Source organism: Gossypium hirsutum, chromosome A01 (assembly GCF_007990345.1).
Source record: "Gossypium hirsutum isolate 1008001.06 chromosome A01, Gossypium_hirsutum_v2.1, whole genome shotgun sequence".
NCBI lineage: Eukaryota > Viridiplantae > Streptophyta > Magnoliopsida > Malvales > Malvaceae > Gossypium > Gossypium hirsutum.
In genome coordinates, this window is record NC_053424.1 from 92,749,284 (window position 1) to 92,821,372 (window position 72,089).

General features: G+C 35.3%; 2 protein-coding genes across 2 annotated transcripts; one reads left to right on the forward strand and one right to left on the reverse strand.

The window, feature by feature from the left end:
• The first annotated feature begins 19,027 nt into the window (after positions 1-19,027).
• Positions 19,028-20,908, forward strand: LOC107924137 (uncharacterized). The gene has a single exon (XM_016854447.2). The coding sequence runs from the start codon at positions 19,778-19,780 to the stop codon at positions 20,888-20,890; it is 1,113 nt and encodes a 370-aa protein (XP_016709936.2). The 5' UTR covers positions 19,028-19,777; the 3' UTR covers positions 20,891-20,908.
• Positions 20,909-21,034: 126 nt separating this feature from the next.
• On the reverse strand, positions 21,035-23,331 carry LOC107924146 (uncharacterized). The gene is made up of 2 exons (XM_016854458.2): positions 23,080-23,331; positions 21,035-21,536 (listed from the first exon to the last, which is right to left on the reverse strand). The coding sequence occupies exons 1-2, from the start codon at positions 23,278-23,280 to the stop codon at positions 21,219-21,221; spliced, it is 519 nt and encodes a 172-aa protein (XP_016709947.2). The 5' UTR covers positions 23,281-23,331; the 3' UTR covers positions 21,035-21,218.
• Positions 23,332-72,089: the final 48,758 nt, after the last annotated feature.

Here is a 72,089-nt window from a genome sequence, read left to right on the forward strand (position 1 = left end):
TTACCCTCTCCTTTCCATTTCTTTAGTGTTGTTAGGTTAGCTCGAGGTTGGAGATCGTCAGAGGCAGCATCACACTATCAAGCCATCACCTTTGGAGTATTGACATATGTGTATTAAGCACCTTCAAGTGAGTGGCATGTATAGGGGCTTAGTTTTTATGACAGATGTTGTTATGATTAGCCAAATGTATTGGCTTATATTGATTAATTGTATATAGCCATGAGATGTGGCTTATAATGATTGTGGCTTGTAAGCCTAGTTATTCATGATAAGTTCTAATGCTTGCGATGCGATGATGTTTTTATGCTTGTGGGACATGCATGATTGGTGTTAAGACATGTGTGTATGATAAATGCTTCATGACCAATCAAAATGGTTATAGCCATGAAGTAATTGTATGGTATAGAAACAATACGATGATGATTGAACATGAATGCTTAATGTTTAAGTAAGGTCACTTGACAAGGTCAATGAATATGGATTAATGTGTCTAGACTTGATATTATATGAGTATATGAAACTTGTGAATGATAGCATGTTAAAGTTAAAATTACACCTTATTGAAGTCTGCTAAATCATTAAAATGATGCCATGATGTATAACTTTGATGTGTGTAAATATGTGAGGGATTAATGGCAACAAAGGGCTTGGAAAATAGCTTAAGTGTTAGCCACACGGGCAGAGACACGGCCGTGTGTCTCAGCTGTGTGGATGACAAGGCCTAGCACATGCGTGTGTGGTTTGGCTGTGTGGTTAAATTTTGTTTGCTGACATCATAGTCAGAGAGTTACATGGCCTGAGGACACGGGCGTGTCCCTGTGCCCACACGGGCATGTGACCCTGATTCATGGAAAGAAATTTTCTAAATTTTCTCAAAACTTTCTAAGGTTCTCGGTTTAGTCCCTAACTACTTTCAATGCATGTTTAGGGCATCGTAGGCATGTGTATGGGACATTATGCATGTGTATGAAAAGTTTTGAATTAAAAAGAAATTTTATGGCCTGGTTTTTGCATGTATGTGAATGTTTAAGTCTAGTAATGCTTCGTACCTTGTCCCGGCGTCAGACACGGGTAAGGGGTGTTACAAAGCCATAGCAAATAGACACCTTAACAATGTAGAAAGCTACTTTTACACTTTACTTGATTAGGTCCTTTTTCACAAATCAGACACGTAAACAATATAATTTTCATATGAAATTCTCACATATATCAATTTACATATTATATGCACGGAAAATAATATTAATTTTTTTACTCAAATTTGTGGTCCCGAAACCATTATTCTGACTAGGGTCTAAACAGGGCTATTACAGTCCTGTTATATGATCGGTATTGATCCTGCATGTATTACGGACATTACGCAGCTCTTTATGAGCGTCCCGATATATGACTCTTCATAAGTTTCCCAATATGGCTCGCTTGAACTTCCTGATATATAGCTATCCGGAGCTTTTTGATAATAGCTCTTCGGAGTTACCCGTGAAGCTCACATGAGCTTTTAGTTCTAAACTCTTATGAGTTTCCTGTTATAGCCCGAATAAGCTTCTTGTTACATGGCTTACATGAGCTTCCTATTATGTGGCTCAAGAGAGTGCTTTCTGATTATGTACTCTAATGAGTACCACCGAATATGAATTGACAGATTTCAGATTCGTACACTTCATGTGTATTACCTTTGTATCTATCAATATTTAAATGATTCAACGGGTAAAGTTCTTATATGAGATAACATGAGTTCGAAATGAACTATTACTGGTATATACCTGAAATACATGGAAATGATATTTATTTGATATATTGAAACATGACATAGAAAATACATATATGTGAAACTTGCTTGTTATATGATCGGTATTGATCCTGCATGTACTGCGGACATTTCGCAGCTCTTTATGAGCGTCCTGATATATGGCTCTTCATGAGCTTCCCGATATGGCTCGCTTGAACTTCCTGATATATAGTTATCCGGAGCTTCCTAATAATAGCTCTTCGGAGTTATCCGTGAAGCTCACATGAGCTTTTCGTTCTAAACTCTTATGAGTTTCCTGTTATAGCCCAGATAAGCTTCCTGTTACATGGCTCACATGAGCTTCCTATTATGTGGCTCAAGAGAGTGCTTTTTGATTATGTGCTCTAACAAGTACCCCCGAATATGAATTGACGGATTTCAGATTCGTACACTTCATGTGTACTACCTTTGTATCCATCAATATTTTAAATGATTCAACGGGTAAAGTTCTGATATGAGATAACATGAGTTCGAAATGAACTATTACTGGTATATACCTGAAATACATGAAAATGATATTTATTTGATATATTGAAACATGACATGGAAAATACATATATGTAAAACTTGCCTGATAATTATGTATATTCATGATTATGAACTATTACTAGAATAAACATACATGAAATTCATAAAAATGATGATACATGAAATTCATAAAAATGATGATACATGAAATATTGATATAATGAAATGAATTATTTATGTTTATGAAGAAACGACAAGAGAATGATATGTATCATCACATGTAAATATGTGACTATCTTTGCTATGTTGATACAAGGAATTTATGTGATACTATGGATTTATTCACCTCGTGAACTAATGAATATAGCTTCATGAGTATTGTGGAAAGTAAAGAAATGAAAATGAAAATAAATAAATTTGGAAGAGTTAAAGTTATATAAAATCCTACTAAGCTTGGGATAATATGTATATGTGATACTATGGATTTATTCACATTGTGAACTAATGAATATAGCCAAAGGTCAACTTAGCCAAAGGTCGGTAGCTCATTTATCAACTTCACATTACCAACCCTTTTATTCATACACAAAGATCAACTTAGCCAAAGGTCGGTAGCTCATTTATCAACTGAGCGAATACTTATTTGTAAGGGCTCAACTAATTGAAAGCACATACGAAACATACCTCAATGTTGGGATGTTACAAGCGTATTAACTGAAATTTTTACAACAAGATCATTCATTCCCAAATCACGTACCTTCGGAATTTAACCGGATATAGCTACTCGTTCAAATGCCTTCGGGACATAGCCCGGTTATAGTAACTCGCACAAATGCCTTCGGGACTTAACCCGGATTTAGTAACTCGCACAAATGCCTTCGGGACTTAACTCGGATTTAGTAACTCGCACAAATGCCTTCGGGACTTAACCCGGATTTAGTAACTCGCACAAATGCCTTCGGGCTTAGCCCGAAATTAGTATCTCGCACAAATGCCTTCGGATCTTAGTCCGGATATGGTCACTTAGCACAAAGCCTTCGGGACTTAGCCCGGTCATCATTCGAATAACCATGCACATTTAACAATAAATCATGACACATTCGTATTTCATTTTCATTAGCAAAACTCAAACACAAGACACTTATCACTCTTGCAATTTCGACTCAATAGCCACACACAAAGAGCATGATTTTGATTTGCTTAAAACATGATCTAATCAAATCATAATTTAAGCTCTATTACTCAAGAACTTACCTCGGATGTTGTCGAACGGTTTCGACGGCTATTCGACCACTTTTTCCTTCCCTTTATCGGATTTAGTTCCCCTTTGCTCTTGAGCTTAATTCAAACAAATTTAACTCATTAAAGTCTCATTTTGCTAGCTTATGGCCGAATATGACAAGGAGTTTGATAGGTCATATGGCCACCTTTTAGCTCAAATACACAATGGTCATACGCATTTTTAATCACATCAAGCAATTTAATACAATTCATTCGAACATCAAAAGAGAAGCTCAAGGTACTTAGCCCATATATACATTAGACACTAGAGTCACATATGTACGAAATCACGAATCGAATTCAACATACTAGCTAATATTTCCCCTTAGCCGAATTTTCTAAGTCAAGCTAAAGCCATCAATAGGCTACCTATGGCCGAACATACACATAACTTATGTACTTATTCATGTGGCCGAACATACATGTCTATGTTGGGGCCGATTGCATCACAACACCATACCATTTCAATTTTGGTCATGGTTAAACAAAGAACTTAATGTCTCACTCAAAAATGCTAAAAAGAAGATTCAAGAATCATCAATCCACCATCACATGCACCATTACAAAGCTTCACTTTTAGCATGCAAATGATATCAACACCAATCCACCTTGGCCGAATATCATCTCCATGACATAGTAAAGATTTGAACCATGGGCTATTTAGAACTCAAGCTAACTACTAAAACATGCATGCATCTCATGGAACATCATCAAACATACCTTAGTCTATCAAACCACCATAGCCGATTTCCTCAAAGCTCTTTTTCCTTCTTTTTCTTTCTCCTATTCGGCCAAGAAAAACATGAGAGCTTTTCTCTTCTTTTTTTTTTTGGTCATGCATGATAATGATGAACACATTTTTTGTGACAGCCCAAAGTTGACCCTAGTCGGGAAGTGGTTTCGGGACCGCTAAACCGAGTCACCGAAATGTTTGAATGTGATACTTATTGTCTAGAATATGTAATTATGAATGTGTGAAAATTTCAAGCTTCAATTTGGTTGATTTCATGTGAATTTAGTCAATAGGACTTATGTGAGAAAATTCTAAAATGTGATAGGTCAATGTGTGAGGACCTATTAGTGCATGTGGACAAAGGGGGGACTTGCATGTCAAATTCCCCCCTACTAGTAGTGGCCGGCCATGACAAGCATGGTAGACCAAGTTTGATGGCCAAGACATGTCATAGACATGTTTTGTTGGTGCATCATGGGTGGAAAAAAATAAAATAATAGGCATGGAAATTAAATAATGAAAAGGAGTATGATGAATACACAAAAAAAAAAGTGTGTAGTTGATTCTTTTCCCCCCCATTGCCGTGAGCTAAAGAAAAGAGAGGAGAAGATCTTTGTTCATCCTTTTCTCACCTTCATTTAGCCTAAATTAGAAAGAAAAACAAAGAAAAAAATTTCTCATCCTTTGGTTCATCCTTGGCCAAAAATTTTAAGGAGGAAAGAAGAAGAAAGGTGAAGAGATTCGGCCATGCATGTAGCTAGGCTAAGGTATGTTTGATGATGTTCCATGAGATGCATGCATGTTTTAGTTGTTAGCTTGAGTTCTACCTAGCCCATGGTCTAAATCTTGCTATGTGATGGAAATGGCACTTGACCATGGATGCATCATTCTTGGTTGGTGTTTGATGTTGTGGTGATGAGGCATGAGGATGAGTTAAGATTCGGCCTAGGTGGAGGTTGTGTTAATGCCATTGCATGCAAAATATGAAGCTTGTTAATGATGCATGTGATGATGGCTTGATGATTCTTGAACCTCCTTTTTAGCATTTTTGTGTGAGCACATATGTGCATTGGTTGCTAAATGGAGAAGAATCGGCTAGCAAGATGTGTGCTAAGGCCGAATGTAACTTTGCATGTTAATGAGCAATGCATGTGTTAAATTGATGAAAAGGGGGAGGATGCTTTACTAGTGTGTATATGTGTGTATTAAGTGTTGAAATCGACCCCAAAAATAGACATGCATATTCGGCCAAGGGGAAAGAAATTAGCTAATATGTTGTGTTGATGCATGGTTTTTGCATGTATGAGACTTTAATGTCTAATGTATAAATATGGGCTAAGTGCCTTGTGTTCATCTTTTTGATGCCTAAATGATGAAATCAATTTATTTGTTTAATTAAGCTCAAGAGCAAAGGGGAAATAAATCCGATAAAGGGAAGGAAAAAGTGGTTGAATAGCTAGCGGAATCGTTCGACAACACCCGAGGTAAGTTCTTGAGTAAGAGAGCTTAAATTACGATGTGATTAAATCATGCTCTATGTGAGGCTATTGAGCCGAATGTGCAAGGACGATATGTGCCTTGTGTTTGAGTTTCGCAAATGAAAATGAAATATGAATGTGCCATGAATTATTGTTAGATGTGCATGATTAATTGAATGCTGTCCGGGCTAAGTCCCGAAGGCTTTGTGCTAAGTGAATATATCCGGACTAAGATCCGAAGGCATTTGTGCGAGATACAAATTCCGGGTTAAGCCCCGAAGGCCTTTGTGCGAGATACTAAATCCGGGTTAAGTCCCGAAGGCATTCGTGCGAGTTATTAAATCCGGGTTATGTCCCGAAGGCATTGTGTGAGTTACTAAAACCGGGCTATGTCCCGAAGGCATTTGAACGAGGAGCTATATCCGGTTAAATCCCGAAGGTACGTGATTTGGTAATGAATGAGCTTGCTGTAAAATTCCAGCGAATACTCGAAAAACATCCCAATATGGGGATATGTTACGTATGTGTTGAATTTAATCGAGCCCTTACAAATAAATGTTCGCTCAGTTGATAAACGAGCTACCGGCCTTCGGCTAAGTTAGTCTATTGTGTATGTACATAAGGGTTGTTAATGTTGTGAAGCAAGTTTGATATCGGTAAATTGCGTATTGTGAAATATTCCGTTTAGCTAATTGTGTGTTATTCTTTGTTTATGCTGGAATTCCTTGCTCAAAACTTACTAAGCATAAATTGCTTACTCGTTACACTGCTCCTCTGTTTTATAGATTTTTGGTTCTCCAGCTATCGGACTCGGGATCTTGATGTCGAAGTCGCCCACACTATCAAAGGCTCTTTTGGGTACTATTTTGGTTGAATTTTGATATGGCATGTATAGGACTACCCATTGTTGTTTTCGAGTACTTTATGAAATGTATAAGTGTACAGCCATGCGAAAATGGCTTGTAGAAGTGGAGTATGGCATTAGACCATTCGTGTTTATGAATGTATAGATGGTTTCATGATGTAACTATAGTTGGAATGGAAGTGTTGAGCAAATGATCAGCCATTGGAATGGCTAAGTATGATCATATGTGGGCATATGTATGACAAGGCCCTAGTTGGTCCATGAAACCCCGAAAATAGGTAAGGTTTACTTTGAAAACAGAGGCTGACAGCAGCAGTGGTGTGGATTGGAAAAATCACAAGAATTCGTAGGAGTGGAATTAAATAGTGAATAAATTATGTAATCTAACCTTGATGAATCTACTTTCATATGAAAGTAACGAAACGATCATATGAACAGTACAGTAAGAGATATTCGGGTTCTTGTGGAACAGGGCCAGAACAGTTTCTGGATTCCCTGTTCCGACTTTGGAAATTCACTATAAATTGACCAGAGATAATTAGGGGTCATACCATATATGTATGGATTCCTCTCTGAGTCTAGTTTCCATAGAAACAAACGGCATCAGTATTGAAGCTCTGTGCAGAGAGATATCCAAGCCGTAATGGGAAAAGGTCAGTGTAGTCGACCCCTGTAACATGGGAGACTTTGACTAATAAACTGTACTAATTGGCCCGACCAAAAATTCTAGAAAAAAATAAATAGGTGGGGACATGAGTCTAGTTTCAGGGAAAAATCACAAAACTGATTTTCGAGTTGTGAAACTCAATATATGATTTTTGAAGCGACTAGTACTCAGACTGGGCAGTGTCTGGAAAAATTTTTCAAAGTTTGTTAACATCTCGTGTCCGGCTCCGGTGTCGGTCTCGGGTTCGGGGTGTTACATTAAATTGGTATCAAAGCTACGGTTTAGTCGATTCTAGGACTACCGTAATGTGTTGGGTCTAGCTATACATGCCATTTTATGTGATTACTTGATAGTGTGGTGATTTCTGACAATTGTAAATGTGTTTATAGTAATGGATCCCGATCGTGACCGAGAGGTAGCTGATGATCTTGAGAGTGTAGCGCCTGCTCCCGCACAAGGGACAGTGCCGGCAGACTCTCAACCTAATGCTAGTAATCCGAATGATGAAGCTAGACAAGCATTCTATAGCGTGATGAATGATTGGTTCAACCAATACATTCGAACTAATATGGCTGTTCCACAACCTCCATTCCCGACAAATACTACCCCCGCACCTACAATACCACCGGTAACGGACCAAATAAGGTCAAATAAACCCCCAGTTGACAGAATCCGAAAACATGGGGCTACTGAATTTAAGGCTATGGATAGCGATGATGCCGAGCAAGCTGAATTTTGGCTGGACAACACTATCCGGGTACTCGATGAGCTATCTTGTACACCCGATGAATACCTAAAGTGTGCTATCTCCTTGCTACGTGATTCTGCCTACTATTGGTGGAGTACTCTGACTTCTGTTGTGCCCCGAGAGCAAGTAACTTGGGAGTTTTTCCAAACTCAGTTTCGAAAAAAGTATATCAGTCAGAGATTTGTTGATCAAAAACGGAAGGAATTTCTTGAGCTTAAGCAAGGCTCCATGTCGGTTACTGATTACGAGCGAAAATTTGTTAGACTTAGCAAATACGCTCGGGAATGTGTTTCGTCCGAAGCTATTATGTGTAAACGCTTCGAGGATGGGCTGAATGAAGATATAAAAATGTTCGTTGGCATTCTTGAAATACGAGAGTTCGTGGTACTTGTTGAACGAGCTTGTAAAGCCGAAGAGCTTAGAAAAGAAAAGCAAAGAGTTGATGAGGGAACTGGAGAGTTTCGTAAAAGATCCTCGGGAAGGTCTCTTCAACAGACATCGAAGAGATTTCGAGATGATGCGGGCCAGTTTAGAGGCACTTCGGGCCTTTTTAGACGAGATCGTGATCGACCCCCTGTGGGTACACGAGGCACTTCGGTCGCCAGTGTTGGGAATGAACGTCGAGATAGAACGAAATGTCGATATTGCGGTAAATGGCATTCGGGGAGTTGTAGATTCCCTGACCGCTCCTGTTACAAGTGCGGATCAGTTGACCACTTCATTAAAGATTGCCCGAGGTTGTTTGAACAGAATGAAAATCAGAGTGGGAAACCGGGTGCTACCACTGCTCGAGGTAGACCATCTGGAAATACGGGCAATGCTAGTGGTGGTCAGAGAGGATCTAGAGATGATATAACCAGATCCGAAGCTCGTGCGCCTGCTAGAGCTTATGCTATACGTGCCCGCGAGGATGCTTCTTCGCCTGATGTTATTACCGGTACATTCACTCTCTTTGATACTAATGTAATTGCTTTGATTGACCCCGGTTCTACTCATTCTTACATATGTGAAACCTTAGCATCCAGTAAGACTTTACCTATTGAGTCTACTGAGTTCGTAATTCGGGTGTCAAATCCCTTGGGTCATTACGTGCTTGTCGACAAAGTGTGTGAGAAATGTCCCCTGGAAATTCGAGGTTCCTGTTTTCCGGCGGACTTGATGCTTTTGCCGTTTGATGAATTTGATGTTATCCTTGGTTTGGATTGGTTGACCGCGCATGATGCGATTGTGAATTGCAAGAGCAAGACTATTGATTTGAGGTGCGCAAATAACGAAGTAGTCCGAATTGAGTCTGCGGACTTGGAGGGGATGCCAGCTGTAATATCAGCAATGTTGGCACAGAAATATGTAAGAAAAGGGTGCGAAGCATACCTTGCGTATGTACTTGATGGCAAAGAATTAGAAAAGAAACCCGAATCTGTGCCGGTGGTTTGTGAATACCCGGATGTTTTTCCGGAAGAATTACTGGGTTTACCACCTGTTCGAGAGGTAGAGTTTGGTATTGAGCTTGTACCTGGGACTACGCCGATTTCGATAGCTCCGTATCGTATGGCACCAACCGAGTTAAAGGATGTTAAGTTCGAGTGGACGGAGAAATGTCAGAAAAGTTTCGACCAACTGAAAACTCATTTGACTGAAGCTCCAATTTTGGTGCAACCCGAATCAGGTAAAGAGTTTGTCATTTATAGTGACGCATCCCTACTTGGGTTGGGATGCGTATTGATGCAAGAAGGTCGAGTCGTGGCCTATGCGTCGAGACAATTGAAGCCACACGAGAGGAATTATCCGACCCATGATCTCGAACTAGCTGCCATCGTGTTTGCTTTAAAAATATGGCGACATTATCTGTTTGGTGAGAAGTGCCATGTATTTTCGAATCACAAAAGTCTCAAATATTTGATGACTCAACGAGACTTGAATCTGCGACAAAGACGTTGGCTTGAGTTGTTGAAAGATTACGAGCTTGTCATTGATTACCACCCGGGAAAGGCTAACATGGTTGCGGACGCCTTAAGCCAGAAGTCATTGTTTGCTTTACGAGCGATGAACGTGCATTTGTCTGTTCTACCAAACAATGTGTTAGTAGCTGAATTAAAAGCTAAACCATTATTGACTCACCAAATTCGTGAAGCTCAGAAAGTCGATGATGAATTGGTTGCAAAACGGGCTAAGTGTTTTCCGAACGAGGAATCGGAGTTTCAAATTGATGATGATGATTGTTTGAGGTTCAAAAATCGTTTGTGTGTTCCAAGGAATTCGGAACTCATTTCGATGATTCTGAACGAAGCCCATTGTAGCCGAATGTCAATTCACCCGGGGAGTACGAAAATGTACAACGATTTGAAACGTCAATTTTGGTGGCATGGTATGAAACGGGACATCTCCGACTTTGTTTCGAGATGTTTAATATGTCAACAAGTGAAAGCGGAACATCAAGTGCCTTCAGGATTACTCCAGTCGATCATGATACCCGAGTGGAAATGGGATCGAGTCACAATGGACTTTGTGTCCGGACTGCCCTTGTCAGCAAGTAAGAAGGATGCGATATGGGTTGTTGTCGATAGACTGACTAAGTCGGCTCATTTCATCCCCGTACGTACGGATTTTTCATTGGATAAACTAGCTGAATTGTACGTTTATCAAATTGTGAGATACACGGGGTACCTGTTTCTATCATGTCGGATAGAGATCCGAGATTCACCTCACGATTTTGGAAGAAATTGCAAGAAGCTCTGGGTACCAAGCTGCATTTTAGCACTGCTTTTCACCCCCAAACCGATGGTCAATCCGAGCGGATAATTCAGATACTTGAGGATATGTTGAGATGTTGCATCCTCGAGTTCAGTAGTTCATGGGAACGGTATTTACCTTTGATTGAATTCGCTTACAACAATAGTTTTCAATCAAGTATTAAGATGGCACCTTACGAGGCTTTGTACGGTCGTAAATGCCGTACACCATTGTTTTGGACCGAGCTCGGTGAAAGTAAAATTTTCGGAGTTGATTTGATTAAAGATGCTGAACAGAAAGTAAAGGTAATCCGTGAAAGTCTGAAGGTAGCCACGGATCGTCAGAAGTCATACGCAGATTTGAAACGAAAAGACATCGAGTATCAGGTGGGAGACAAAGTGTTCCTTAAGGTTTCACCTTGGAAAAAGATACTCAGGTTCGGCCGTAAGGGCAAGTTGAGCCCAAGATTCATTGGGCCGTACGAAATCTCCGAACGAGTTGGTCCGGTTGCGTATAGATTGATTTTGCCCCCGGAGCTTGAAAAGATTCATGACGTCTTTCATGTTTCGATGCTTCGACGCTATCGATCTGATCCATCGCATATAATTAGCCCATCAGAGGTTGAAATTCAAGTCGACATGAGCTATGAAGAAGAACCGATGCGTATCCTAGCTCATGAAGTGAAGGAGTTGCGAAACAAAAGAGTTCCGCTAGTAAAGGTGTTATGGCTCAAACACGGGATCGAGGAAGCTACTTGGGAGACCGAGAGCTCGATGAAAGAACGATACCCAAACCTATTTACCGGTAAGATTTTCGGGGACGAAAATTTCTTAAGTGGGGGAGAGTTGTGACAGCCCAAAGTTGACCCTAGTCGGGAAGTGGTTTCGGGACCGCTAAACCGAGTCACCGAAATGTTTGAATGTGATACTTATTGTCTAGAATATGTAATTATGAATGTGTGAAAATTTCAAGCTTCAATTTGGTTGATTTCATGTGAATTTAGTCAATAGGACTTATGTGAGAAAATTCTAAAATGTGATAGGTCAATGTGTGAGGACCTATTAGTGCATGTGGACAAAGGGGGGACTTGCATGTCAAATTCCCCCCCTACTAGTAGTGGCCGGCCATGACAAGCATGGTAGACCAAGTTTGATGGCCAAGACATGTCATAGACATGTTTTGTTGGTGCATCATGGGTGGAAAAAAATAAAATAATAGGCATGGAAATTAAATAATGAAAAGGAGTATAATGAATACACAAAAAAAAAAGTGTGTAGTTGATTCTTTCCCCCCCATTGCCGTGAGCTAAAGAAAAGAGAGGAGAAGATCTTTGTTCATCCTTTTCTCACCTTCATTTAGCCTAAATTAGAAAGAAAAACAAAGAAAAAAATTTCTCATCCTTTGGTTCATCCTTGGCCAAAAATTTTAAGGAGGAAAGAAGAAGAAAGGTGAAGAGATTCGGCCATGCATGTAGCTAGGCTAAGGTATGTTTGATGATGTTCCATGAGATGCATGCATGTTTTAGTTGTTAGCTTGAGTTCTACCTAGCCCATGGTCTAAATCTTGCTATGTGATGGAAATGGCACTTGACCATGGATGCATCATTCTTGGTTGGTGTTTGATGTTGTGGTGATGAGGCATGAGGATGAGTTAAGATTCGGCCTAGGTGGAGGTTGTGTTAATGCCATTGCATGCAAAATATGAAGCTTGTTAATGATGCATGTGATGATGGCTTGATGATTCTTGAACCTCCTTTTTAGCATTTTTGTGTGAGCACATATGTGCATTGGTTGCTAAATGGAGAAGAATCGGCTAGCAAGATGTGTGCTAAGGCCGAATGTAACTTTGCATGTTAATGAGCAATGCATGTGTTAAATTGATGAAAAGGGGGAGGATGCTTTACTAGTGTGTATATGTGTGTATTAAGTGTTGAAATCGACCCCAAAAATAGACATGCATATTCGGCCAAGGGGAAAGAAATTAGCTAATTGTTGTGTTGATGCATGATTTTTGCATGTATGAGACTTTAATGTCTAATGTATAAATATGGGCTAAGTGCCTTGTGTTCATCTTTTTGATGCCTAAATGATGAAATCAATTTATTTGTTTAATTAAGCTCAAGAGCAAAGGGGAAATAAATCCGATAAAGGGAAGGAAAAAGTGGTTGAATAGCTAGCGGAATCGTTCGACAACACCCGAGGTAAGTTCTTGAGTAAGAGAGCTTAAATTACGATGTGATTAAATCATGCTCTATGTGAGGCTATTGAGCCGAATGTGCAAGGACGATATGTGCCTTGTGTTTGAGTTTCGCAAATGAAAATGAAATATGAATGTGCCATGAATTATTGTTAGATGTGCATGATTAATTGAATGCTGTCCGGGCTAAATCCCGAAGGCTTTGTGCTAAGTGAATATATCCGGACTAAGATCCGAAGGCATTTGTGCGAGATACAAATTCCGGGTTAAGCCCCGAAGGCCTTTGTGCGAGATACTAAATTCGGGTTAAGTCCCGAAGGCATTCGTGCGAGTTATTAAATCCGGGTTATGTCCCGAAGGCATTGTGTGAGTTACTAAAACTGGGCTATGTCCCGAAGGCATTTGAACGAGGAGCTATATCCGGTTAAATCCCGAAGGTACGTGATTTGGTAATGAATGAGCTTGCTGTAAAATTCCAGCGAATACTCGAAAAACATCCCAATATGGGGATATGTTACGTATGTGTTGAATTTAATCGAGCCCTTACAAATAAATGTTCGCTCAGTTGATAAACGAGCTACCGGCCTTCGGCTAAGTTAGTCTATTGTGTATGTACATAAGGGTTGTTAATGTTGTGAAGCAAGTTTGATATCGGTAAATTGCGTATTGTGAAATATTCCGTTTAGCTAATTGTGTGTTATTCTTTGTTTATGCTGGAATTCCTTGCTCAAAACTTACTAAGCATAAATTGCTTACTCGTTACACTGCTCCTCTGTTTTATAGATTTTTGGTTCTCCAGCTATCGGACTCGGGATCTTGAAGTCGAAGTCGCCCACACTATCAAAGGCTCTTTTGGGTACTATTTTGGTTGAATTTTGATATGGCATGTATAGGACTACCCATTGTTGTTTTCGAGTACTTTATGAAATGTATAAGTGTACAGCCATGCGAAAATGGCTTGTAGAAGTGGAGTATGGCATTAGACCATTCGTGTTTATGAATGTATAGATGGTTTCATGATGTAACTATAGTTGGAATGGAAGTGTTGAGCAAATGATCAGCCATTGGAATGGCTAAGTATGATCATATGTGGGCATATGTATGACAAGGCCCTAGTTGGTCCATGAAACCCCGAAAATAGGTAAGGTTTACTTTGAAAATAGAGGCTGACAGCAGCAGTGGTGTGGATTGGAAAAATCACAAGAATTCATAGGAGTGGAATTAAATAGTGAATAAATTATTTAATCGAACCTTGATGAATCTACTTTCATATGAAAGTAACGAAACGATCATATGAACAGTACAGTAAGAGATATTCGGGTTCTTGTGGAACAGGGCCGGAACAGTTTCTGGATTCCCTATTCCGACTTTGGAAATTCACTATAAATTGACCAGAGATAATTAGGGGTCATACCATATATGTATGGATTCCTCTCTGAGTCTAGTTTCCATAGAAACAAACGGCATCAGTATTGAAGCTCTGTGCAGAGAGATATCCAAGTCGTAATGGGAAAAGGTCAGTGTAGTCGACCCCTGTAACATGGGAGACTTTGACTAATAAACTGTACTAATTGGCCCGACCAAAAATTCTAGAAAAAAATACATAGGTGGGGACATGAGTCTAGTTTCAGGGAAAAATCACAAAACTGATTTTCGAGTTGTGAAACTCAAGATATGATTTTTGAAGCGACTAGTACTCAGACTGGGCAGTGTCTGGAAAAATTTTTCAAAGTTTGTTAACATCTCGTGTCCGGCTCCGGTGTCGGTCTCGGGTTCGGGGTGTTACATTTTTTCTCTTTGTTTTCTTCCTTCAATTTCTTATTAGTTTATTGCCCATGCTTCTTATTTTATTCTTCCATTAACACAACATGTTTCATGACATGTTTTGCCCATGCTTCTTATTTTATTCTTCCATTAACACATGTTTCATGACATGTTTTGCCCATGCTTCTTATTTTATTTTTCCATTAACACAACATGTTTCATGACATGTTTTGCCCATCATCCCTTGTCATGGCCGGCCACTAGTACTTAAATGGGGGGAAATTGACATGCAAGTCCACCCCTTTGATTACATGCACTATTAGGCCACTTGCATTTGCCTAGCACATTTCTAATTTTCTCACATAAGTCCTATCAACTAAATTCACATGCAATTAACTAAATCGAAGCTTAAAACTTTCACACATTTATATTCATATATTTTAGGCAATAATTATCACATTCAAATAATTTGGTGACTCGATCTAGCGGTCCCGAGACCGCTTTCCGACTAGGGTCACTTTAGGGCTGTCACACTAATTATGGTTTGTAGATATGCACAAAGTTGATTGTAGGTTGACACAAAATTGGGTGAGAAATATGGCTTGTAAAATGGCCTATTTTCGTCCACATGGGCAAAGACATGGGCGTGTGTCTCAATCATGTGTGACACACGGTCAGGTGACATGGCCGTATGTCCCCTGTATCTTTTAATTTGCATAAGTCAGTACGCTCAAATTTTTCACATGGCCTGACCACAGGGGTGTGTGACCCCTACGGTGTTGAAAATACTAAATGTTTTTGAAAAATTTTCTGAGTTTCCAATTTTGTCCCGATTTGTTTCTGATACATAATTTGAGCCTCGAGGGCTCATATAAAGGACAATATGTATGATTTTGATTAGTTCTTGACATGAATGATATATGATATGAAATGTTTACATTTTCTATCTATTTGATTTATAAATTTTGGTAATACTCTGTAACCCTGTTCTGGCGACGGATTCGGGTTAGTGGTGTTACAATTACGAGCACATATCCATATAGTTTTCTTTTATTAGACATAACATTGATTTAGCTAATAATGCAATTTAGTTCAATTTACTAATTGTCATATATCAATCAATTTAATTCATTCATAACATAAATAATAATTAACATATCATATAATTATTTAAGCATTTCTTTGTCACATGAATTCAACTATATACTTTCTCCATTTTCAATCATGACCATCAATTATAATTTCATTTCAATTTGATCCATTTCCACAACTTCAATATTTACTATGCAAGCAAATCTAAATACAAAATGCTTAGATATTTAATAGTTCACAAAACAACAACTAAAGTAATTCATTTATTATACAAACTTACCTAAACTAATTCTATAGCAAAAACGACTCCAAAGTCTAATCTACAATTTTTCCTTTTCCGCATTTGTCTATCAATTGATCCGTTTCTTGATCTATATAATAATTTAAATTCAATTAACCATTTAAAACAATTTAAACAAGTCAACTTATGCATATAAGCCCTTTTATTATCATTTTACACTTTTACCCTAAAATTTTACCTTTTATTCAATTTAGTCCCTAATCCCGAAATTTTCAAATTTAAACACAATTAAACTCAAACCATGCTGGCCAAATTTTCCATAGTCCCTATACACCCCATATTTATTATAATTTCACAAAAATTTCATGAATTTTACTACTTTAAGAATTTAGTCCTTAAACATTAAAATCATTAAAAATCACTTTACAAAAATAGTCATATTTAGCTACCAAACTTATAAATCTACAATAAAACTTCAAAAACATCTCAAACTCAACAATGGCATAATTCAAAACATTTAACAGTCTTACGAATTAATCCTTAAGTTAGCTAGATTAAATTTCAACAATATCAAAAACATAAAAATCATGAAAAACGGGTGAAAAAATGACTTACATACATCAAATTCAATCATGGCTTTAGCTTGGTTCTTTGTTAATGGAGGAAACAGCTTTGGAAGAAAGTTGAGGAAGATAACATTGTTTTTTTTTTCTTTTTTATTTCTTAACTTATAATTATTATAAATTAAACATATTTTAATACATAAAAAATATAATTCCATCCACTAACCGGCCATTAATATCATTCAGGGTCTAATTGCATTATAAAACCCTTAATTCATGTTTTTATAACCATTTAATGCCTATAAACTAATAGCGATTAACTTTTGCAACTTTTACAATTTAGACTTTTTTTCTTGATTAACTATCCAAACATTAAAATTTTCAGACCAAACTTGAATACACCTATATAGTCACTCCGTAAATATTTACGAGCTTAGTTTACAAAAATGTGGTCTCAATACTTCATTTTTCTAAACCACTTGACTTTAAGGACAAACAACTTGTATTTATCGTTTCATTTAATTAGCAAAAAATTTCATATCAAAAGTCAATATAATACTATATTCGACTTGTAAATATTAAATAATAATATTTACGGACTCACTCATTGGATTTGTGGTCCCAAAACTACTGTTTCTAACACCACTGAAAAAGGGCTATTACAATATGTTTCTTAAGAATGCGAATTTGTAAGTTAATTAGAATGGTTAAAATAATGGAATTGAATGGCTGTGCAAATGTGAATGGTTTGAGAATTTACAAGTTAGAAATGGTGTGGTTAGGTGCTTATTTGATGTGAGAATGTTTTGGTTGATTGAAAAACTGTTGAATTGAACTGTTAGGTATGCTTTGAATTGGTTTTATGCATGTTTTAAGTGTGTTTATAGGCACCATTTGTGTATGGTTTGGTTTGGGCATGGAATAGGTACCAAAATGTAAGTTTTTGACATATTTGGCACTAAGGTATTGATACCCTGGACAAAGGTATCTGTATTTGGTATTTTTCTTCAAAAATTTTAAATATCGAACTTTAAAATGGTATCGATACTATAGTAAGATATTGGTACCTAAAGGAAAGTATTGGTACTTTAAGTCTAATATCAATACCTTTTTATTTAAACTGTTTTTTCTAAAACATCGCAGTTCAAAATGGTATTGGTACATAGCAAGAGTATTGATGCCTATTGTGAAACTTAGAAAACTTTGCAATTTGGTCATATTTCATGTTCGGGTAACAAAAGATCTTTTGTAAGCTCAATTAAGGTTCAAATTTACTTGTGTATCATAATATCTAAGTGTTTGTGACATGAATGAATATTGAATTATTTTTTTTATATACTTTATTTGAAATTTTAATAATGTTGTAAAAAGGTACCTATTTGGTCTCGAGTTGATTTAAAAGCATTTGTATGTTCATATAAGACCCGGGAAAGAACGTTTATGTTATTCAATTGGTGATGGTGGTATGATAAATAATGTGAAACATGGATTTTACTGTAAATCTGAGTGTAGTTGCTTTAGTAACGGTTGTAGCATCTTCTAGCTCAGACTTGATGATTAGGTCGGGTGAGGGGTGTTATATTTAATTAGTTTGTGATGCAGATCAAGAAGTCGGGGGAATTAAGAATAGATTGAGAAATCAAAAAAAAAGAAAGATTAAGGGAAGAACATAGGCTAATGAATGGTTAAATGATAAGTTTGAAAATGGTGGTAAGAAGATAATGAGGTTGCATTCAATTGACAGACAAGTGTGAGGGATAATTTCATAGTAGAATATGATATATAAGAAAATAAGGGCAAAGTTAAAAGGGAATAAGAGTGAATATATGGACTCATCAGAGCCACCGGAGAAAGACCTCACCTCAAACGTTACTGACTGCTAGTGTAGTTTTTTTTTATTAAATAATGTGTAATTTGTTTTTGAATTTTTTAAATATTAATTTTAATTAAAATATACTTAAAATAATTTGTTATTTTATTATATCTTATTTTTATGTATAATTTATTTAGATATTTTTAATATATATTTAAGAATTTAAATAAATTATATTTATTTAACTTAAGGATTAACTTGTCAATTTATACCTATTCCTTTTTTATTCCCTAACAATAACTTAACCAACCAAACAATGTAATACCTATTACATGTCTTGTTAACTTGTTTTACTTCATTACAATCCTATTTTATTTCTATAAAATAATATTTTATTACAATTCTATTTTATTCCAACGACCCAAATGTGGCATTAATTTCTTATTATTGAAGTTAACAAATCTCAAGATAAAAGTACCACAAACCATTGTACTATACTTTGGATTACATTTTAGCTTTTTTATTGAGAAAATGAGCAAATTAATCCCTGTAAGCTCATCGCTAGATGAGTGAGTAAAACAATCCATTTGTTAAAAATTAGTATTTATATATAAGGTATAATAACAATTTTAGTCCTCAACCTTTACACATTTATTCAATTTGATCTCTACTATTTTATTGGAAGTAAATTAGAAATTTTTTAAACTAATAAAGCTAAAGAGTCAAAAAGACTTTAGTAACAAATTAAAAAAAAATCAATTAAGCTCTTATAAAATTTAAAATTTATTTAAAAAATCATAGAAATTATAAAAACAATTATTTAAAATTTATAAAATTCTATTTTTTATTAAAAATAACAATACGCTATTAAAATAAAATTTTTAAAAATGAGACTTACTCTTTTATTGGGTCGATATTATTATTTTTAATAAAAATATAATATTAAAATCCTTATAAATTTTTAAATAATTTTATTGAAACCAAATGTGAGGTTATGATTGGATTTAACAAATCTAGTGGACGTAAAATATATTTTCTTAAGCTATATATCATGAAAATTTAAATGTCTTAGAGGCTTGTTTCATGAGATCATATTTAAAAGAAAATGAAAACCTTTTTTACTTCTCTCTCTCTCTATATCTCAAGGAAAAAAAAACAAAAAAAAAACCTGTTTGACAAGAAAACCTTGGAAAAACTTTTCTGACAAGAAATTGAATTACAAAACAAATAAAAAAAAGGTTAAATTGATCGATTCCCTTCAAAACTCTACTTCCTTTTAACAAATAAAAAGAGAGTAAAGGCACTCTCCCTCTTTAGTTCCACTAAAGAAAAAAACAATTCCATCCATCATGTCTCCAATAAAAACTAGCTTTATATCCTTACTTATCATCGTTTCCATGGGCGTTGCTGTCGCCGTCGCCGGGAAGACGCACGTCATCGATTTCCAATGGCCTAACCTCTACCCAGAAGGCATGGCCTGGGACCTATTAGCCCAGCACTTCATCGTCGGTTCCCTAAACCACCGTACAATCCACTCCGTTTCCGACGCAGGCGTTGTCGAAACTCTGATCTCCGATCCCGCCCTCCCTGAAAACGTTACTGTTTTAGGTCTGACGGTAGATTTCACTAAAAACCGCCTTCTCGCTTGCCTCCACTCTGTTTCCCCTCTCCCTCCATTCAACGCCCTCGTCGCCTACGACCTCCGCACCCGCCGCCGCCTCTTTCTCTCCCTCCTCCCCTCCGACCCTGATTTCCCCATCGCCTCAATCGGCCGCGGGCGTGACGTTGCCAACGACGTTGCCGTCGACTTCAAGGGCAACGCTTACGTCACCAACTCGGTCGGAAACTTCATCTGGAAAGTCAACGAAGAGGGAGAGGCGTGGATCTTCTCGAGATCTCCAGCCTTTAGCCGTTACCCATCGGTTATGGGCAAAAACGAACCGTTCAACGATTGCGGCCTCAACGGAATCGCTTACGTCAGCAAGGGATATTTACTGGTGGTGCAAAGCAATACGGGCAAGATGTTTAAGGTGGATGAGGAGAATGGGAAAGCGAGGACAGTTTTGCTGAACCAGGATTTGGTTATGCCAGATGGGATTGCGATCAGGAGAGACGGCGTCGTTTTAGTGGTGTCAACGCAAAAGCTTTGGTTTTTGAAGAGCGACGATAGTTGGGGAGAAGGGGTGGTGTATGACAAAACTGCCCTTGAGGAGGAAGGGTTCGCAACCTCAGTTGTAGTGGGTGAGGAAGGGAGGGCGTATGTGTTATATGGGCATGTGATGGAGGGTATAAATGGGATAGAGAGGGAGGGGTTTAAGATAGTGGAGGTGAGGTCGGAGAAAGAGAGTGGGGAGGAACATGTTTGGATTTATGTGCTGCTAGGGTTAGGTTTGGCTTATTTTTTAATTTGGAGGTTCCAAATGAAACAGCTTGTCAACAACATGGACAAAAAAATCAATTAGTCTACGTCTTTTGGTTTTTTTTTTTTGTAATGAAATAATTAATTCATCTTTCATTTTGGAATTAAAAGGTCTGTGGTCTACATGAAAATTGGTGCTAAATATGTAAATGACTCCTTTTTTCTTCTCAATATTAAAAAAGAACTCTTGAACCGAAAAACTCAATATTTCATCACATAAGTCTTTCTGGTCTAGTAATGCTGGAGTAGCTACACAAATAGATACATTCATTTCTTGGGAAAAACCAAGTCTTCTAATTCCTCAGCTAATTTCACTTTAGTTACAAATTCCAGGAAAATTGACAACACAAACCAACCTATTACTCGCAAAATCACAAGGCATTGTTAACGTTTGCTTCCACAAATGCTCCAACTCTGCCTTCAGGGGCTGGCAGTGGAAGTGGCAATATCGGAGACTTCTTCATCCCATTATTCTCAGTTTTTGGCTTAGATACTCCAGCCTTCTCCCTAAGCTCCTCAAGCTTCTTCATCATCTTTTTCTTCATTTCAAGTCTACTCATACGAGCTTCTGCAGGTTTCAGGAGAAGGGTAAGACCAAGAACTTCGGCAGTTAAACACTTCATCATATGTCTTCGTGAAACAGCAAAACCATCTGTTGTCGATGGTTCATGTCCTTTCTCACATTTCACCTGCAAAAGAGACAAAAGTACATGTTCGGAATAGGAATAATGATGAAATGTACTGATATTAGTCCAGTTTTCACTTAGGCCAAATGCAACGCACTCTGCAATAAAGAAACATGTTTGGATGATGATGAAATGTGAGAAAGGACTGATATAGTCCACAAAAGAGAAGGGATATCCCAGTTTTCGCTTAGGCCAAATGCAATGCACTCTGCAATAAGCCTTAGTAGTTCTAAAACTCAACTGCATCGTTCAAAACCAATCAACAAAATCTGTCTTTTCTTTTACCTAATAAAGCAATGTTGATCATCTTCAGTTCTCAACTGTTATAAAAACCTTATAAATTGTGTTACAACTGAGAAATGAGAATTCAGGCAGACTATAAATATGCAATTCAACGACAAATATAGTCCATCGACTTGTTTCACTACTCAAAACAGAGTTACTGATTACTGGAAAAGAAAATTATAGAAGAAAAGAAAGACTCTTTATCAAATTGGCCACTCACTTATATTAAAGAAACATGAAAGCATACTAATATTAGTCCCCCTTTTCCATATTCACAGGCATAATAAGCTAGCTCACACAATTTCTTCAGATGAAAATTAAAAAGAAAGATGAAAATAGGAATAATGATGGAATGTTACTCAGTGAGCACTGAGCAAAGGTTCAAACAAGAAATCAGAACACAGAGCCAACCTAAACTGTAGTTTCCAGCATCATACAGGCTCACCTTCAATACGATATATCCAGGTAACACCATCTTCTGTGCATCATATACCTAAACAAAGCAGCTATGAACTCCTAATTTGTAATCCACCTAAACTAATTACTAATATTCATACTTCTTTGAAGAAGTTCGGCTAATTTTATTCATTTACAATATGGTAAGCCATATTTGACAAAAGCCCTCTTGGTTATTAGAGACATTCATCATCTTTTTTTTTTTTAAATAAGTGGGGGAAGCAGGTGTTATCAGGGTTTGAACATTGAACTAGGTGTCAACTAAAGACTTGATATCAATGCAATTCCTTTCCCACTACATCAGTGGCTTAGTTGATGGAAATTTATTCTCTTTTAAGCTACATGTAACATACAACAGCAAGATTCAAAGCAATTATGAGAATGGCAGGCAGGTGGATAGAAGCTACAGTCAACAAGAGATTAACATTAAATTCTTGTTCATTGATGACGATGCATTCCTAAATCCTAATTTCCAAGGATTATACAAACTAAGATGAAAAGAAATGATTAACTGGTCATAAACCCAATATATTAATTATCAAATCAGTATCCAGATTACCTAACAGATTAACTTATCATTTTGCACTTATTTTTAGCTCAAAATTCTTGTTTTTTTCATTGTTCCACACCAAATGTTAATCCTTAGCAAATGAATAAACTCTGATATCACAATCTTCGGTTCATAACTTAATTAAGAAACAAATAAATATACCAAAGTGTATTCTACCCAAAACCCATCAATGATCACATGTTCTATCCATCTAATAACTTGATGAAGTAGTAACTAAAGAAGCAAGCAATTAACCTGAAGAGGAACTGTAGCTGTGTTTATCTTTGTAGCGATCATAACTGATGCTTTCATGGGTAATAACTGTCCTTTGTCTACTGAAGTGGTAAGTGGGCTTTTCATCATCTTCAAGTTAGAGGATGCCATCTGTGTCTGGTATGTGTTACCGGCGGAAGAGCTTAGTGTCACTTTCAGCTTACGATCTATAGAGTCTATCATTGAATCGGTGAGTTTAGTAGGTGAGGCCACGGTGGGCTTTTGTTAGAAACAAACATGGGCCGGACAGGCTTGACGATCGAAACTGCAAATAGACAAAATTGGATTATTTTTGTAGAGCTGTCCAACGATGGGGTATAGTGATGGCAAAATAGTCCCGAGCTTAAAAGCTTGCCGGTAGTGATTCGAATTAGAGAAATTTCAAGCCCATCATAAATCCAAATTTGAAAAAGTCTAAGCTTGGCAAAATCTAAGCTCGAGAAAGCTCGAGCTCGTAACAGATCTATGTTAGAAACCGACTTAGCCTAAGCTCGAGATAAATCCAATCAAAGTCCGAATTTAGAATTGAACAACCATAACAACTATTAATAATTAATATATTTTTTATATTACCTGAAATAAAAATAAGATATAAATAAATGATAAATTTTTATTTTTTTGAAAATGTATTTATAAGTATTGCATATTTATATTAAAATTTTATTAATAGGAAAAGTAATTAATAATAATTTTTATGATAAATTAGAAAGTGAAATAAATTTCAAAAATATTAATTTAATATAAAATATTTTTAATACTATAATTATAAATGTATAATAAATATATAAAATTATTAATTATTAAAATCTATAAAATTAAACTTTAATGATAATATAATAAATTATATTGCTAATATACAAAATAATAATAGAATATATACTGCTAATAATATTATAATATGTAACTATTATTAATACATAATATAATAATTTATTATAATTTATTAGTATTACTAATACTTAAAATAATATAATGTATATAAATATTTTAAGTTTTAAGTCTAAATTCAAAAAATTAAGTCTTATTTGGGAACGACGTACCTATAATTAGGTTTTCTCTGTTTTCTTTGTCTACCAACTCATAGGTTTGGGGTTTTTTCAATTAGCATTCAATTTTTAAGGTTTCAATCAGGGATAGGAATTGTAAGCGTGAAGAGCCGACTAAAGGCATAAAGGCTGATCTAGCAAATCTAAACTTGGTCTATCTAGAGGACGATCCTATTGCGGGGTAAGAGGAGAACGATGTAGGAGAAGATGGTTTCATATTCTGTCTAGTGGGTAGGGTGTTAACAAACAGTTGTGTCCACTTTGCCCATTTAAGAGACGTGTTTTCGGAGTTGTGGCATCCGATTGAGGGGGTAACCATATCAGAGATTGAGGAGAAGCGAATCATATTCAGATTCTTTAATGAGGTTGATTTAAAGAGGATGTTAGATGGTATCCTTTGGTTCTTTAATCGTCATCTCTTAATATTTCATAAATTAAAGAGGGGAGGATCTGTTACAAGTTTCCCTTCATTATACGAATTTTTGGATGCAAATTCATGATCTACCTTTGGGCTCAATGTTAGAAGGTATGGCAAGACAAATGGGGAATTTTATTAGGGAGTTTTTGGATTATGATGCCAAAATATTAACAAAGGGTTTTAGGAAGATTATGCGTATTAAAGTCTGTTTGAATGTTTGAAACCCGTTAAAGAGAAAGAAGCGAGTCACGTATAGTGAGGATAAATCAACTTATGCAGATTTTCAATATGAAAGACTATCTTTGTTTTGTTTCTTGTGTAGGCAATTAGGGCACGATGAAAGTTTTTGCCCTCTTCAATTATCGTTGGGTTTTCAAAAAGTTGAGTTTGGATGGGGTATCTCTCTAAGAACAGTGACAATGAGGGAGATGATGGCTGTGAGTAGATGGCATAGGGAGGAACCAAAAGATATAATCAAAAGCGACATGGATTTGGAAGATGGTCATAAAAGGAATCAGATGCTGTTCTATGGTGTGAAGTATATAAACAGGGTAAGAGGGAAATGTGTGGTGTAGGAGTTACGTAGAAGATTTCATAGATTTAATCAGGTTAATGAGATTGGAAGTCAAAGAATTGAGGACGAGACAATACATAATATGATAATGGAGTCTAATGAGGTGCTCGAAGAAAAGCCAATAGGACTTGTGGAAAGGAAGAAAAGACAACGTGTTCAAAAAATAAAGGGAAGGGAGGATATTTTATGGTGATATCCCATTTCGATTCAATGTTGATTGGGTTTGGGAAAAACATATTGAAGAGCAGATACGCCAAAGGTAGAATTTAGGGGAGAAAGATCTACCAAAGAGATTAGAAGAACTGAAGTAGAAGCTGAAAATTTAGGAGAAGGATAATAATAAAACTCGCATGAAGACTAGAAAAGAGTTAAACCTATGTTTAAATAGCTTAAATGAATAAGATCCAGATGAAGACAATTTGGCGAAAATAACGGAAGTTAAACTTGCTTTAAACATGGAAGCCGACAAAAAAAATTTGGGAACACGGTGCTAGAGCAAATTGGTTACGTATGGGAGATCGAAATGCAAGTTTTTTCATAATTTTCCAACATATCGTAAAAGAAAAAATACAATAAAAAAGTTAGAGGATGGAAGGGGTGGATGGGTGGAAGGAGACAATGCTATTATGGATCTTGTAACTTCTTTCTTGAAAACCCTTTTTTCTTCTAGTCTATTGTAGAATTGTGAAGAGCTTAGAAGTGAATTCCATCATTGCATCACGAGACTTTTAAATGAGGAACTTTGCAAGGATTTTAGGGAAGAAGAAGTGGTAGAGGCATTGAAAGGTATGGCACCTCTCAAAGCATCTAGAAAAGATGAATACCCGCTTTTTTCTTTTAAAAGTTCTAGCATATAGTTGGAAATAATGTAGTTACTTATTGTCTTCAGGTGTTGAACAACGACAAGGATTTTGAAGAAATTAACAAAACTAACATTGTGCTTATACCCAAAGTACAAGCTCCAACGAATTTGGGATAGTTCAGACCTATAAGCCTTTGCAATGTAGTTTACAAGATATTATCGAAAGTTCTGGTTAATAGGTTTTTAAAGGTGCTACATTTATGCATTAAAGAAATGCAAGGTGTTTTTATCCTAGGAAGAAAAATTATAGATAACATTCTGATTGCTTATGAAATTCTACATTATTTAAAAAATAGAAGAGAGATGGCTCACGTTCCTTTGCACTAAAATTAGACATGAGTAAATCATATGATGAAGATGTTAGGATTTTGAAACAAATGGATAAAACTAATGATGAGGTGTGTAAAGATCATTTCTTATTCAGTGGTGTTAAATGGGATACAAGGGGTAGAATTTAAACCAATTAGAGGAATAAGGCAAGGAGACCCTCTGAATCCATATTTATTTATCATTTACGCAGAGGGTTTCTCTAAATTGCTAAAGAAGGATAAAAGAAAAGAAAAAATTAGAGGGGCTAGAGTGGGTAGAGGAGACTTACCAATTACCCACCTTTTCTTTGTCGACGATAGCATATTATTTGGGGATGCAACGTTGGAATGAGCAAAAATGATGAAATTAGTGGTTAATGAATACGAAAGTATCTTTGGTCAGTAGGTGAATTTTGAAAAATCCCTAATTTATTTTAGCAGAAATGTGCAGAATGATCTCAAGGAGCAACTAGGAGGGGTGTTGGGGGTTCGAATTTCAAATAACCTAGAAAAATATCTAAGTTTACTAACAATGGTAGGGATAAGAAAAAGGACGCGTCCATGGAGTTGAAAGAAATATTTATTCAAAAAACGAAGAGTTGGAGCATCCAGAATTTATCTATTGGTGGTAAAGAATTTTTTATTAAAACTATTTTACAAGAGCTTCCCATTTATGCTATGCAGTGTTTTAAGTTACCAATGTTGCTTTGTAGAGAGTTAGAAAGTTTGATGTATAAATTTTGGTGGCAAAATTTAAAAACTAATAAGGGTATTCATTGGAGTAGTTGGTTTACTATGTGCAGTTTAAAGGCGTTCGGGGGTTTAGGGTTTAAAGGTCTTGCATTTTTTTATACCGTCTTGTTGGCTACACAGGGGTGGAGACTATTCACCCAACCTAATTTTTTGTTTACACGCATAATGAAATTTAAAAATTATCCTCATGAAAAATTTTTAAATGCAGGTTTAGGAGCTTACCCATCTTTTACCTGGCACAACATTTGGAATAGGCGTAGTTTACTGGAAAATGGAACAGGTTAGAAAATGGGAAACGACAAGGCAACAAACATCTAGAATGATGCTTGGCTGCCCATCCCTAGCAATAGAAGAGTGACGGGTCATAATATAAACATCAACTATACCAAAGTAGTAGATCTAATTGATAAAGACTCTTTCTCTTTTACATAGAACAATGATGCAGTTTAGCATTTACTAGAGAGGGAACAAGCCGAGGCAGTCCTCACTATTTCGTTGGCAAGCAGGACATAATAGGACGTACTAACATGGTGAGGAGATAAGTCAGGCGAGTACATAGTCTAGAGTAGATATAAATGGCTAATTATAGAGAAGCTACAACTACTGGATAATTATAATACAGACCAAGCAAATATAAAGGCCTATTTTACAAAAATTTGGAATCTCTCAATCCCCAACAAGATAAAGATAAATTTATAGAGAATAAAAAATAATTATCTCCCAACGCTTAGGATTCTAAAGACTCGAAGACTCAAGAATGATGTTGTATACCCAATTTGTTCAGAGGAAGAGGAAACTATAAAGCATCTATTTTGAGACTTAGAGTTCACACGAAGGGTCCTTCAGAGTGTTAGGGTAGATTCCCTACAAATAAACACAAAACAAACATGGAAACAATGATTAGTTCTTTTTAGCAGTAGTAACATTCAACAATGTGCAGTCATGGCAATCTCATTTTGGGCAGTGTGGTATAATCGAAATAAATTCTACCATGAGGGGAAAAATGGGAGGGTATAAGAGGTTGTGAGATTTATAAAAGCTTATGTGTTAGAGTTAAATTAGATGCAAACCATAATAGAGATTAATATGAAGCCAAAAAAGGACTTTTGGAGACCCTCCAAGGCAGAACAGATGAAGGTTAATTTCGATGCAATATTTTTTCAGTAAGAATTGAAAGCAACAGCATGAATCATAATAAGAAATCATGAAGGTCTTATGATGGGGTCGTGCACCTACCTTCTAGGAAGAACTGGGGCCCCAACCACCTTGAAAGCAAAGGCATGTCTTCAGGCTATCATATTTGGAGAATACATGAGATTTCGAGACCTTGTTGTGGAAGGTAATGCCTTAACTATTATTAAAATAATCAAGTCAGTTTTAGAGGATAGATCGATGATTGGTAACATAATTGATGAAATAAAAAAGAAGAGACCTAGATTTATTACCTTAGATTTTCAATACATCGCTCGGAAAGAAAATGAAGCAGCGCACACTCTCGTATCATGAGGGCACCGTCTCTCTGGCCCAATCTACTAGATGGAAGAGGTACCTTTGGAAGTAGAACCTAATGTCGTGAAAGGTAAAAAAAGGCTCTTAGAACAATAAAGGTTTATTTTTGTCTTTCTGAGTCCAGGGACTGCTTCTTCTCCAACAAACTCAGTTTTGGAGTGGTCTTGTATGGTGCTTCAAAGGAAAACACAACGATGGTAGTACACCAGTAGACCCCGGTGTGTCTACAGATGTAGAGAAAAGGAAATGTGTTTAGGAGCATGAAATGTTTTGTGGTTTAGTTGTTAGTTTTCTTTAATTTTTAAGAATTAAGGCTCTTTCATTTCTTTAGTTAATCTTTTAGGAAAACCTGAGGCATTGTCTTGGTTACTAGTAGGCTTATGACAGCTGTTTCTTTTTGTTTACTTGTGTGTTTCAAATTCCTTTTTTCAATGCATATTTGTTTTGTTTCAAAATATATATAATATATAAATATTAATAAAAATATTAATACATATATAACTATTTTTATAATATAGATTAAAATAAAAGATATAGTATTACATGATATTATATTGTTTACCGTCGAGGACCTAGTGTTCTCATCTAACCTGACCTTAAACCAATATACTAAATTAGTATATTACTAATACACAAAATAATAATATAAGATATAACTATTACTAAAAATATTAATACATAAATAACTATTATTATAATATGAATTATAATAAAAGATATAGTGTTACATGATATTATACTATTTGTTGTTGAAGACCTAGTGTGTCTCATCTATTGTTTGAGGATGACAACTTCATTTTCTTTCAGGCAACTATCCCCGAGTGCAATACTATTAAAAGTGTTTTGGCGCATTATGAGGTTGCCTTACCAGAAATTAGGTATTGCATTCAGTTCTAACATGTTGGCATCTGTTCGAGACACAATTATGGGTATCTTTAGAGCGTTTAATCCAGTTGACCATAGGAATTATTTAAGTCTCCCTTCCCTTATTAGGCGTAACAAGCATCAATTTTTTTCTTTTCTAAAAGAATGACTTAGTAAGCGCTAATTGACTTGGAAGAATAAATTGTTATCTAATCCGAGCAATAAGTTTGTTATTAAAACGATAGCAAACATGTGATATAACAGCTCGATTTAGGGCCTAGACAGAATAGTGGTCTCGGGACCACAAATCTGGAGTCAAAGAAATTATTTTTTTATTATTTTGATATTATAGCATGTTTTTAAGAGTGCATGAAAAATTTGGTGAAGTAATTTTAGCATTTGTGAGCTTAATTGTGAAAAAGGACTAAATCGCATAAAGTACAAAAGTCCTACTTTGATAGCTAAAAATGTGAAATAGCTAGAGAATAAAATTTAGGAGTCTTTAAAGGGCAATTAGACCCTTTTAAAAGAGCTTGGCCGGCCATGAGACAAAGAAGAGTAAATGGTCAAAATGTTAGGTAAGTGATGACATATTAGGTGATAAAATAATACCCTAAGTGCCTAGCCTTCATTTTTTTCACCTATTCTTTCTTCTTAACAGAAAACATCAGCCAAAAGAAGAGTTTTGAAAGCTTGAAAATTTCAGCAACTTTAAGCCTTCACAAGTAAGTGATTTTAATGGATTTTCATGAATATTTTTGTACTTCTGAGACCCTTGAAGCATGAGCTTTCAAATGAGGGAACTATTTTGCAAAATGATCAAGAGTGTAGGGTTTTTCCATAAAAGGATTTGTATTTTTTTCTGAGTTTTTATGGAAGAGAATGAGTCTTGGGTGTCTTATAAACAACTTTTGTGAAAAGTGTTAGCATGAAAACACCTAAAAGGACTATATTGCATAAGTTGTAAAATAGTTGTTAAGTATGTGAAATAGTGGGAATTTGGAGTTGCTATAAGAGTAAAAAAGGTTTGCCTAGGCTTGAGATATGAAGAAATTCGATGAAAATTGATTTTCGGGCTTAAGGGTAAAATGATCATTTTGTCAAAGTCTAGGGGCGAAATGGTCATTTTACCAAAGATATGAATTTTCGATTGCTAAATTTTATTTAGTGATTAAATAAGTGCATTTTTTTGTTATAGATCAAGAAATATCGAATTCGAACCTGGACCGGGGGAAAGCCAAGCAAATCGACTAAATTGACTAGTCGCTACATTTTGTAATCCGAGGTAAGTTGCATGTAAATAGTAAAACTACATTAATAATATATGTATTTAAATTGTATTAAAATTACTATAGCATAAATTGCTTGATTGTGGAAATGAGAAAATATGATGGGAATAGAGATAGTAAAATTCCCAATTGAACCTTAGAAAATAAATCGGATATTCATGCCATGATGTTCGGGTCACTTGTGTGAGCTAGTGTAAGACATGTCTGGGACATGCATCGGCCACATTATAAGAGCCAGTGTAAGACCATGTCTGGGACATGGCATCGGCATTGAGACGAGTGCTAATGTAAGACATTTCTGGGACATGCTTCGGCCTCGAGACGTAAGCCAGTGTAAGACATATCTGGGACATGCATTGGCTACGAGATGTGTCAGTGTAAGACCATGTCTGGGACATGGCATGGGTACAAATATGCTAGAACTTGTGTAAGACCATGTCTGGGACATGGCATTAGCACCTGACCCAATGTTTGAGGCTAAATGAATATCTGAAATGTTCCAAATGGTTCAACGGTGAAAGTATGATTTCAAGTTAACAAGGAAAGTATAACCATGTTGTAAGTGGTACAGGTACCTATACGGTATGTATGAAATGTAAGCTCAATATATTATAGATGAGGTGTAATGAATATTGATGAGCAAGTTTTGCTTATGTCACTTGTGTGTTATGATACTTGTTGATGAATGGTAAAGTTATGTTGAATATTTATTTATGTGCAACTTACTAAGCTTTATGCTTAGTCCCTCTCATTTTTCATTTTCTTATAGTGTCGCCTATCTAGCTCAAGGACCAAAGAAATTCAGAGATATCGATCACACAATCAATCGAAGCATTCAGTATAGTTTGATTTATATTTTTGAATATAGCATGTATAGGGCTTAGACGTTACTATTTTTGTGTCATTGAGAACTGGCCAAATGTGTTAACTTGGGTTGGAAACCATTCATTTTATATTAAGCCTTGAATGATGGCAAATATTCATTTTGATATATGTAAATTAAGTTACTCTCATAAATGAGTAATTGCTTAATTAATATGTAGTCTATTGTGGCCGATTGGTTTAAATAAGTTATTCTTGTATTGCTTTGGTTGTTTTTGTGTAGGTTGTGTAAGTAAGGGTGGCAATGAGGCTTGGTAAATAGCTTTATATCGTCCACACAGATAGATACACGGGCGCGTGTCTAGACCGTGTGTGATACACAGTCTATCCCATAGCGTGTGGTTTGACTGTGTGTCCCCTACATGTAAAAATTTCAAGTCAGTATGCATGGTAGTAAACATACAGATAGAGACACGGTTGTGTGTCTCAGTCGTGTGATGGACACGGCCTAGCACACGGGCTTGTGCCTTGGCCGTGTGACATTTTGGGAATGCTAATGTTAGAAACAGAATATCCATGTTTTTGTACATGGGCTAGGACACGGGCATGTCATGACCGTGTGAAGGATACAGGCCAGGGACACGGGCGTGTGTCAGGCCGTGTGAAAGCCCTTGTAGGTGTGCATTTAGAATTAATTCCACACGAGTAGAGGACACGGGCGTGTCCCTATGTTGCTTAGGTCGTGTGAGCCACACGGGCCATCAACACGACCATGTTGAAATGGCCACACGGCGTGTTGCCCTTCTACACGGGCGTGTGCCCCGTTTCAAAGTCAAATTTTCTATAGATGGTTTAAGGACCCGGACTAATCCCGAATAATTTTCAATGGTCGATTTGGGGCTCGTAGGACCATAATAAGAAGTTTATAGTAGAAATTGAAAAAGTTCTAAAATGGGACCAAGTCTTGGTGACTTGGGGAACATTTGCATGGTTGGGATCGAGTTAGGTAATGTCTCGTATTTAGCTGTGGCATGGGTTACAGGTATAAGGTGTTACATGTAATTTGTATAGCGCAATATTTTGGCATCAAAACATGTGATTTTACATGGTATGCGGTGGCGAGTTGGGAATGGAAATGATATTTTAGTATTTCATGAACCATGGTTGGTTGATGACGTAAATTTTTACGTTAAGTCACTTCCATTAGTAGGTTTTGAGGATTTGCGAGTTGTTGATTCGTTTAATGTTGATGGTTGTGTGTAATGACCCAAGTTTCAATGGTCACAAAATGCAATTTCAAAACCTTATTTTCATAAATCGAGTCCATAGATATTAAATGGATTATTTATGAGGTCAGTATAAAAATATATTGAAATCCAGTTAAGTAATTTAGCAGAAAAAGTGGTTAATTAACGCTCAAGGACTAAATTGTAAATGTTTAATCACTATAGATTTTTAATTAGGAAAAGGCTTGGGGGCCTTAGATAGCAATTATCCAAATGATTAAAATTATAAATAAACTAAATTAAAATAGATGATAGTGAGATTTGATAGTGGATACCATTAGCTTAAGTTAATTAAGGATTAATGTTATTTAATATTAAACTATGTTAATTAAAGTATAAATAGAAAACAAATTGGAAAGAAAGATAAAATGCAATCATTTTCCTTCCTCAAACCATGGAAACCAAAAAAAAAAAAAAAGCTTTTGAAACCCTTGGTATTCGGCTACCAAATTCAAGTAAGTCCCTAGTCATTTTTCTTTGATTTTTATGGAATTTGAATCATGAGAGCTTAATTTAGTTATCCTATCTATCAATTTTTTCTATTAGTGAAATTTTGATAAGTTTCCATTATTGAGAATTTGATGACTTAAGTGTGAAATTGAAAGAAATTGATCTTAAATTATGAAAATGACTCAATTGTAAAGCTTAACAAGCTTAGCTGTTAACTTCGTTATATTAGGGACCAAATTAAATCAAATTCAAACCTATTATGAAATTGTGGTAGGAATAAAAAGTAGAAGGTCCATAATGAGTAAGTGTGAAATTGAATTTTAATTCAAAACTTTAGATCGAAAGTTATGCTTGTCCTAGGTTAGGAACTAAATTGAATAAATTGCAAAATATGCTTGGCTTTGTATTTGAATGTGAATTGGATGAAATTTGATATTTTGTAGTTGTTGAATCATTATTCGTAGCTAGGTTTTGGTTTGTATTTTTATGATTCGGGATCAATTTAATTGTTGCATATTGTGATATTTTGCATAATATGGCATTAAGGTGAGTTGACAATGATTTTTTTATTTGAATTACTATGTTTGAGATTGAATATCGAGATAATGGACTAAATTAAATAGAATAGAAATTGCATGAATTAATTTATATATGTTATTTGATATGGAAGTTAAGTTGAAACATGTTATATGATATGTTGAAATAGTGAAATTGATGATGAATTGTGAATGATAGAATGTGAATTAAAATATATGATAAAATTGGAAAATTGGTTACCCTATTAACTGTTCAGGCAAAGTTGGATATAGTTGGCATGCCATAGGATAGATTGAGTGTGGGTTACTTCAACTATATGTCGTTGAATGTTTGGCACATTTTTCTTTGGTCGTTTCAATAAATGTTGGGCACAACATTTAATTCAGTTATACCGATGAGTGTTGGGCACAATCTATTTACTTTGAACATTTTGATAAGGCACATAAGTACCAAATTAATGTGTTGGTTGGAATCTGTATATCCGTTTGAGTCTGAGTCAAGTTTATAAGAGATATAAATTGTGAATTGGTTGAATTATACTTGAAATGGATTTATGTTATGACATTGTATTACAAGTACATAAATATGATATATGATTATTGCTAGCATGTGAAATACCATGCAAACTAGTTAAACGAGCTTGAGGGCTGATATGGAAGGATAACAAATGAATTGATTCGAATCGAAAGTGAAATGTGATATGATTAAGTGTTAAAAATAGAATACAAATTCAAACATCATTGATATTGGTATGTAAGCATGACACATTCATTTAACTTGGCTAATTAAAGTAATGTTTAGTTGATTCATATAATAAATTTGGTACACTTGTGGCACATATAAGTTGATACATTGAATGAGATTTGGCATGAATTGTATATAAGTTGGTTGACATTATAAATTAAATTTAATATATGCAATTGATTGAAACTTATATTATATTGACTTTAATTGTCACACTCAGATTTCCTTAGAGATTCTAATTTATAGGAATTTAGGAGTTAATTGAACAAAGTAGAGAGTTGGCAGACTCTACTGAGAATGTTAGGAATTTTTTTGTATGATCTTCGGGTAAATAGTTAGGTTTCAAGTTTGGCTGGGTTTGGTTAGAACCAGTTCGTTCCATAGTGGTAGACATAGTAATTGCTGATGATTGGCTAAAAGAGATTGGGAGACCGTGTATATGAGTTATATATAGGTGAGAGTGGACATTCTAGCAAAAAGTAAAAACTCTCTTCAATTCTATCTACAAATTTCTTCTTACTTGCATTGTCCTCTTCTATTGTTACGAATAAGAGGAGAATCCATGGGAGCTCTACATGAAGCAAAAGTCGTGAGAATTGGAGTCTGTGAGTAGATAATTGAGAAACTGGTAAGCTTTCTTAACCTTCTGCACTCGAGGATTCAAGAAAGGAGAAAGTAAGGAATTCCTTATGAGTTTTTGTAAGGAAGGTCTTGGGTTTTAATGTTTAAATGCCTTCAATTTAACCTATGTATGATTGTCATGCTTAGTTGTTAGGATGAAGGAGACTATGACATTGGGACAAGCTAAGTTGACAAGGAAAAGTGATTTAAGGTGAGTTTCTGTACTCTACTTTTGGGTGATCAACGATGTTATGTCTTTGATTGAATCATATTTGTATCTTTTCTGAGTTGTGTCTTAGACCATGATTATGTATGAAAGTAATGAATGGGTAGGCTGTGGATGCATAACCTCGTAAAAGTATGTGAATATTTGTAAGAATGATTCTGATTGTCTGGTGGTTACCTCGTGGTGTTTAAATAATTGTTGCACTATGTGTTTGTAAATAACGCCTTACTTTTGTGTGAAATGCATGTCCATATTATATGTGAAGTACGAAAGACTTTACCTTGATAGGGTAGATGGAGATAGGAATAATTGACGTATTGGAAGAATGAGCAGATTGAAATGAGAGTTCAAGGGAGTTAGGCGACATCATAAAATGGTTACTGACTTGCTTGCTAGAATGAAACTGTGACCACAGTTATCGATTGGTCTTTCGGGGTGACACCGTGACAATGACATACAGACCCTATGCAGCGACACCTCGAAAGATGTTTAAAGACTCTTGGAGTTAGTAAATAGGATAGTCCATCGGGACAGTAAAAACTTGAGAGTCTACTAGGATAATAAATATAGGGTTACATCGTGTAAGATATCGAGGTAACATGTCGTAATGCATTCATGATATCGATGTTAAAGCTCTATCATAACTTTCTTTGCATTTTTGCCAAATGGGGGAGTAAGATTTAGGGGGAGTAGTGCAAAAATGTTTTGGTTTTGTTCTCAACTTATCTTGGTATTAGTTTAATGTTTTTAGGGGGAGTTATGTTTTTTCTTTGTTTATTTTGGAACTTTATATTTTGAACTTTATACTTCATCATTGATTTTTAAGTTTTGTAAGAGAGATATGCAATGTGAAATTGTTTATTCTAATCTCTCAATTTTCTATTGTAAGTATTTTTTTTATGTTTAGTAAATAATTTCAAAATAGGATATTATTAGGCTACAATTTATGAAAAAAAGTGTGGCTTGTCTTGCTCCAACGTTAAAAACTACATGTAACACCCCAAAATTTTGGACTGTTGTTTGTTAAATTTTGTCAATAGTTATGAATTTTCTTTAGTGGCTAAGTGTTCTATTTATATGTGTTTGGGATCAGTGGTTCAAGTTCTCCTTTTAGAAATTTTTGTTATTCTTTTGATTAAACCCTTATTCTGGACTATTTGACTTAAGTTAAATTTCGTGTAAATTTGTGTCAAGAATGAGCTTGCTGGTTCGATGATTAAGCCTCTGTATTGCCTTTGTCTTGTATTCGAGTATCTGCATAAACGATGAGGATATATTGTGCAGTGTGGTAGTTATTTTTTGTTAAACTCACATTTTAGTTAATTCTTTTTCTTTTCTTTTTATGTTTTCTTTCCTTCTTCCCCTGTTTCTTTTTACTGTTTTCTTTTTCTTTGCATTTTTCTTTTCGCCTGTATTCGTGTAATCATCTTTTGCTATTCTACATTGTTCATTGTCAGATTATACTATCATAAGCTTGATTGTAATTGTCAGAGGTAAGGTTCAAATGTTAGTTTGTTCACCTGATTTGTAGTGAAGTTGGATTTTCCTTTAAGCTTTGAAATTGAGTTTAATTTCTTTTATTTTAGTGGTTACTTCAGTACATTGTAAGAGAAGGCCGAGAGACGTTTAACGTTCCTTCAACTGTCTAGTGTGTGGGATTGTTGTGATTCATTGGTAAGTGTTGGTTCGCTATGGGGGTTTTGCATCGAAATTTTTGAAATAATTGGTTGAAAGAATTTTGGTGTAAATTGTTTTGTTTAAGTCATTTAATTGGTTATTGAATGGTCATTTTAGGTTTTGAGATTCTTCTCATTGTTCCCATGTTAAAACTATACCAGGTGTGTATCGAAAACTCAATTTTCCGCTAATTTTGAACATCGTGTGTCAGGTCGTGTAATTCACTATTTTTTATTTAGGGTCACACGGGCTAAGGACACGGGCATGTGTCCAGGCCGTGTAACTCACTGTTTATGAATTAGTGTCACATGGACCAGGGACAAATGCATGTGTCCAAGTTGTGTGAAAGATATTTTGAGATTGGAGTCACACGAGCATGCGTTCGGCCGTGTATCAAGCCGTGTGTAGCATTAAAAGGGCCACATGGACATGTGCCAAACTGTGTGGACCACACAGGCCAAACATCTAGGCTGTGTGAATCCACATGGGCATGTGGGCTAGAATAATAAAATTTCCCCTAAGGCTATAAGCATTGTTCGAATCAAACATAGGCATACCATAGGATCCATATGATCCGATTTAGACTGTATAACTTGATATCCAATATTTTGAGGCTAAATAATCGATTATCTGTATGTATAATTGGTGCGATAACTATTAAATGATAATGATCTGTATTATCTGATTATGAATTATATTGGATAATTATATGTACATCATTGATATCTAATATTTGTAATCTGTATTTGCATTGGGTGGGAATGGTATAAAGAAGGAAGTGTCAGCAGTTAAATGATATTGTAACGCCCCAATTTTTGGGAATTCTGTGAATGTTGGCATAGGTTTAATTATGTTAGTGGGCCTCTAGAAGGCCCAAGCTTAAGATTGAACCCAACAATTTTAGTTAATTTTTGTTCCATAAGAAAAAGGGGGTGAAATTATGAAATAGGACCTATGTGAAAATGTTTGAAAATGCTATAGGCTAAATTGAAGTGGCTAAATAAATAAGAGGGCAAAATAGGAGGATTTGCATGACAAACCTCCCATTTTACATGAAGTGGCCAGCCATCATGTTGTTATAGACAATATGAGCACTTGATATCCATAATTCATGGTACAAATTGATAATGGGTTAGGCAAATGTTCCATGATAATGGTTTAGGTAAATGTTCCATGATGGGCATTTCATATCTTTTGTATTAAAGAATTAAATGGATGAAATATGAAATTTTATTAAAAGAAAAAGGGGTGAAAAGAACAAAGTTTTGTCCATCTTTGTTCATCATAGTCTAAAGTTAGAGAAAAGAAAGGAGAGGAGAAAGCTCTTGAATGTTCGGTCACTTGGGGAAGAAAATTAAAGGTAAGTTCATAGTAGTTTGCTTCTATCTTGATGTTCATGAGTTCTTCTTGATTCTACCTTAACTCTTGAAGCATATTTTGGTTTTTGGTTGTGTTGTGAGCATTTGGTCATGAATTAAAATGAAGGAAATGGTTGTTGTTTCATGTTCTTTTGATGAAAAATGGAAGATATGTGAAGTTGAGCCAAACAAATGAGCATGCATGTGCTTAGATGCTAAGGGGAAAAATCGGCTAATATGTTGTGCTTTAAAATGATGAAATGGAGATTCTACTTAAGTAAAATCATAGATATGTGATGATTGATTGGTGATATACATGTTTAAATAACATGCATGCAAGTTATGTGTGAAAGAGTTATTTGGTAATAAATCTGCTTGGGACAGCAGCAGTAACGTGACTTTGGAAAATCACCATAAATTGTGAGAGATGAGTTAGAAGGTGAATAAATTATGTAATTAAAGCTTAATGAGTCTAGTTTCAAATGAAATAAACGAGAACATATTTTGAATTCTGTACAATGAGAAATTTGATTCGTAATGAAGAGTGGTTAGATTAGTCAAACAGTGAAACATGGGAAACTTTAAGAAAAATCTGTTATTTATTGGCCATACAAAAAATTCTGAAAATTTTATGGATAGAATATATATGAGTCTATTTTCAGGGAAAATTAACGGCACTTGATTTGGAGTTTCGTGGCTCTAGTTATAAATAATTTAGTGACTGTTGCTCAGGAAGACAGCTTGCAGTGAAATTATGATTATGTGGTAAACATTGACAAAAATTTGTTAATGAGTTGCTTATTGTTTTCTTATAAGCTTACTATGATTTGTAGGTGTGGTTGGCCGAATATTGTAAGGGGTTAATACGTAGTTCGTATTTGAATAGTTAGATTAATGTGTTACTAATCCAATTGTAGGCAGTTCGTGTGTGGATCTCGTTAGCATATCGTCGCAAACAGGTGTGTAACTAACACCCTTTTTCTTAGTCTGAATCGGCAAAAGTCGAAAAGCTGAAATGCCGAAAACCGGTATTTTGTAGATTTGCGAGTGTGCGAATGCTCGTGAGGTAAATCGATTAATGTTTTTGGTAAGCTGCAAAATTTGGACTGCAAAGTACATGATTTCTGTGCCCTCGATATTTTTAGGCTTAATGGGCCAAAATTGGAATGATGGGCCAACGGGCCCAATTCGGTAAGAACCCTCGGTACGTGATTCTGTTAGTACGTGAAAAGTAGGAATATGCATGAAAAACCCTAAAATAGATAAATTACTGAAATACCTTTAAAAGTGGAAAATTTACAGTTTTACCCCTAGTAGATAAATTACCGAAATACCCTTAGGGTTAAATTGACCTAAATGCATGTTTGACTATTGTTATTTATTGCATGCCATGTTGTTATTATCTGATGCATGGGACTGGGATATTGACGGAGGAAGTACTGAAAGTGGCTTGTCCACGTACTGGAGGCTTTGCCTCAATTTACTGGTAACTGAGCAGCAAGGCTGCAACTGTGGAATGTTGGGCTGAGTGGGTTGAGCTATTCCCCACATGGAGTGTATGGCTGGTACGGGTGGAGTGTAGTGGTTGGTGGGTTGAGTAGTCTCCCCAAATGGGCTTGCATATGTTTATTGATGTTGCATGTATTTTGAAATGGGCCTATGGGCCATACTGTTATCTGAATAAGGGGCTAAGGCCCAGTTTATTGTAATCTGAAAAGGGCTCTGGTCTAATACCACTGTTACCTGAATGGGCTTAGGCCCAATAGGCTTGAGCTGACTTGGGCTTTGAATGGGTTTTCCTTACATACTGAGTTTCCCCAAACTCACCCCTTTTATTTTCATCCACGCAGGAAATCCCCAACCATAGTGGGCTTGGAGCTGTGAGGGAATTCGAAATGGCCACCCGTTCTGAAAGTTTGATTTTTTTCTGGTGAACTGGACATCCTTTTAATTACGTTTGAGGTTTTGGGCTTTTAAATGTAATAAGGCCGCTTATATATTTTTGATGGTTTTTAATATGTATTACTAAGATAGGTATTACTTATATTTAACTGTTGAAATTGGATAGCTTTAGAGCGCGTTTTCAAAAACAACAATTGATTTCAAAATAACACGACAACAAGCAAAGCTTCCGCAATGAAAGTATTTTCCAAGATTAATCACTTTTCCTAAAAATGACTTAATCAAATCGGTTTCCTAGAAATATCCATGACGTTAAGGTGTGGCAATGGCGGTATGCATGTCTAGGATTGGATCTGAAGGGAGCTTGGTACTTAAGCAGTCCGATGGACTCACCACCTCTTTTCTGGTTTCCTACCTGGTGCACAGCTTCCATTCACTTTAACCTATAATGAAATTATCTTTTAAAACACTAAATAAGTTTTTCTGGATCAATAAAATAAAATGTTTTGAACGCTTCGATGTGGCATGTCGGATCCGGTCATAACGTCTGGGCCGGGTTTGGGGTGTTACAGATATGCCGAATTGAGTGGTTAAGCCACAAATCTGTATGTGATTCTGACGATTTATCTCATACTGATCTGACAGTTTGTCTGTAATCCCTCTAACATGCGTCATACCGACACTAATTGGTGTGTAGGGCTAAATGGGTACTTGATACCCTATATGGTGTGTTGGGATGGTCGGAAATGATGTGCAGCAGATGGGGGTAGGAAACAGCACTTGATTTTGATCAGTTCTACATCTATATCTAATCTATTTTGCATCTTATCTGAACTATTACGATGATACTGAGTATCATCTGTTTCTGATTATGTTTCTGAAATTGGGAATTACTGTTATATTTATATTGCTATTTGGCCTTATTATCTGTTACACACATTGAGTTATAAACTCATTCTACTTGATAATTGAATTGTAGGTAACCCACAGGCTTAGGAGGCTCGGCGTCTCAATAGCTCAGTCATTATTTTTTATAGTTATTTTACTGTTTGTTTAAATTTGAACTAAGATATGTTTTATTTCGGACTACGATTTTTAAGCTCAGATTTCCATGTAGGTTTAATTGGTTAAATGTTTTCTGTATGATGAGTTTAAAATACTTAAAAGTTGGATTTTCCCTTAAAAGTTTTGATGTGGCCTCCAGACTTTGTCTTACTGCCTAGGCCATGTATGGGGTGTTACACCACGTCTACCTACCACAACCTAATGTTTTTAGTTGGTAACTTTTGACGTTTGTAGTTTCTAATGTTCTACATTATAAATATGTAGCAAGAATTATGTATTTTGTTCTAGGCAAAGGAATTTACCGAGACTCCTCAAAAATCGAGACAATGATAATGGTTCATTCAAAAGATAATTGTTAAAGAAAAGTCCAATCAAATTTGAAGACAAGCAAAATTTCAAAATAGAGATAAGGATGTTAGATGACTTTTTGAATAGAGAGTAAGCCATGCCTATTGAAACACGAAGATAAGGCATGATATTGATCTTATAAGGTTATTTATTAACTAAGAATGATTGGGCACAAAGTCGAGAGAAAAATAGAGAGTATTTTGTTCATTTAGGAATAAGTTGTAGAAAGGTTTTATCATTATAAAATGATTTGTTAGAAAATGCTTATTGTGTGATTGGGATAACAAAATGTGAGAATCAAATTAAGACGTACAAATGTGAGGTCATAACTCGAGTGAAGGGTTGGGCTTAAATTAGTGAGTTCTTTGTATTGTGTGAACTTTAGTGGATTGATTCTCTGAGTAAGACTTCGCAGATGTAGATTAAGTTTGAACTACGTAAATAACTCTTGCGAGTTTTATTTTCTTATAGTTGTTCTATTTATTGTGGCCATAACGCATACCATAACCTAACTAGGCAAATATTTAGAGTTAATTGTAAGTTAACATACTATATTTTAATTAAAATAATCAACTTTGTTTTATATATTTGTTTCATTTAAATTTAAACAAATTAATAAAAATTACAAAATTAAATAGAGAAAGCTTAATAATTTAAATTTAAATCAATCAATCAAAATTTATTAATTTTAACCTAATTTAATATCATGTAAACTCTATTTTTAAATATTTATTAATATAATTTTAAATAAAAGAATAATATTACATGCTTAAATATGATAACACTGTTATTTTCAAAAAATTTAAAAGTATTTTTGTTCACTTTTAGTAGTTTTAGAATTCACACCTATATATTATATATAATTATTACTTTAAATTAACTAATAATAATTTTTTCATACAGAGCCTCAATAGGTTTTAAAGTTTTGCTGAAATAAAACTCTTAAAATTAAAAGTATAGTATAAATACATATTTACTTTTTATATATGAATATTATAAACATTTAAAATTCAATATAATATTTTGAAAGGATATATATATATATATCAACAATTAAAAATAATTAAAATTAAATATTTTAGAAGGATATTTTGTCCTATCACATTAAATAATTAAGTCTTTGTAACAAATTTTATTAAAAAATAAATCTAAAGATTTAGAATTTAATGGCTTGTAAGTTAACCTTAATATATTTAAATAAACTAATGAAATTGTATATTTAAATTTTATTATTAATTTTAATGTGGATTTATATTATTTGATTTTTATTTTTAAACATGCATTAGTTTAAGTTTAAATAAAATAATAAAATTACATATTTAGATAAAATAACTTTGTTAATTTTAAGAATTTAAAGAGTATCTACATAGTTTATACTTTTAATAGTTTTGATGTTCACACTAATAATATATAGATAGATAGGTAGAGAAAGAGATGATTCAAGGGTATTTATGTTGTTAGCTTTTAATAGTTTTGAAGTTTGCAATTTATCATAATATTAATTAAATATTTTAGAAGGATATTTTGGACTCACTTTTAATATATATTTTTTAAATTTAATTCAATTGTGAAAGTATTTAAAAGTTTTTAAGTTGATACAATATTTAAAACTACCCACCCTAACCCTTAAATAAAAAGATAAACACACTTAATCATGCTAAAACTTGCGTACTCATGCACTAACAACAATGACAATATATACCTCAATTGGCTAATAAACTAATTTAATCTAAACCTTTAGAATTTAATGGTAAGTTAACTTTAAAAATATTTAAATAAACTAATGGCATTATATATTTAAATTTTATTATCAATTTTTATGTGGATTTGTATATGTCAACTTAATTATAACTTAAACTAATATATGTAAATAAATTTGAAAAAAATTAAAATTTATAATTAATTTGAATGTGGATTTATATTATGTGAACTTTATTTTTAAAAATGTGTTGATTTAAATTTAAATAAAATATTTAGATAAGAGAATTTAATTAGATAAAAGAATTTTGTCACTTTTAAACATTTAAAGAGTATCTGCCTTGTTTACTTTTAATAGTTTTGAATTTCACATTTATATATAATATAAGTAATAAAATGAAGATACATAATATAATATAGATAGATGATTAAAGGATATATATATATTGGAAATACTGAATGTTACTAATATTCATTAAATAAAAAGTTTAACCAGAGAGATACAAAGGAGAATACGTACCTTGGAGGGGAGAAATACAAACTTGTGTTGGGATGTTAAATTCCATGAAAATGCCTTGTCAAATGTATAGTCCCTTTGCTAATACCTCATTTTCATGGTCAGTTTCGACCTCAAAAATTTTATCAAGTTGTGGCATCTTATTTTTTAAAGTATCTATCAAACAAGTCAAAGTAAACATGTAGCAGATTTTTATTACAATAATTTAATCTTATTTTGGGTCTCATAACTCATCTTTACTTTTGCTTTAGGAGCTATCTATATGCATGCCATGTTATCTAACATTTTATTAACAGCATATGAAAATAGTTTAATTTCATTTTCATTTTTCATTATATTTTCCAAAAATAAAAAATAAAAATCATTAATTCACCTGACATACAACAACTAGCTAACAAATATTGTAGTACTAACCCAAGTCAGAAAAAGTTCCAGGGTATCTGTCGGGTAAAAAATGGGAATTTTATGCACATTTTTTTTATTTTTTTTCATGAAAAATTTATCCACTTGCTTTATAAATATGCAGATGCATAACAATAACGAGTAGGTGAACCAGTCAAAACTCTAAATTCACGTTTATTGGACACTCCACCAAACAGGTCCCAAGAAAAAGAAAAAAAGAGAGTAGTAAGCACGATATTTATTTGATTTTTGTCCTACACCACCAATAGAATTAAAATCACTAAATTTCTCAATCTAATTATAGGATTAAATATGTTTTCTCCAATCTTTAGAAATTAAATTAATGGAATAAGATTAAAAGAGTTTTTTTAGATTGAATCTAGTAGTTTAGGACAAGCCAAAAAAATAAAATAAAACATTTCATCATGTTTTAATACGATTGATGTAGCCAACAACTTCTTGTTCATACTGCATTAATATGTGACTAAAAAGTTCCTATTTAATCCCTAACAATCCTATTTTTTATATCTAATTATTAGATAAATAAATGTAACATGTTTAATGCACTTTCATAAATAATTAACTTTTCATACACACAAAAAAAATTACAAATTATCATATCTAAACTTTAACTGTATGTATAAATAGTAACTATTTGGATTTTTTTTTTGGTACATAAGTGTATTACATTCTATCTTCAGAATTATTGTAACTTGTTCTTAAAGTTTGTGAGAAAAGGATTTATTAATAAGGCAAAGCTATTTGGTTGTAATAATATGGGAGATAAATAATTTTCTTCTCCTTTTGATATTATATATAAAAAATCCAGTTTCATTTTTGGAATAATCCCAATTTTCGGATGGATTGGGGGGGGGTTAGTTACGTTCAATCCTTACAAGTCATAAAATTGTGAAGGATCTTATATCACTAATCAACAGCTACGAATTGGGAAAATAAAAATAAGTTGAAAAGACTGTATGGTCACTCAAAGATCTTCATGGATTAGTGGATTTAGATCATTTTTACCAACTCACGGATCTTCTTACACACACACATGTTACAAGTCTCTAACTCATAAAATTTGGAATTTCTTTTTAACATTTTATGAATTTTGGGTATAACTATTATACAGAAATATTAATCTTTTCACTTGATCACCGTATGATTGGTTAGAAAACTTTTAAAACAGACCTTAAATATTAGTGAGGAACTATTCAAGTTTCAAGAGCATTCATCCCCTTACGTACCCTTACTGGCCAAATAACCCTTATCCCTAATCAAAACCAAATAGAGAAAACATGCACCGTTGTTTAATGCTGTGACGTGAAGAATCAAATAAATAAATAAATAACTATTCAGCTGAGGTTGAGACACACGTTATGGGATTAAAAATCCTAGTTATTATGGTTTACGCCTATTAGTTTGATAAGTTAGGGTTTTGTTTAACTATATATAAAAGTTCAGGTCGAACAGACAATGAAAATATAGGATAGTCCACAAAAGACTGCTCACTTGACAAGCATAGCATGGAATTCACTCACCCGATCATCATCATCGGTAACTGTTAACGGATCCGATCACCGTCTGATCGTATAAGTCCTTTTCTCTTCTGGGACTGAAGTAACAATATATCAAATACAAGAAAACTGGCGATAGTTGTGAATATTACCAAGTAATAATAAAGCATAGGATACTCACTGTAAAGAATATATAAGAAGACGTACCTATGCTCAGCCCAAGAGAGAAGAAAGGGAGCAAGGTTCTGTGGGATAAGGGTTGAACCAGAGCATATTATATAGAGATCATATTGAAGGGTAAAATGAAATATTTGAAATAAAAAAAAATAGAAAAGTTTTAATTTCATTATATATCCATAGATATCTGCTACGATAATTGACACGTGATGAAGAAGTTTGACTATCGGTTGAAATGAGGGCTTTAACCACCACCAATTATGGGCTTTCACGGTGGAGAAATTAATCAATCTAATTACAACCTCAACCATCCACTATTTTGATGTCTTCTTCTTTTTAAATTAGTTTCATGGTTATTGATTTCCCTTTTTCTTAATTCCAGAAAACGTTTCCCTTTTATTATCATTTTCATCCGTAATTTTCTGGTCAATTCCTACTCTACCCAAAACTTCACATGTTTATCGACTCAAGTGAGAAGAATGGAACTTTGGGTTTCCTTTAAAGAAAAAAAAATAAAAGCATTTTAGGGTAACTTAATTTTTTATTATCATATTTTCTTTGACATTAATTGATAAACTCATAAGATTGTTTGGTTAACTCTAATGGTGACTGGTTAGTTTTGAATATTAATCATTTGAGGCCTCTCGTTCCATTATCAGAATTTAAAAATAATATTTTGCTATCTATTGTCCTGCATGGCCGGGCTCAACTAAAAATTTAGGTCTGGGTCTGGCCCAAAAAATGACCCTAAAATTTTACCCAAGCCCGACTCGGATAAAAATATTAAAATCTGAGCCTGACCCGGCCCACCCATATTAATTTTTATATAACTTTAAAAAATATATAATACATAAAAAATACTAAAAATATTAAAATAAATATTTCTCAACAAATTAAAAATAAATTTTTAAAAATATGTATACTTAAATAGCACTAAGATAGATGCAACTTAACAAGCAAATGCCTCTAAAATAATAATAAAATTAACAAATGTTTGTAAAATAATAACAAAATTAATAGTAAAATAAGTTTTATACAATAGCTAAACAATAACAACAAAATAGTAACAACATAATAGTAAAATGGTAGCAAAATAGGAAGAAAACAATAAGAAAATAATATTAAAAATAAAAAGAAAACATATTTTTTTCCTTTAGTGAATTCGGGCAGGGTCAGGCCCAGGCCAAAAATGTCTTACCTAAGGCCCAGCCCGTTTTTTAAACGGGGCCTTATTTTTTTGTCCAAACCCATTTTTCGGGCCTATATTTTTGCGCAACCCTCCCACATTTAGGGCAGGTCTTCAAGCCGGGTGGTGCGACCCATGAACATGTCTAATTGTCATTGTGATCTTTTATATTACTAGACTAATAACATAATAGTTAATGTCACAGATATTTTCTAAATAAGTAACAATAATTAAAATCAAATCATCATATGTATTAAGTCCGTTTAAAAAAGTAGTTGATAATACGATTTCTAATAAAAATAACAAGACAAATAAACATCATATGTAATTTTATCTAACTGTTCTAGTGTTCCATATTTGTTGGATTATTCCCTCTTTAATGCTTAACATAAGTTAATTTTCATCATATGTTGGTCTTTAACCGAGCTCATCTTCATCTGAATCTGTATCATTAACATTATCAAGATCTCATTTTTCCATGTATTTTCGAAGTATAGATCATCTCAAATCCACCTATGAATGAAATTATGAAGTATGCAACATGTTACTACGATCCAACCGTGTTTTTTTTATTCTATACTAATGTGATATTGTTAATATGAGAAATATTTTTTTAGAATAACAAATGTCCTCTCAACCACATTTCGAAACCTTGAATATCTCAAATTAAAAAGTTAGTGAGTCATCTTCAGTGCTTGTGTCTAGCTCCATTCCCTCAAATGATACCATACCCCATGATATGGTACAAGAAATCATTTGTATTTTCATAATCAGCATCTACCATATACTGTTTGGATTCAAGGTGCAAATTATAGTCTGTAGTTTTAATCATATATAAATAATTAATTTGGAGAAAAATGTATGCTAAGTCATAACCCTTTTTTATGTAAATTAAGTAAAAAATAATATAAAATTTATGATATATAGCTTTTATAAAATAAATTTTTATAAAGTGTCCAATAACTTTCATAACACTTTTTATAAATAATATCATTTTTCCATGACTTTAAAAAGTTACTTTTTTTACAAATAAGTTCTATAAAAAAACTATAACAATTTTTTGTTTATGAATAAGCATATTATTTTTATGATATATAGCATAAACACATAAATAAGTTATGCTCGCCATTAATTTTTATAAATAAATATATTATAACACTTTTATAACATGCAAATTATTTTTTTTATAATAATTTTTTTACCATAACTTGAAAGAATTTAGGATTTAAATAATATAATTTTTTGTTATAACTTTATAAAATACACATAAATTATTTTTATAATATATATTTTTAAGATTTATAATATAACAAATCTTTGGCAATAGCCATCCCAAACACTCATAAAAAATTTATAACTTAAATTTGTATAAAAAATAAATTCTAAAACTGATTTTTGGTGTAATTACCTACGTAATTACTCCAATTCTCAGCCCTAAGAATTGGAAAGTGTAATTGGGTGTTTCAATTAAACTCAATTCAATGAGACTCATCAATTACAATAGTTACTCAAACATGTTACCCTTGCATGCTTACAAGTAATTACACTCAAATCTAATAATTAGGTGACTTTCCAAACACTACCTAAATGGGTATCACAAATTAAGTAAAATCTAACTTAATTTAATTTTTTTACTTAAAAAATCAAAATAACAAAAGAAGAATTAATGATAATAAATCTTTCACCATTTCACATAAAAAATCCATTTCAATTTCTATCCCCAATACTGATGATCACAATGATAATGAAGTTATCCCCAATACTAACAACACTGATGCTAGTTGTGAAAATCCTATCCCTGTTAATGATGAAGAAGAAGATTTTGATCCTCTCTATGGACAAAGATGATGATAATGATGATTTAACCTCTCTAAAAGAAATATTATAATGGTTGTTGTCGCTAGTGACCTCCCATCTATCCCACCATCCTTACCTGCTTCTGATAACCAGGCCTTAGCCATTTATTTCGTGCCTAAGTAACACAGTTCCAAACCTTTACATTCCAACTTTTGGTCCATTTGCACCAAATGCTGAAGTTCATGACTCCATTTGAGCCTAATTCCCAACCATGTTTACCAGAGCTAAAAGCCAACTTCAAAAATGGTTGTCTAACAGACAATTTGAGCAAATTGAATGGCTCATTGCTGAACCATCCACTCGTTTCCTTCCTAGAAATGTCTACCTCAATTTGTAACCTTTGTTATGGTTTCCATTCAACCTGTTGATAACAAGTAAAGATCCATTTGTCTACCAAACTTTGAAGTCGCCTTCACCAATTGTCGCCTCTTACTAGATGAATCCTCAAATCAGGTCGGATCGAAACGAGTTGGTTCTTTACGAAGCTTGAAAAGAGTTACACCTAACTACAATACCTCCTCGAACCTCTCTACTGATACAAGGATTCTTAGAAGTTCTGTTCCTTCTCCTTTTTTATTTTTTCAAGTTTTTAGATGACCAAAACATTGAAGTGGCCTCGTGTAGGAAAAAGTCTGATTCAAAAATGGCTTTCTTGCACAGCAAAAAATTAAAATTTTGAAAATTGACCCGATTTATGATTTTTATAACAGTAAACCTTAATTGAATTTTGGATAAGCAGATACTTGATGTTTTCTGGATTTCAACCAAATAATATTCTCCGCTATTCTCATACCACGAATTGTTTCAAGTGTGGGTTCGAACCAATTGAATCAAAACATAAAACTAGAAAAAGTTTTCTTTTTAAGGTGAAAACGAAAATTCTCTATTCTTTAATACAAATAGATAAAATTGTTATCTTTAAAATATATATTTATAAGTTGAGAATACATTCTCTCTATTTTTCAACAAAATATCAATGTCTCAAAAGTTGTGCTAATAGCTCTATTTGTGCCATTTATTTATAGGAAGAGAAGGTTGAAGACTTATAGAGTTGTAGAGGTCTATTTTAAATAGAAAAACAACATCCTACTTAAAGTAGAAGAGGGGTGAATGACTTACCCTTGTATTTCAACTAGGGTTACCGCTCCTTAATGTTATATGAAAGGTTTTGGGCCTCTCATATCGGGTCCAATTACGAGTACTTCCTGGGCTTTTTTGACCCAACCCGATTCAATTTTTATATTTCTCAAAATAAACTTTAATATTTACATATTAAATAATTTCTCATCCCAATTTTACTGTAGTAAAATTTTGACGAATTTACCCCCAGGTTAAATTTCGAGAAAATTCGTTTAATATTTCACAACTCAACATTTTCACTATGACCGAATTATTTATTTTCATTTTCGGCTTTCAAATAGTCCAAAAACATAAACTCATTCGTCCATCATTTTTTAAGTAATCCTATATAGGATTGAAAATTTCTATTTTCATTCCTATTTTCATTTTTGGAAACCTACATTCATTTCCAAATGGTTCCATTTCTCCATGTTGGGGAAAACCATAATGATTCTTGAATGTTTCCCATTTCTCTTATTTTATTCCGTTCATTTCTGGTTTCAACGAGCTAGCCGAAGGATCGATTAGACATATATAATTGAGGCTCAAATGATTTATAATTAAATTCTAACTTTTTTTCCTATTAATTATAAACTCATTTAGTCACGAAGTCATCCCACTATAGTATCGTGACTAAGCTCTCCCCAACGGCATACTATTACAAAAGTAACTACTTAGTGCTCGTCCAATGATCTTGTCATAAATGTGTTACCCTTATAGGATATCATTGAACTTTTTGGGATAATATTCATTCTCCCAACATGATTCTATTTAATCTCATGGTAACAATTACATCTTCCTTCATGAAAAGTCAATCACTATCAAATAGTGATCAAGTCATCCATCACAAAGGCGGACGACCCATAGTCACATTTACTTTTCATCAATCATGTAATGCCAATAAGAGGATATTATTTACCCATGTTTTGGGCTATGAATTCCACTGTTTTGAATGATGCTACATATTACAGAAGTCATACACCCAACGCACAAGCTTTCGGTTCCTTGTTTATTTAAACTCTGGCTTTTACTTACATCAATGTGTACGAGTCATGCATACATAGTCTGCCATCCACTCAGGATTTAGGTATGTCACACTATGAATGTCACAAGAAACTAAATCCATAAGCTAATTTGTAACACCCCAAATTTCTGTAGTTTCAGCTTTTGTGAAATGGTAGCATAGGAAAATATCTGAAAATGTTTTTGCATGAATTTGCATAATATCTGTTTACTATTGCGTTTAAATGCATTAGAGGTGTGTTGGGGAAGTCTCAAGTTCAAGTCTCGACTTGGGAAAAATTTTGGTTTTTATTGAAATAAAGCTTGGCTTTTGATTAATGGGCTTATAGGAATTTTTTGGTAAAAACTTAACAGAATGGGCCTAATGGCCTAGTGGTTAAGTGGCAAGGGTTTATGTTAGAGGTCTTGTGTTTGAATCCTGGCTTGGGCATTATTTTTGCCACTAAGGCTGTGATAGAATTGGAGGTGAACTAAAATACTATAGTGGTAGGGTTTATCAGATTTTTCTGAGTGGTTTCCTCAAAAGAACTCTCTCTGCCATAATTATCTACTATTTTCCTCCCTCTACGTTCTTTTCCCTAGCCTTCCTCCCATTCGTATTGATTTCGTACTAATGGGCTTCTGCGATTCGTTGACGTTCTCCTCATTGGTAAGTTTTTCGTTTCACTCGACTTGAATATTGTTCGAGTTAAATGTCTAGTAGGAGGTTTCTGCTATTTGATAGGAGTGGATCAAGGGGCTGAAGAATAGCCATTAATGCTTTAAGGATTCGGGTTTGCTACTTTTCATTCAAGGGTAAGTTGATCATTCATTGAATGGATATTTCATTTGGGGTTAAGTGAAAAGACTCGTTTATGAGGTTCTAATAGGTTGGATATATTGATTATAGGTCTTAAAGTGCTCGGGATTGCGTTAGGCTTCAATCAAAACTAGGTGTGTACTCTAATCAATCTAAAATCGCGTTTTGACGAAAGCCGAAAATGCTACTGTTGATGTCAGACGGACGTGTGGATAAGTTGTGTGGCAAGACATGACCGTGTGATCGATAAACTAGGCCGTGTGCATACCACACGGGTACAACAGACATGGACGTAGGATGACTTGTAAGCCGTGTGCGAGGCATGGGCTCAAGCAAATGGACGTGTAGGCCACACGGGCGTGTGGGAAATATGGGCTAGGTCGTGTGATCCATATGGGCAAGGCTAATTTGGGCTTGTTACCCACGGACGTGTGGGCTCACATGGGTAGGGCACATGGGGCGTGTGAGCCCAATTTGTTGGAAATGTTCTGTAAGGTTGCATGGGTCGCCCGAGTCGACTGTGACCTGTCGTAAGGTTGATAAGTCTTATCTAGACTCTTAAATTTGTGATGTATGTGTTAGCATGTTATACTTGGCATGATTATCTAATCTATTCTAAAAATAAATGTATAACCATTTGTTTGTATTATAGCATGCCATAATTGTATGATGCATTGCATCGGGGTGGGTTTGATAAAGAGAATGGAGTATCTGTAGGGCTTCATGAGCCTGATATCTGGCAACTAAGTTGCATATTTATGATATATGTTGCATTGCGGTACCTTTTGGTGTGTAGGGATAGATGGGATGATTGTATCCCCATATATGGTATGCAGGGATGGGTGGGTCGATTTTATCCCCACATGGTGTGTTAGGTTAGATGGAGTTAGTGTGCAGGGCTGGTGGACATATTCTGTTGATCTAGTCTATTTTGCATGCTATATCTGAAATGGGCTAAAGCCCTAAGACTATATCTGATAATGATCTTGTTAGGGCTCAGGCCCGAAGTATGATTATATTTTGTTATCTATTTGCTTGCATGCTATACTGTAAGGATGTACACATTGAGTTGCGAAAACTCTCCCATTTATTTATATATCTATTCAGGTAATCCCCAGCAGTAGGTGGATCGGTGCAGAGGAGGACTTGACGGTGACCACGTCCGCATATAATTTGGTTGTGACTTTTACTTTGGTTTATTTATTATTTGTTGAAAGTTGATGTGATTTTGGATTTTAATTGGGTTTTGAACTGTGGATGTGGATTATAAAATACAACATTAATATTATGGTTTTCCTAAAATAAATTAAGAATTTTCATAAATAAAAATGAGTTCTCAAGATAATAATGAACAATTAAGTTTCAAACGCTTCCGCAATAAAGAAATGTTTTCAAAACAATTCGACTTTTTTTTCATGATTTACGACTAAGTAAAAGACAAGAAATGGCATGGTTTATGAATCAAAATGGTTTAGTTAAAACACTCTCATGTGACATCGCCAGATTCGACCATAACATCTAGGCGGGGTATGGGATGTTACATTTAGTGGTATTAGAGCAGGGCTCAAAACTAGGCTGTGAATTTTGGGTTCCAAAATTTTTTTTAAAGGGTTACTTTAGAATTTTCTGATTAAGTATGTGGTTTATCAAGTCTCTGACGCCGATCCTGTAAGTTTCTGAAACTCTCTTTAGAATTTTCTAAAAGTATGCTAAGAATTCTGTTTGAATCTATTTGGAAATACTGTTGTATGTTGTGAAACAACTGTAGGTAGTAAACTATACCGAAACACTCTAGGTAATGTAAACTAAAACCTGTAGGAAACTGCGACTTGCGATAACAGACTCTGAATACGCTAATAGACTCTTTTACATAAAATATTTGATAACAATTATCAAAACTGTAAACTAATTTGCATAAAATTTTTAATATAGATTAATTAGATAGTTATGATGAGCACACATGGTACTCGTGGACGGGGCACTAGAGGCCGAGGTAGAGGCCATAGAGGGATTCAAGTTGAGTCCTTCGCATATGAGATGATCCCTAATCTGGACACTAGCGAGACGCTGGTGTCACCTATTACTGAGACTGGTGCTGAGCCTCAAGACCATGTAGCTAGGGACGATACACTGTCTCAGGCCATGCTGCGGATTCTAGAGAAGGTCGCTGTGGCTAATACTGGATCTGGAGGCCGTGGGTCGGTTATAGAACGACTCCGGTCCAATGGGGCTGAGGTATTTAGGAGCATCGCTGGAGTTGCTCCTAATGTGGTCGAGTACTGGATGGAGGCCACAGATCGTATTATGGATGATCTGGATTTCACCGCTGAGTAGAAGCTCAAGGGGGCTGTTTCATTACTTCGCAATTAAACATATCAGTGGTGGCTGACGGTTAGGGATAGCACGCAGCCTGACAATCTGATGTGGGATTTGTTTAAGACGGTTTTCCAAAGCAAGTATGTGGGAGCCAGCTATATCGACACTAGGAGGCGTGAGTTCCTGAATCTTACTTAGGGAGATCGTACAGTGACCGAGTATGAAGTGACTTTCTGAGGTTGAGCCGTTATGTGCAGGGCATGATGTCAACTGAGTATGAGCACTTTGTTCGTTTTGAGGACGGCCTGAGGGATAACTTGAGGGTCCTGATAGCTCCGTAGAGGGAGCATGAGTTTGCTGTGTTGGTCGAGAAGACCAAGATTACGGAGGAGGTTAAGAGCGCTGAGCGTTAGAACCGTAATAGAGGGAACGCTAAGAGGGATACAGAGCCTTTGAATGCAGGGATGAGGCCTAGGAAAAAGGTCAGATCTGATAGGCCCGTGAGAGTTAGGCCTATGGTTGCACCTGCTGGGGTGGCGATTTTCTAGCTTTGTAATAGACACCATCCGGGCTAGTGTTGGAGGTCTACTGAAGCTTGTTTGAGGTGTGGGTCGGCTGAGCATCGAGTTAAGGATTGTCCACTGAGGGGTAATCAGATCTAAGCCTTAGTCGCTAAGACTACACAGCCGCCAAGACTACACAGCCGCCGAGAGGGGTACAACAGCCACCTAGGGGCCGAGGACAGGCTAAGGGTAGTAATGGTATGGGTCGAGGTCAGAGAGCGCCAGACAGAGGTACTGGGCCAACTGAGGTGAGGCACCCTACACTTGTCTATACTGCACATCGTCGCGAGGATGGAGATGCTCCAGATGTCATCACGAGTACATTTTTATTCTTAATTTACCTTATATTGCACTGATAGACATAGGCTCCACACATTCCTACATTGCATGTTTTGTGTCTGAGACTCTGGGAATACCATATGAGAGCACTTCTAGTGAGTTTTCACTGGTGAGTCCGTTGGGCAGTCCATTAGGTTAGTAAACTATTCAGAGACGTTCCGTTGGAAGTCCAAGGGATGATATTTCTGGCTGATTTGATGGAACTACTGTTTGGGAAGTTTGACTTAATTCTGGGTATGGATTGGCTGGTGAAGCATCGTGTAAGTCTAGATTATGCTGAAAAGAGGGTTGTTCTGAGGACCGAGGATGATAATGAGATAGTCGTGATTGGAGAACGATGAAATTATCTGAGTAATGTGATATCTGCATTGGTAGCAGAGAAACTTGTAAAGAAGGGTTGTGAGCCATACTTAGCCTCTATCAGTGTTCCTGATTTTGTGGAATCTTCGGTTAAGAACATCCGTACTGTGAAGGACTTTTTAGATGTTTTCCCGAGGAATTACCGGGATTGCCTCTGAGTCGTGAAGTAGAATTTGGGATTGAGTTGATTCCTGGTACAGCTCTAGTGTCATCGCCCATTATCAAATGGCACCGAATGAGCTGGCAGAACTTAAGGCTCAAATTTAAGAGCTATTAGATAGCGGGTTTATTCGTTCTAGTGTGTCTCTATGGGAGCACTGGTTCTGTTCGTGAAGAAAAAAGACAGTACGATGAGGATGTGTATCGACTATTGTCAATTGAATAAGTTGATGATTACTTCTGAGAATTGACAACTTGTTCGACCAGTTTATAGGGGCGTCAGTGTTCTCAAAGATCAATCTACGATCTGGTTACCATTAGTTAAGATTAAAGGAGGCTAATGTATATAAGATGACATTTAGGACTCGGTATAGACATTACGAGTTCCTAGTTATGCCTTTTGGGTTGACTAATGCACTAACTGCATTTATGGACTTGATGAACAGTGTGTTTTAGCCCTACTTGGATCAGTTTGTGGTGGTGTTCATCAATGACATCTTGGTGTATTCTAAGACTGAGGACGAGTACGGTGAGCTTTTAAGAATGGTTCTACAGATTCTTCGTGAGAAACAGTTGTATGCGAAGTTCACGAAGTGTGAGTTCTGGCTTAGGGAGGTAACCTTTTTGGGGCATGTGGTTTTTGCTGAGGGGATTCGAGTGGATCCTCATAAGATTGAGGCTGTGTTGGATTGGAAACAGCCGAAGAATGTGTCTGAGATTCATAGTTTTCTGGTACTGGCAGGATATTATCGACGTTTCGTAGAAGGGTTCTCCTTGATCGCAACGCCATTGACTAAGTTACTGCGTAAAGGAGTTCCTTTTTTTTGGATTGACGCACAGCAGGAGAGCTTTGAGAAGCTCAAGACAGTTTTGACTCGGGCTCCAGTTCTGATACAGTCTGAACCTAGTAAGGATTTCGTAGTGTACAGTGACGCATCACATATGGGTTTGGGTTACGTTCTGATGCAAGACGATAAGGTAGTTGCTTATGCATCTCGTCAGCTCAAGACTCACGAGGCTAATTATCTAACACATGATTTGGAGTTGGCTACAGTCGTCTTTGCATTAAAGATTTGGAGGCATTATCTGTATGGAGAGAAGTGTACCATCTACACTGATCACAAGAGCCTCAAGTATCTCCTCACTCAAAAGGAGTTAAATCTTAGGCAGCGTCGATCGGTTGAGCTGCTCAAGGACTACGACTACAGTAATGAGTATCACCCTGGTAAGGCCAATGTGGTGGCCGATGCGTTAAGCCGTAGGGCTATAACCGATCTGAGAGCGATGTTCGCTCGATTGAGCCTCTTTGATGATAGGAGTCTTCTGGTTGAGTTGCAGGTTAGACCGACGTGGCTAGTTCAGATTAAGGATAAGCAGTTAGGAGATAAGTCAATTGAGTTGCGATTTCGTCAGATTGAGGTTGGAACTGCTACTGATTTTGAGATTGACAGTGATGGAATATTGCGCTTCTGAGGTAGGATCTGCGTACCAAATGATGAGGATTTGAGACTGTCAATTCTGAGGGAGGTGCATAGTAGTTCTCTGGTGGAAACAAAATGTATAAGAATCTCTGAGAGTTGTACTAGTGGCCAGGGTTGAAGCGTGAGGCAACCGATTTTGTTGCTCGCTGTCTGGCATGTCAGCAGGTTAAGGCGAGCATCAGTTGCCTTCGAGGTTGCTGTAGCCGATTAAGATACCGATATGAAAATGAGAGCGAGTAATGATGGACTTCAATAGTGGGTTGCCCCTAACACCCACTAAGAAAGACTCTGTTTGGGTTTGTTTGGGTCATCGTGGATCGATTGACCAAGTCTGTACATTTTATTCCGGTTAGGACGGACTTCTCCATGCAAAAGCTAGCTAAGTTCTACATTTTCGAGATAGTGAGGTTGCATGGGGTTCCTGTTTCGATCATCTCCGATAGGGATCCTCGTTTTACTTCTCGGTTTTGGCAAAAACTTCATGGAGCTTTGGGTTCCCGTCTTGACTTCAGTACTGCTTTTCATCCTCAGACAGATGGTCAGTCAGAGAAGGTGATTCAAATACTGGAAGATATGTTGAGGGGTTTTGTTATGGATTTTCAAGGTAGTTAGGAGGAGTACTTTTCGTTGGTAGAGTTTGTTTACAATAACAAGTATCAGTCTAGTATTCAGATGGCACTGTATGAGACACTTTATGGTCGTAAGTGTTGTACTCCTTTGTGCTGAACTGAGTTGGGTGAGCGACGTGTTCTGCGTCTGGAGCTGATCTTTGAGACTGAAGATAAGGTTCGGTTGATCCGAGAACGTCTAAAAGTGGCTTCTGATATGCAAAAGTCTTATACTAATTTGAAGAGAAAGGACAATGAGTATTTTTTGGGAGACTTGGTCTATCTTAAAGTTTCACAGTGGAAGAAGGTTCTGAGGTTCGGACGCAAGGGTAAACTGAGTCCTCGGTTTATTGGGCAGTACCGAACTCTAAAGCGAGTGGGGCCAGTTGCATATTAGTTGGAGCTACCTCTAGAGTTGGATCGTATACATGATGTGCTCAACGTCTCGATGTTGAGACGCTATCGCTCTGATCTCACACACATTGTGCTTGTGGAAGAGATTGAGGATAGGCCAGATCTGACGTTCGAGGAGGAGCCAGTTCAGATTTTGGATCGCGACGCCAAAGTTCTGCTTAGGAAATCTATTCCTTTGGTAAAGGTGCTGTGGAGGAATCATAGCACTGAGGAGGCTACTTAGGAGCCAGAGGATTCAATGCATCAGCAGTATCCTCACCTTTTCTGACCAGGTAAAATTCGATGACGAATTTTCTTTAAGGGGGTAGAGTTGTAACACCCCAAATTTCTGTAGTTTCAGCTTTTGTGAAATGGTAGCATAGGAAAATATCTGAAAATGTTTTTGCATGAATTTACATAATATATGTTTTCTATTGCGTTTAAATGCGTTAGGGGTGTGTTGTGGAAGTCCCAAGTTCAAGTCTCAACTTGGGCAAAATTTTGGTTTTTATTGAAATAAAGCTTGGCTTTTGTTTAATGAGCTTATAGGAATTTTTTGGTAAAAACTTAACAGAGTAGGCCAATTGGTCAAGTGGTTAAGTGGCAAGGGTTTATGTTAGAGGTTCTATGTTCAAATCCTGGCTTGGGCATTACTTTTGCCACTAAGGCTGTGATAGAATTGGAGGTGAACTAAAATACTGTAGTGGTAGGGTTTATTAAATTTTTCTGAGTGGTTCCCCCAAAAGAACTCTCTCTACCGTCATTCCCTACTATTTTCCTCCCTCCACGTTCTTTTTCTTTTCTGTTTTGCCAAAATTTCCCCTTCCTTCCTCCCATTCGTGTTGATTTCGTACTAACGAGCTTCTACATTGACGTTCTCCTCATTGGTAAGTTTTTCGTTTCGCTCGACTTGAATATTGTTCGAGTTAGGTGTCTAGTAAGAGGTTTCTGCTGTTTGATAGGAGTGGATCACGGGGCTGAAGAACAACTATTAACGCTTTAAGGATTCGAGTTTGCTACTTTCCATTCAAGGGTAAGTTGATCGTTCGTTGAGTGGATATTTCGTTTGGGGTTAAGTGAAAAGACTCATTTATAAGGTTCTAATAGGTTGGAATACTGATTACAGGTCTTAAAGGGCTTGGGATTGCATTAGGCTTCAATCGAAACCAGGTGTGTACTTTAATCAATCTGAAATTGCATTTCAGTGAAAGCCAAAAATGCTACAGTCGACGCCACACGGGCGTATGGATAGGCCGTGTGGCAAGAGACGGCCATGTGATCGACGAGTTAGGCGTGTGCATACCATACGGGCACGACTGGTACGGGCGTGTGATGACTTGTAGGTTGTGTATGAGGCACGGGCTTAAGCAAATAGATCGTGTGGGCCCACACGGGTGAACTACACGGGCGTGTAGAAATCTGGGCCAGGCCGTGTGATCCCCACGGGCAAGGCCAATTTGGGCCGTGTGACCCACACGGGCAAGGCACACGGGTGTGTGAGCCTAATTTTTTGGAAATGTTCTGTAAGGTTGCATGGGTCGCCCGAGTCAACTGTGACCTATCGTAGGGTCGATAAGCCTTATCTAGACTCTTAAATCTGTGATGTATGTGTTAGCATGTTATAACTGGCATGATTATCTAATCTATTCTGAAAATAAATGTATAATCATTTGTTTACATTATAGCATGCCATAATTGTATGATGCATTGCATCGGGGTGGGTTTGATGAAGAGAAGGGAGTATCTGTAGGGCTTCATGAGCCTGATATCTGGCAGCTAAGTTGCATACTTATGATATGTGCTGCATTGCAGTACCTTATGGTGTGTAGGGATGGATGGGATGATTGTATCCCCATATATAGTGTGCAGGGATGGGTGGGTTGATTTTATTCCCACATGGTGTGTTGGGTTGGACGGAGTTGGTGTATAAGGCTGGTGGGCATATTCTGTTGATCTGATCTGTTTTGCATGCTATATCTAAGATGGGCTGAATCCCTAAGACTATATCTGATAATGATCTTGTTAGGGCCCAGGCCCGAAGTATGATTATATTATGTTATCTGTTTGCTTGCATGCTATACTGTGGGGATGTACATACTGAGTTATGAAAACTCACCCCTTTATTTATTTATCTGTTCAGGTAATCCCCAGCAGTAGGTAGATTGATGCAGAGGAGGACTCGACAGTGACCACGTCCACATACATTTTGGTTGTGACTTTTACTTTGGTTTATTTATTATTTGTTGAGGGTTGATGTGATTTTGGATTTTAACTGGGTTTTGAACTGTGGATGTGGATTATAAAATACAACATCAATATTATGGTTTTCCTAAAATAAACTAAGAATTTTCATAAATAAAAATGAGTTCTCAAGATAATAATCAACAATTGAGTTTCAAACACTTTCACAATAAAGAAACGTTTTCAAAACAATACGACTTTTTCTTCATGATTTACGACTGAGTAAAAGACAAAAAGTGGCATGGTTTATGAATCAAGATGGTTTAGTTAAAACACTCTCATGTGACATCGTCAGATTCGGCCATAACGTCTAGGCCGGGTCTAGGGTGTTACATAATTCAAGACATATTCTGCTTGGGTCCTATCTGATATACTATTAGTCACATCTATGCCCCTTTCTTCTTGGAGTCATTCGCTCCAATGCCAAAATGCATCTCCCCAATTAGACTTGATAGATGGCATTTCCAGTTAAACTAAGGACATATTTAGGTTCGTCTACTAATACAAGTTATCTTTTTGTACTACGATCCAACAATGTAATACCGCTTAGTACTAGTTAAACATTAGACAACCAATGAGCAACATTTGCTTCCATTTTGATTTGCATGCAAAACCATGTGCAAGAAATATACAAAGCATTAATGTAATTCATGAATAATTTTATTAACCAATCTGTTCGAAAATATTACAAGTGTATTTAGACAAAAATACTACACTCAAAGCATCATATCTAATACCCTAAGTATGTCAATGTTGATATAACTATTATATTTAATCTCTCTAATATTACTTTTTTAGACAGTGAAAATGTTGTCCCCGTTGGTAAACTAGAACCTGAAGATAGCCCTGACAAAGAATACATCACTGACACCTCATGGGACCAATTTGAGCCAAAGAGAAGATATATTTTGGATGTTTCTAACCAAGAGTTTCATCTATTTATTGACTTTTTGGAAACTAAAGCAAGAATGGAAGCTATGTCTATTGCTAACTCATCTCTAAAGGTTTACACTAGGAAAAGAAATATAGGAGCATGTTCAAGTGCAACCGTGTTGCCATTCCCCACTTGCAGAAGATGTTCCCCTCCAAATGTTGGTTCATTACCAATTGCTTCCTCTCACGTTGCTACCTCGAATGCCCTTGACCTTCAAGCTAAGAATTTTATTGTTGATAATACTATCATATTTGTGATCTCACAACCAATGCCTACCCCCTGTTATTTGCTCCTACTTCTATTGAATTTGTTTTTGTTTCTTCTATTTGCAATTTCAGGGGATTCGAGAGTCCCCTAACATTATATCATTGCTCCCAACTTATTTCAAGATTTAAGGTTGATTTTTTTATTTTTTATAGAAACTAAGGCCAATGGTTTAACAATACTCTTAATGGAAAAGAGTTGAAAACCTTAGGAAATATTAGGGTCTCGACCTGAGGAAAACTTGAAAAGAAAAAAAATGGAACTCTTCAATAACTTATTTGATAAGATAAACACAAATTAGCTTTCTTGAATTTTAAGTGCCTCTCATCAAGATGAAGACTCACTCTGATTAAGTCTACTCTCTTCTATATTCTTTTTTACCCCCCTTTTGTCTTTAAGGCCCCTTATTATATAAGAAGATATTGATCGAAGAATTGTATCCTTCTGGTGGGGCCATGATCCAAATACGAGGAAACTTCACACTTGTAATTAGGACACCTTGTGTGCTCCCACCTCCCAAAATAGATTTGGCATCCATAAAATAAGTCTTTTCAACGAAGCCCTCCCTCTCAAAAGTATATTGGCATATCCTTACAAGCACTGCCTACTCATGAGAGTTCTTATTGCAAAATACTATACCAATGTAACACCCCTAACCCATTTCCATCACCAGAATAGGGTTATGGAGCATTACTATACAATCAAAAACATTTGAAATTTATATCATTCAATAATTTAATCATATCATAAACCATTCATAAGCATGCATACTGTCTCTAAATTGAGCCCTTGAGGCCCTAAAAATAAATTAGAAACAATTAGAGACCAATTTGAAACAATTTGGGAAGTTTAGGAAAAAGTCATAAAAATTTGAAAACAGGGGTCACATGGTCGTGTGGCTAGGCTATGTGTCTCATTCGGCTGAGAAACACGCCAGTGTCTCAGGCTGTGTAACCTTCGAACTAGGGACACACGGCCGTGTCCTCACCCGTGTAACTCTCTGAGTTGCCCCATGCACCTGTGTGCCAAGCCTTGTAACTCACTGACTTACACCCTAATGAAATCGTTAGATGACACACGGCCGTGTCGCCAGATCGTGTGCTTCACATGGCTGAGTTACATGCCCGTGTGGACCCAAATTTACCAAAAATTAAGCCATTTCAAAACCATTCCATGCATGAACATTTAAACCAATTATGCACACTTTCAAAGCACCAAAACCTCATCGAAACAAACATTTTTTTTCCACTTCCAAAACATTAATTCAACTGACCAATATGTCAATCAAGGCACCACAATTAATATGCAAATAACGCATACATAAACAAGTTCATATGAGACATTTCATGCATATAAATCTAGTCTATTTAGGTACTAAAACATACCACATTTAACCATTTCCAAACCATTCAAGACATACCATAATAGCCTCATACTATTACGTACCTAAAAGACATCATAATTGACCATTTTCAACCCAACAAATTGTACCAACAAGCCATACACTTTAAGTGTAAAAAAGTGACCAAAATGACTTACCTAAACAAGCATTATAAATCCATCAACCATACATAAATATCAAGGCACAAACATGTTCAATTACCAATTTCAAAATATCATCATAATGCCAAGAGAACCTTATCAACAAGCACTTTAAAGTAACCAAAATCACACATCTTGGTAAGGCATCAAGGTGTACCAAACCAACATAGCTTTCCAAAGCTTATACATACCAAAACACCATTAACACATGCACCATAATACCATTACAAATCACCCTATACATGCCATTATAAACCTTAGCCAAATTACTAAAAACCGTCCAAATTGTCTAGTGGATAGTTTGATAGATCTCCAATGAACTTTCAAGTGATCGAGCTTTCGATAATCTGTATAGCAAAGGAAAATAAATAACTACGTAAGAAATGAATGCTTAGTAAGCTCGTATAACTTTAAACATAACATACTATTTCAATAATGAACTTTATAGAATAAGTATAAACCTTTACCAATGTCATAAGTGTTCATAAAGCCTATATAAAACCATCAAACTCGCAAGTTAGCATACTTGGTTATGATATATATGAAATCAAACACACACACACACACACACACACACACACATATATATATAAACATAACATTTAATTTATCATCATTACCATACAATCATGTTTCATTCCATTTGCTTACTTATCATTTCCAAATGCTTAGTATAAGCCTAAAAAACATCATCAAATCACAAGTTAGTGATTTGTCCATAATATAAATGAGTTCATCCATAGCATAAGTAGATTTTCCATGTATAAGTACATCATTTAATTCTTCAATCTTTTTATAACATCATATTACATTTCAATTGTAAACTTACCATTTCATTCCTTTTTCTTACCCGTTGAACCATCTAGAATTACATGGGATACTCGGCAAAGCTCACACGAAGTGTGCCTTTACATATAACTGTAACATTTCCTTTACATCAATGCTCACACGAGCTATGAAATGGGCTTGCTCACACGATCTGTGGTTCAGAATGTAAGCTACACAATGTTGCTCACACGAGCTATGGAGAATCCGCAACAAATGCAGGACCTCGGCCATTAGTAGGACATTCAAGACCAACACCTGAAAATGAAATCCCTAATGACATGTCATTTGTATCCTAAGAATTCTTAAGGTTCAACTGGGACTCGATATCTATCAATTCGTCATAATATGGATACATTCATGTATATATATATATTGATTCATTTACATTAAAAACAACATACTAACGATCAATTTAAATAACATATACGCGATAATCATTCATATGAACTTACTTGGCTAAATTGCAGCAATGACTAATTACATCGGCTATTTGGTAATTTTCTCTTCTCTTCAATTTTTTACTCGTTCTTGATTTAAAATAATAATTCCATTCAATTCACTAATTCTAACAGAAAAATCAATTCATTTTATGCAGTTAAGTTCTTTTTGACATTTTCCAAAATTGCCCTCAATATTTTACTTTTATTCAATTTAGTCCTTGAGCCCAAAACATGCAAATTAACCATTTTTATTCAATTTCATGTTTATTTTAATTGTTTAAAACCTATTATAGCCCATATTTACTTTTAATTTATAGCAAGTCCTTATATTTTACTAATTTCACATTTTAGTCCTTAAACATTAAAATTACCAAAAAATAATTTACAAATAGTCCTATCTAGCAACCAAGCTTAAGATTCTACCATAAACTTTCAAAAACATCTCAAATTCATCCATGGTAAAATTCTAAACATTTAACGATTTAACAAATTGACCCCCGGATTAGCTAAACTAAGCTAATACGTGCCTAAAAACATAAAAATCATTAAAAACGATATCAAAACACATACCATGCACCCAAAATCAATTTGGTTGAATGGTTTTCCTCCCCTCACCACAGCTATTTAGTTGAAACAAAAATAAATAATGAAGAAGATGATCATTTAGGTTAGATTATTTTAGTTTTAATTGTTTAATTATTAATATAACTTGTAAATTTTATAAAATTTACCATACAACCTATCCATAATTATCCACTCACTTTAACTATGGTATAATTACATTCAAGTCCATTAATTCACCTTTTCAATTCTAATTGATCCAATTAACTAATAGAATTCAACTTTTACAGCTTTTACAATTTAGTCCTTTTCAATTAATTAACTATCTAACCATTAAAATTTCTTAATGAAACTTTAATACAACCTTAATAACACTCCATGAATATTTAATAAAATATTTTTGGCTCGGTTTATAGAAATGAGGTCCTGATACCTCATTTTCTAAAATCACTTGACTTTAGGGTCATACCACTTGAACATAATTATTCGTTCAAATAGCATAAATTGCCAATTCAAAATTTATTTTAATGCCATAATTGAATCGTAAATAATAAATAATAACATTTTCAAACTTACTCGTCGGATTTGTGGCCCTGAAACCATTATTTCTGACACCATCAAAAAACGGGTTGTTACAACCAACTCCCCCTTTGAATTTCTCAAACCCAAATCTTCTGACTCCTAGGCATGAAAACAACACTCTCATTGGAAGAGACATATGCAACAAGGGTAAAGAAGTCCAACTCTGGAGTGGCTAAAACAGTTGGATTTCATCTGATCCACTTCGGTCGCTTATTGGCACAGTATCACATTAAGATTCTAACCTTAGGACAATACCTTCATCCTTCCCAATAGGTTTACAATTGACTAATCAAAGGCCTTAGACTTCATTGACCTTGGGAAATTTGCTGATCTAATCAACAGAACAATATCTATTCAAGGCAAACCTGATAAAATTGTCTGGAAAAATGATTTCAATGACCTTTTCTCAATAAAAAATGCTTACTCACAACTTTACCAAAGTTTTCCAAGAGCTACTTCATATGCCCCCAACAGGCTGTATGGAAAAATCTCTAGCACCTAAAGTTGGATTCCTTAATGCCATGCATGTAACATCCCAAAATAGGGCCTAGTCGGAACAGTGGTTTCAAGACCACAAATTTGATGTTGAAATATTTATTATATGATTATTATGAGCTCTAGAATATGAAAATATGCATGTGTTAAAGTTTCATGAAGAAATTCAATGAGTAAGGTGTCCAATTGGAAAATAAAGACCAAATTGAATAAATTGTAAAACTTGGAATCTAGAAGCAATTTGCATGAAATTGCTTTATATTATTAATTATAAGTCCTTAAAGAGAAATTTCCCAATTTTTAAGTTTTTGGACAAAAATGGGCATGTATAGATAAAATTTCAAAGAAAAGGCTTAAGGGCATTTTGGTCATTTACCTAATTAATGAAATAAAATGGGAAAATGAAGATAAAAATCAACTCATCTTCTCCACCTATCTTCCAAAATTTAAGAGCCACCATAGCTAGGGTTTTTTTATTTTTCAAGCTCAATAGTAAGTGCTCCTTAGCCCCATTTTTAATGTTCTTCGTATTTTTGAAATCCTGGTAGCTTACTCTCTCCATTTCTACCCATATTTTGAGTTAGGATTCATTTTTTCAAAGTGAACCATGTGTGACATGTTTATTCTTTGATGTTTTATGGAGGAATATGAAAGTTGGATGTGTGATAAACATCTTTTTCTAGGTGATTTTCATGAAAAACCCCTAAAAGGACCTTTTTACAAAAGGTGTAAAATATGTGGTAGAAATGTGAAATAAGGGGAAATGTGGGCTGCCATAAGAGTAAAGAACATTTGGCTAAGCTTGGGTAATGTAGAAAATTCATGCATTTCATCATACGAGCCTATGGACTAAATCGTAAATAATGTGAAAGGTTAGGGGCAAAATGGTCATTTTGTCTAAGGGTGAAATTTAGACTCGAAAAGAATAATGTGAGGTATTAATGATTCATTTTTATTGTTATAGACACCGAGGAACAAATTTCGGAGGTCGATCGAGGAAAACGAAAAGTTTCGGAATAACTGAGACGCAAAATCAAAACAAGTACTAGGTAAGTTCGAATAACTTTAAGTAAACTATTAATATATCTAATTGTATGTTTTATGAATGCATGATATTTGGTTATAATAATGGCATGAAAATCCATGAAATATGTTAATAATAATGACATGATGATAAATGTCTCGGTTGAAGTTAAAAGGGAAATTCGATGGATAAACCATGGCTTACATGACTTGAGATCCTGCATGTGTTGCAAGAAAGGATTTAGCCTAGACGGGTAATTTTTTAATCTCAAATATAAAAAGGATCTAGCCCGGACGGGTGTTCCTTGAGTGATCGAGCCTCCCGAAGAATATGTGTGCATTGTGGATTTAGCCCGGACGGGTAATCCAATTAGGTCTAAATTTAGCCTAGACTGGTAATTTAGATCCGAGCTCATAAGGATGTTTGTCACTATAAGGGATTTAGCCTGGACTGGTAATCCTAACATCACCCTATGAGTTGATATTACGGGGGATTTAGCTTGGACTGGTAATCCCGCCGTATGATATGAGGTTCGCGGGAGTGCGCACTTGAGATGATCGCTCTTATGACTTGATGGTAAATGGATAATCCATCGAGATTTCTGAGAAACTCAACGGGATCAACATGATATATGAAAATGAAAATTTTGATTAATGAGCTCATCTAAGACAAATTACATGGTGCACTGTTATGAGACTAACTTGTTGATTAAGTGTATATGATAGGGAAACCATTCCATGCTTGTTGGATTTATTGCCTAATATGGTTGTATGCTAATTAATCAGTAAGTTTACTTTCCAGTTGTTCAGGCTTACTAAGCATGTAAATGCTTACCCCTCTCTTTTCCCTATCTTACAAAGTTCGTGGACTCACGAAGATTGGGAGACGGTTAGAGAATCAACACACTATCATCTTGTCTAGCTTTGGTATATAGATACTCTTATTTTGTTTAATGGCATGTATAGGGCTTTTGTTATTTTGTTATATGCGTCATTTGATTAGCCACTGCGAAGGCTTGTAAAGGTATACATATTCACTTGTATGTGGCCATGGAATTGGCTCATATTGATGTAGGTTATGACCTACAAATTTTATGCATGCTTGTGTTCAGTTGTGCTAGTGAGGATGAAATATGGTATATCACATTTAAACACATGTAATGTGACCAAATCACATGGTTGGTTAGGCCACAATTTGGCAATGAGTTAAGATAAAGAGCCAAGCTTAATTGAGTTACAACTCATGGAAATCCTTAATATAAAGGGGATAACCTAGCATGTATAAAAATCGATGAGATGAGGTTTACATGCAATGAGGCATACTAAGGTCATTTAAGAGTATAATTAGACCATGTCAAGTGTTATTGAAAACTATAAGTGGATATGGTTATTAGGGGATGACCTAAGACTTGGAAAATAGCCCAACAAGGTCCACACGGGTAGACACACGGGCATGTGTCTAGGCCATGTGTGACACACGGATCACCCTATGGGCGTGTGATATAGCCGTATGTCCCCTGCACCTAAAAATTTTAAGTCAGAATGCATGGTAGTAAACACACGAGTAGAGACACAGCCGTGAGTCTCAACCGTGTGGCGGGCACGGCCTAGGACACGGGCGTGTGTCTTGGCCGTATGCCCCTAAATGTATGCTGGCATCATAAACAGAATGTTTGAGTTTTTGGACACGGGTGACCACACGGGCGTGTCTAGGCCATGTGAAGAACACGGGCCAGGGACACGGGCGTGTGTTTGGCCATGTGAAAACCCTTGTAGGCTTGAAATGAGAAATAAATTCAATTAATTCCACACGGGTAGAGGACACGGGCGTGTCCCAAAGTACATGGACGTGTGCATTGCCTCCACACGGGCGTGTAAGGCTTAACCTAGAAAATTTTCCAAGAACTTTCTCAAGTTCTCGGTTTGATTACGAACCATTTTCAATGTATGTTTTGGGCCCCGTAGGCCCATTATAGGGACACTAAGATGTTGTTTGATTGGGTTCAAATTGGAACGAAATTTTATAACCCGTATTTCTGAAAATGTTCGAGTACATGTTTGGTAACACCTCGTACCTGGTCTCAGTCTCGGGTACAGGTAAAGGGTGTTACATTTAGTGGTATCAGAGTTACGATTTAGTCGGTTTTAAGACTACCATAAAGAGTATTGAGTTTTCCTATACATGCCATTATACGAAAGTTGATAGCGTGACATCTCCCAACTGTTTAGTTGTCTTTTAATATAGTAAATGTCTTCTAATCATGCACAAGATGAGTCTGAAGGAGCCGAGAGCTATGCTCCAGCTTCCGTACAATGAGCTGTTTCTAGTAGTAGTAGAAGGCCTATGTTTGAAGGCCAAGAAGAGGCCAGAGCTACTTTCTTTGACATGATGGATGAGTAGTTTGGAGATTATTTGAGAAATCTCCCCAACATACCATGACCTCCCCCGCCCTTTAACCGACCTGATGAGAAAGTGCCACGAGGTATGGCACCTGTAAGAATTGGTAAAGCCTCTGTAGACAAGCTTAGAAAGTATAGGGCTAAAGATTTAGGGCTAAAATCGATGATGATGCTGAACGAGCCGAGTTCTGGCTCGAGAACACTATACGAGTATTGGACGAGTTATCTTGTACACCTGAGGAGTGTTTAAAGTGTGCTGTATCTCTTTTAAAGGATACTGCATACCACTGGTGGAAGACCGTATCTTCAGTGGCATCAAAGGAAAATATTACTTGGGAATTTTTCCAAGCGGAGTTTAAGAAGAAATACATCAGCCAAAGATTCTTAGACTCGAAGAGAAAGGAGTTCCTGGAACTCAAACAAGAAATAAGACTGTAGCGGAATACAAAAGGGAGTTTGTAAGGCTAAGTTTGTATGCGACTGAATGGGTTCAAGCAGAGTCAGAAATGTGTAAATGCTTCGAAGAAGGTTTGAATGAGGAAATCAAACTGTTGATTGGGATTCTTGAGATACGAGAGTTTGCTTCTTTAGCGAATCGTGCCAAGAAAGCTGAGGAACTCAATAATGAAAGGAAGCAAGCTAAGAGAGAAGCTTGAGTTGCAAGTAAGAGATCCGATGGTAAGATGCTCTCATTTCCCACAAAGAAATCAAGGAGCCAACATGAACGCTCCACTTCATCGGTAGGATATTCGAGTAGAGCGAGAAACTCCAAACGGCGTAACCAGAAGTCTTCCTCCCCGATGGTGACTAGTGTAGGGAGTGTAGATGACCAAAAGCCAAAGTGTAAAAGCTGCAATAAATTTCACTTTGAAGAGTGCCGGATGAAGAGCGGCGTGTGCTATAGATGTGGTTCTCTTGACCACGTCCTCAAAGATGCCCAGAGTGAACCGATAAAAAGGTGGAAGTAGTCCCGAAGTCAAGTACTCCTACTCCACGAGGTAGACCTCTGAGATATCCTGGGAGAGATACTGGTAGTCGAGTTGCAGCCAAAGACACTGCAAAATCAAAGACTCGAGCCCCGGCAAGAACGTATGCAATACGCGCTCGAGAGGAAGCCTCTGCCTCTGCAATCTTCAAGAAATTGCTAGACAAAGAGAGAAACTACCTATTAGGCTAAGACTGCTTTAAAAACATTTATTAGTTTTACTAGGCCCTATTTCTTTCTTGCCTTATACAAAAAAGATCACTCAAAAACATAAAATTTAGTAATTACATGTGAAGTAGTAAAATTAGTAGGGTAAGGGTATGGGCATGTAAAAGGGATAGAGGATTTTCCTCCAAAACCAACTTGCTAGCAAATTAATCGAGATCGATTAACAAAACCAAATTTAATTTTATCATTTTCAAACAGATTTAGGTTTGGTATGTGTGTTGTGTAAAAATCTAAAATGCATTTACTATTAAAATGAATAAACAGGTTTGTCATTAAGCTACCTTAATATCATATAAACAAGTATAGTTCTAATGGAAAATGGGAAGAAGAGAAGCAATATAGGTGGCAAGATGAGTGGGAGAAGAGAACTTTAAGAATATGTTAATTCTAATATTATCTATAGAGAAGGGTACGTTTGTAACTATATCAAGATAAGTAGATTTACTCTAAATCTGATCCTGACATTTTTCTTTTTAAATTAATCTTTAAAAAAATAGACCCTATCATATTGACTCAGGCTAGAACTTATCAATTTTTAAAGGGGTGTCATCACTAACTATTAATGCATCAAATATAAGTCTTAGCTTTCATCTAATGTATTGGATAAATATATTATTTTATAATAAATTATGGTACACTACGATGTGAGTTGAAAAATATTTAAACTTTTATGTAAAAAAACTAATAAAGCTTTAGTAAAAATGGAAAAGTTGAAATTTTAGGAACCTTTGTATCCTATGTTCAAGTCACATCATGAATTCTTTATTAGCAAAGTGTTATGTCTATGTCAATTGTGTGGCGGATGAAAATTATATTGGTGAAAAAGAGTTTTTTTTTAAATATATAATAAATTATGTGGATAATTTTTTATTATTTTTAAAACTTTAAAATAATTCCATTACAGTTTTTTTTTTCTTTCCAATTTTCAGTGAATTGAATGTTACTAAGTCAAAGGCAACAAATTCAATCAAGAGTTTTATAATAGTATCAGGCTAACTTCCACTCACTATGTTGGTAACAAAATAATTTCTTTTTATTTATTCCTTATATTTATAAATATTTTATATAAGTGAGGAATATTTTTTTTAGATTTATTTTTTAAAAGAAAGATAAAATAAAATAATAATTATAATTTTAAAAAATGTAATTTTTTAAGTTGATGGTTCCTTTTAGTGAAGTAAAAGGGGTTATTTTAGCTTTAGTTTTTATGAAATTAAAAATTTTAAATATTTTCTATAATAATTTTTATTTGATTTTTTAAAATTTATTTAATTAAATTGGTGTCATTGAATCATG

What these genes read in the sequence shown, in the direction of transcription:
- LOC107924137 (XM_016854447.2), top strand. Translation starts at nt 19,778, where the DNA reads ATGTCTCCAATAAAAACTAGCTTTATATCCTTACTTATCATCGTTTCC.
- LOC107924146 (XM_016854458.2), bottom strand. Translation starts at nt 23,280, where the DNA reads ATGATAGACTCTATAGATCGTAAGCTGAAAGTGACACTAAGCTCTTCC. An exon ending in CAGCTACAGTTCCTCTTCAG is followed by an intron (nt 21,537 to 23,079) that starts GTTAATTGCTTG and finishes TCTCTTTTGCAG; the next exon opens with GTGAAATGTGAGAAAGGACA.